This window comes from Dermacentor andersoni, chromosome 8 (assembly GCF_023375885.2).
Source record: "Dermacentor andersoni chromosome 8, qqDerAnde1_hic_scaffold, whole genome shotgun sequence".
NCBI lineage: Eukaryota > Metazoa > Arthropoda > Arachnida > Ixodida > Ixodidae > Dermacentor > Dermacentor andersoni.
In genome coordinates this window covers 9,414,671-9,486,759 of record NC_092821.1, presented here as the reverse complement: position 1 = coordinate 9,486,759, position 72,089 = coordinate 9,414,671, and positions in this window count along the sequence as shown.

Genomic DNA, 72,089 nt, shown 5'->3' with positions numbered 1-72,089 from the left:
TCTCTTCTTTAAACCGTCTTTTCGTCTCGGATAAACGATATAAAAACGTTATGTATCTCTTTTGTGCTACCTGGGTTGCAGAAGCGTTAACAACAAGCCCACATTGCAACGCTGGCGAAGTCGTATTAATACAATAAAGTTCGTCAGTGAGCCCAGTAACATACATGACTTGCTTTTTGGTGGTGATAAGAGGCTAGTACTGCAAAACATAGTCGGCTAAATTTATGAACAGAGATTGAATAGTTCCGCTCTCTTATAATACACCGGTTTCACGCTAAATGCATGCGATCATCCGGCGCCGATAATTTTAATACTTCTTCCGGAACACTCATGTTAAATATAGCGAGCTCATTTTGCGTTTTCGCAATGTGATTATGTCATCCAAAAAGAATTACGCACGATTGGAGAAAAGCCAGCTGAAATATTGTGTTTGTGTCAACCACCCAGCGCCAGCTTTCTCTGCAGTGCGAGCGCTTATGGGGCCCGTCCTTCATCGCCCACTGTAGCTCGTCGCGGCAAGGCACGAAACGCAATCTTCCCTTCCTAATGACGAAAATAATTACTTAGGCAGCTAATGTATCGAGAAAAAAGTTCTCCGTTTCTTGCAGTTTCGGTTGCGAAGCGGAAAGTGGCTGCTTTCAAAAGTGGGAAGGGGGCAAATGGCCTACTTTCCTCCTAAACTTCTTACAGTAGTGTAGGGGGCGGGTGCAAATTGACCTCCGCCTGCCACTACCCCATATGCCACTCACCTGAGCAACAAAGATGGGCGAACTTTTAGTCGGATGCCTACATGTAGCTGCTGCTGCTCAGGTCCTGGTAAATAGAAAACGTAACTGCTTTGTGTTTATAACTCAGGAATTGATGAAGTTGTTAATGCGGCTGTCTTGTGGAAGTGGACAATGTTATGGTCTCTTCTTTGAGTGGTTGTGTTAGCCATTTCAAACATGCGAACACGAAATAAAGAAGATGGCATTGCGACAGTGACTGGTGAGTGGGACGACACGGGTAGGCTTTCGAATGTAAGGCCGATATACACAACAATGAAGGCAACTTAGAAAGTTCGACGATCATTTCTAAACCACAGCTTCCCGCTGGCACAATTTAATTTGATTTTTTTCATCCCTTCGATAGTGTTTTAGAATTTAACCATTTACGAGGCTCTGGCTATGCCTCAGAGAGATGATGACTGCTTTATTTTGTAATTTATAAGAGTTAGCGATATTAATATGCATGTACAAACACTGAGTATAAGGAGCTTTAAGTAATCATCGCAATGTTTTCCGGGGAGGTGTGCAGAGTTTCGAAGGAGAAAGCAAATTGACAACTGCACAATAGTGATGGGTACGGTGGCTAAAGTTGATGGCACACTTTGCTTTGAGAAACGCTCATAATGCGATCTCGGGGGGTAGAAAGGACAAGTCAATAAAAGGTGATCAGACGAACGCTTTAATCCGTGCGTGTAGTTTTCGGTGTGCCTGGAACTCCGCAAAATAAATTTCACTTGCTGGTACAGCCCTGTGTTTTCGTATCCTCTGTCGTTCTGCCTGTCATTCTGCCTGCCCTTCTGCCCTGCACCTCCAGTTATTCAGGAAACCCACGGTACGGCGCTGATATGGCGATGAAAACAATTATTCCAGTCGTACGTTGTGAGCTGATTCCAAAGTTCGTGTTTTTATAATAATATATACCTATATATTTTTAATCACGTGAAGTCATCATCATAATCGTCAGCCTATCTATATCTTCACTGCAGAACGAAGGCCTCTCTGCGATCTCGAATTATCCCTGTCCCGCACCAACTCATTCCAACTCTTGGTCATGTGTTCCGCAGCCATGGGGGACCGAGGACCATGGGTTAATTGTAGGGGTAATGAGGGAGGTAGTGGACGAATACTGCACCTGGGTGACCAATTCCTCTTCTGGAAAGGGATGTAGTGCGTGTCCAAACTTTACGTTTTCTCATATGCGCCCTAAGGACAATTCACTTTCAGTTATTTATACGCTGAGACTGACAATTTTCTTTAAAGAGGACCCCGTGAAGTTTTTACCTGGTGACCCTTTGAGAAGCCCCATGTGTTGTGCACCAGCTGGTCAGGATCAGTAGCAAGTAGCTAATGGAAATTGGAAGGGTTGCATCTGTGCTTCCTGAAGGCTCCTATAGAGAACTATAAGCACTGTACAAAAATTTCAAACTCACTGCCACGAATTTTATGATAGTGCATTTGAAGCTTCTGTACAACTTGCCGTTCAAGGTTTTAAAGGTCGTGCACATTGCAAGACAAGTTGTATTTGCTGCACTCTCAGCTCGCCGTTCGAAGAATGTATTTTGGGCGTTTTTCTGACACTTCATGCGAACAAAAAAAAGATCTTTGAACCTGGAGCAGCAGATTAACTAAGTATTTCTGAATGGGGATGTCGAGGGAGCACAGAACCCTCCGAATGCGAGTGCTTTCCGCGATCCTGTCATCGAAATGCGTCGTTCGCATCCATGTAGCTGAATGCAAGGGGCTTTACTTAAAGAGGCGAAACAGTTGACAGGATTCAAGCGATTTAAATAATTCCGTCGTTTTATCCACCCTGCAGACACTGCGCGGCTGACCCGACCAAATACCGTTGTATGAATACATACTACCATAGTGTTTCTTGATGCTTTTGCCCCCCCCCTATGTATTACCCTGAAAGGGGTCCTTAAGGGACAATAAACGATGATGATGATGATTTCATGTGTTACATTCACGCCTTAATCTTTCACTTTTACGTACAGGAACTCATCATGCACACTGGCGCACTCATTTTCCGGAGTGTCAAGTGGTGCGAACGCATACCATTTGGTGAAGGTAGTCGCACGGGAAGTGAAGAGGGAAAAGCTGACGGAGTGCCAGTGCCCCCGCGATTCATATCCTGCCAGGCATTGCCCAATCAACATTGTTCAGCGGAAAGCATTCGGGCCTGGCTGGGTTGGTACGCAGGGTAAAGAGGAGCAAGAAGTGATAGGAAAAGACGATGCGACTCGCGGAAACAAGAAGTAAGCTCTCCTAAACAAAATTTATAACAAAAGCACTGAGCTTGTCCGCCACACGTAGTTATGTGCATGGACGGAACCCTCAATGCTATCGACAAGCCTGGCAGCTTCCCAGCGCCTTCGCAAATGCTTTCATTCAAGATTTTCAACATTTAAAACGTTCAATAGTTAACGTCCGAGTAATGTTTTTCACTTGTCATGCAATTATGTTTAGTTTCAGCTAAGTCCTAGTTTCAATAGACACAACAGGAGTCCGACCCAGTTAACGTTTTCAAAATTACATTCGCGTGCTTGCCCTATCCGTGAGTCAAGAGGAAATTTATGACCAAGCATTGCAGCCTCAGCTACCCATAAGTAGGCTCCGATCGAGACAAATATTTACGTAATAGACTGAATGCTTCTTTCCTACAGGCCTCGACTAAGCGAACAAAGAATCTATAAAAAAGACTTTGATGAAAACAATTCAGTGGCAATTGGCGTTTCCTAGTGCAGCAGAAAGACTGGAAGCTTGATGTTGACCTATGCGAAAACGATGGCAATCCCCTCCACTGTGCTGGTGGGATCAACACCACCCGCAGCTGCATGTACCTCATCCAAAACTGAACGCAACTCTCGTATGATGTCTACGCCCATCTGAGGCACATCAAAGGCTGGAGGGATGGCACCGTCGCATCTGAGAAACGAAGGAAAAGCGATTGGCCAAGAGCAGCCGAAAAAGCCAGTGCTTTTTGGGCGCACGTAACGAATCAAGCTGACAGGAACTGCAAGCTACCGCGGGGCCCATCGATCTGAACGAATTACGACGACACGGGAGCCATAAATCAGGGATACTGCGATCGCGGTGAAATATGACTTCTTCTCCTCGTTCGCCAAAACCTAGGCTCCATTTCCTGGTCGTCCCTGTTTTCCCCCTGCCCGCCCACCGCAAGAAACCGTGGAGCGCTGGAAATCCAGAGGCCACATAGGGCGAGTGAGCGCTAAGTGATGTAGAACCGACTGGGAAGCAGAAAGACGAGGCATGCGTGTACGTCGGCCTTGTAGAGAGAATATGATGAGCTCACCTGAGAGATTTCTTCAGCTACCTACCATATTTTGTTGTTTTTCATCTTTAGCGCAGCCATCGTAATATTGTAGTCCTAAAGACGAGGTATCGAAAGGTAAGTTCAGAATAGCTTTAAGGTGAACGGAGACACCATAGACTCGATCCCGCCCATTTGCCATTTTTGAAGGACAGTTTAGTTCGTGGCACTGGAATTTGTGCGGTATACAGAACCAGACGAAAGAGGCAATAATGTTGTTCATAGTGTGAATTAGCCAAAAGAAGCTGCAATAGAGACACGAAATATTTTAAGCATTTACTGAAAGTCGGTGCGTGCAATAATATGAACCAGACAATACATACATTGAAAGTGATGCTTACCAATAAAAGCGCAATAGAAAGAAAAACGGCGACTGTACAAATGAAAAATTACGACAGAGCCCGTCGTACGACGACGGTCGATGGTAATGCGATTAGCATTCCAGCGATGTAGCGACAGACGGTATTGCTGAACTCAAGTTGATTTATTAGCACTGTTTCATTTCTTATTGCCCTTCCCTCAGTGCAGGGTAGTAACCAGAATATCATCCGGTATACCTCCCGGTCGTTCCAGTCTGGTATATATATATATATATATATATATATATATATATATATATATATATATATATATATATATACACATATATATATGTATGTATATATATAGTCGCCATTATTACATTTACGTTGCTTCGAATTTAAGCGGCATACGCTCTGTTCGCTATCAGCCCACTTGCGTGACATTGTCACCCATTAGCATGATGCCACGGCGATAATGCATCACGAGGACACAGTGACGACGGTAGAGCTACGGAGGACGAAGACTGTCGATGAAACGAAAAAGCGAATGACGAATTCATCATGACAATGAGATGAGAAATGTGTGACGTCCATGGGGTCAAGACGACAGCATGATGACTACAAAACGACCACGATGGCACAACCGCGAGGCATAACCACGACGGTGTGACGACAAGCGCGTGACAGCGACTGTCTGACGATGGTTGCGCGACAATGTCGGCTTAAGCACGTATAAATCAAGACAGCTTAATTACTATAGAATGGCGTTATTGGACCGATGAAGACCGTAGATGACGACGGCGGGACGATAATGCCATCGTGTTCCTCAAGCGATGACAATTGTCAAGCAAGGGAAGCGACAGTATGGCGATGAGGCATGACGATAATGGTATGACGACAACGGTTTGACGACGGTGGCATAAGAAATGTAGGATGAGGAGGTAACAGTGATGACAAAGGCGCGAGTGCTTTGTCATCTCAATGAGGGTAGGACAGTAGTAAGAGGGGAATTCGATGACGAGTGTGTGACGACTATGGCGTGATGACGACTCTATCACAGATATTCTATGACGAATATCGCATGACGATAACGGGACGAGGATGGCGTGGGGAAGACATGACGGGGGTCAAATGGCGAAAATAGAGTGACCACGATGGAATGATCACGACGGTCTCACGACACTGGTATCACAGCAAATACATGAAAACTACGGGACGACAATGCTGTTACGATTATGGCGCGGCGAGTGCCAGATGAAAAAAAAAACTTGAGTGACGATGATGGCAACTATCACGAATGAAACACGGCCATCACATATATAGTGTCCCAAGCTAGTAGAAAACTTCGGCAGCGTACAAGGCCTGACGACGAAGGCATGACGAGAGCCAGATCACGAAGCTGGCAGGACCACGAGGTTATCACAACCTCCAGGACATACATAGTAGCCCAAGGTATTACAAAACTTGGGCCGCTGAATTGGCGTAGAGGGCGTGCCGCATAAGGCGTGATGAAAGGAAGATCACGAAGCTAGAATGACGACGATGGGACAACCACGCCATCATGATGACCACGAGTTCATATCGAGAGACCCAAGTTGTGAAATAACTTGGGCCACTGGGTCGGCGTAGATGGCGTTACGATGAGATAACGAGAGGCAGGAGAAGAAGCTGAAATGACGGCGATCGAATGACCGCGACGGCATCCCGACCCTGAGCATACCTTGTGCATAAAGCTCGCCGACTATTTGGGTCATTTGATGGCGTAACTAGATAGATAGATAGATAGATAGATAGATAGATAGATAGATAGATAGATAGATAGATAGATAGATAGATAGATAGATAGATAGATAGATAGATAGATAGATAGATAGATAGATAGATAGATAGATAGATAGATAGATAGATAGATAGATAGATAGATATTGCCATAAAGGTTGAAATGAGCCGAGAATGCTAATCACCTTCAACTTTCCTAATTCTTACAGCATATACTGAAAACGTCGTGCTGGGGTAAAAGCTGCCGGAAGGAGCTTGACTTGACCCAGGAGGCGTTGTACATCAAGGTGCTTGACGACAATAACACGATGACACAACGTGATATGACGACGAATTAACAGCCAGTACTTTGAAACGCACATAATTAACGCTAAACAAACTAAGACAGTTCAAACTGTACCAGATTAAACAAAATAAATTGTAAATTCTTTCTCATATAAGCTTCTTCTACGTGAAAGAGGCCTATAATAGGTCTTAAATACGTCGTGTATTTCACATTGTGCGACCACTGCTTGACTGAATTGTCTTTGCAAATTAAGTTCTTCTTTGTCGACTTGGTGTTTACTTAAAGTAAACACGTGATTCCTGTAGAGAAAAACAAAACGATAAAGAAAAACCAGTGAAAGGAAAGAGTTGACCGAAGAACGGGCGAACCTCACAGAAATGGTCTTTCGAATGCAATCCATGCTACATATGCACCTTGCAAACGCCTCAGAAGAAGGGGCGACCAAGCGGAGTAATCAGAAATCAGAAATGATCAGAAAGGCATTGAAAGAAAAATTGCTTTACTTCCTAAACACTTCAATGTTGCTTAACTTCCTAAACACTTCAATGTACTCCAAGAAAAATCCAGAAACATCGAATACAGAACTAAAAAAAATGTGAAACGGGCGCGTCAGAGTTGAAAGTGCAACCTGCTGCTTGAATGCGCTTGATTTACGCCACAAGAACTTTGAAGGCAGATCGCGGCACCATAAATTGTATTTATAGGTGTTCCTGCCTCCAAAAAATAATAGCAATAAATCGCCAATAAATAAGGATCAACGAAGAAATCAGTCTGAATTCGATTCCAGATGACGCAATCTATCGGGCACATCGCCTCAGCTCTTCCGCACCTTACCAATGGCGTCGTATAACTGGAAATTTCACGCACTTAAAGCCCAAAGAGAAGGTACTCGCACAGCTCAACCAATTCAAACAATATCAATTTAACAAGCGTATAGTGAGGAGCTCTCGGTGCCCACGCGGATTGTTCTAAAAAATCTAATTGATCTCGTTTCCAGAGCCCCCACTTTCCACAACAATAAACTCTACTATCTAGAGCGACAAATATATAAGCAATAAATTCTATGTTGATGATGCACGTGGCGATAACATGCGTGCATGTGGCACTTAACAGATCACAGAAATATTTGGTTTTAGCGAACACTATTGCCATTTGCTGCAGCCGCATTGTCGTGCCTCCGCTTAGGCCAGAGCTTGCGTTTGAACAAAGGGGGAGGGCTGCTGGGGAGGGTCAGGTAACAGCAGATTTGTTGAACGAAGCTGGGCAGATTGTTCTAGAAAAACTTGCCACCCTCTATACGCAATGCCTCATGACTTCGAGCGTACCGGAATCTTGGAAGAATGCCAACATAATCCTAATCCATAAGAAAGGGCATCCCAAAGACTTGAAAAATTATAGACCGATCAGCTTACTGTATGTTTCCTACAAAGTATTTACTAAGGTAATCGCAAGTAGAATCAGGAACACATTAGACTTCTGTCAACCAAAGGACCAGGCAGGATTCCGTAAAGGCTACTCAACAATAGACCATATTCACACTATCAATCAGGTGATAGAGAAATGTGCGGAATATAACCAACCCTTATATATAGCTTTCATTGATTACGAGAAAGCGTTTGATTCGGTCGAAACCTCAGCAGTAATGGAGGCATTACGGAAGCAGGGGGTAGACGAGCCGTATGTAAAAATACTGAAAGACATCTATAGCGGCTCCAGTCACCCTATTCCTGCATAAAGAAAGCAACGAAATCCCAATAAAGAAAGGCGGCAGGCAGGGATACACGGTCTCTCCAATGCTATTCACAGCGTGTTTAAAGGAGGTATTCAGAGACCTGGATTGGGAAGAATTGGGGATAAAAGTTAATTGAGAATACCTTAGTAACTTGCGATTCGCTGATGATATTGCCGTGCTTACTAACCCAGGGGACCGATTGCAATGCATACTCACTGACCTGGAGAGGCAAAGCAGAAGGATGGGTCTAAAAATTAATCTGCAGAAACAAAAGTAATGTTTAACAGTCTCGGAAGAGAACAGTAGTTTACGATAGGTAACGAGGGACTGGAAGTGGTAAGGGAATACATCTACTTAGGACAGGTAGTGACCGCGGATCCGGATCATGAGAGAGAAATAATCAGAAGAACAAGAATGGGCTGGGGTGCGTTTGGCAGGCATTCTCAGACCATGAACAGCAGGTTGCCATTATCCCTCAAGAGGAAAGTGTACAACAGCTGTGTCTTACCAGTACTCACCTACGGCGTAGAAAGCTGGAGGCTTACGGAAAGGGTTCTTCTTAAATTGTGGACGACGCAACGAGCTATGGAAAGCATAATGATGGGTGTAACGTTGAGGGATAAGAAAACAGCAGATTGGGTGAGGGAACAAACGCGAGGTAATAACATCTTAGTTGAAATCAAGAAAAAGAAATGGGCATGGGCAGGACATGTAATGAGGAGGGAAGAGAACCGATGGTCATTAAGAGTTACGGACTGGATTCCAAGGAAAGGGAAGCGTAGCTGGGGGCGGCAGAAAGTTAGGTGGGCGGATGAGATTAAGAAGTTTGCAGGGATGACATGGCCACAATTAGTAAATGACCGGAGTAATTGGAGAAGTATGGGAGTGGCCTTTGCCCTGCAGTGGATGTAACCAGGCTGATGATGATGATGATGACGATGAAACACAAAAAGCTAGTGCACTTATATTGACACCACCAGGGCACTTTTGACACCAGGGTGTCAAAACTTTTCCGGAGTCCGACACTCTGGCGTGCCTCATAACCGGATCGTGATTTTGGCGTTTTGAGTCCCATAATTCAATTAAGGTTTAACACTTCTGCCACGATGCAATCCGAGATGTAAGGAATTGATAACTCACAACCCTCTCAGAGAATATGAATAATGGCGCACAACGATACAAGCAAACACGTCTCCATGTGTGTTCTGTGCACTACGTAGATAAGAGCACTGTTGCACGCGACGTAACGTTTAACATGACACCAGCACTTTCGTGTTTGAAGATATTACACATTCACCGTCAAAATCGCCACTAATTATTGTCAATCAAAGGAAACATCATAGAAAGATTCGCTTACATCCATTCCCACAAGTCGTGGGATCTGCATGCTATGTTTCGAAAATGCGTAAGTAGTTTTTGCGTACTCGATGAGAAAAACTCGTCCGTTTATTCGCCCGTCCATCGCGTCAGGCGATCGTTTTTGAAGAGAGGCACGCCGCTCGATAGGGACCGCAGCAGCGAGCGCATTGACTTCCGTGCTCTCTCTCACCTTAACACGAACTAAGCGGCGAGAACGTAGCGCACACGAAGATACCAGCACCCGGTGCAATCTGTCCCCATCGCACATCGCTTTCGAGATAGGGCCTGCGCGACCGCGCCATACGCAGCTTCCGACAGAGTACGGTTGATCACGGTCGATAATGGTTCGCATCGAGAGGAGGCAGCATCGTCGACCACGTCTATGTGCGAGGTCTACCAAACGTGACGCTGCTCAGGTACGTCACGTAGCTCAGCACGCATCTGCCAATGCTCTCCTTCCACAAAGCAGCGGTATGATCCAGAGGCAGCATCATCCAATTTAAAGATAAATGAGCGCAAGAAGACCCAAGTACCAAACAGGTAACACTGTGCATAATAAAGCTTGTTTATATTTCTTTAATTTACGAAATATCAATCGTCATTTCGTCATACGTCCACATCCACTGAAAGTTATCATAGCGTGAATGAGCTATGCTACCACTCACCTGTGCTTTGTGGTCTCTTGCGGGTCTCAGTTTAAGGGGTCCTGAACCACCTATCGGGCTTGGTGAAAAAAAAAGAAAAACATCTTCCGCGAATAGCGCGCGCTGCTGTGAACATGTCAGCCAAGTTTTGCATTCGTGGGCTGCACTTGGAGCTCACAAACGGAGCGCGATGTCACCTTTCTCCAATAAACGATCTCTCTTCAACAGAGGCCTGTTCCTCAGTCTTTCCTGGACGCTTTAATTCGTAATATAGCCGATTCCCACATGCGGGCTATTGTCCAATAGCAAACGTAGATCAAGAAGGATGTTTGGATCAGTGTGCTTCTTCCTAATGTTATTGCTTATATTTATTGACGAAGTTTAATAAACAGGCTAAAGTGAGCGGAAATTTGCTTTTGAAATTCGATAATTGCGTGCTTGCAGAAGAAGCCGAATACGGCCTGCTCACGCTGGGCCACGCCAGCCCGCATAAGAATAAAATTTAGCCACCCTACTTATCGGTGTACGAGCCATCGGGCTTAGCTACATTCAAGTAGTCTTGAAAACAAACTAGCCCAAAAGCACGCGAAATGTAAGGTCAGACCACACGCACGCTCTCCAGCGCGCGCTCACTCCTGGCCGCTGCTGGTTAGACGCCTTAGCAGATTCGCTTCGTAATGAGCGAATTCTTTTGCTTCATGATGCGCAAGGTGGATGTCGTTACTATATATATACATCGGTCAAAATGGTGAAGGACCAAGGCAGTCCACGCCACGTAGCACGGTATGAGTGGAGCATATGGGCGCGAGCACGCACGCAAGCCCTGTCGTACACGAATAAGACGCGTGCGCATACGCTCTGCAGTTACGTGTAGCCTGCGGTCTGGACTGGTATACCAGCTGCCGCGACGAGTTCATTGGCTGAGCGCACTGCGGCTCGCTGAGGACATCCACGCTTGGCTTACACGTGGCGCCTCGTAGGGGCCGAAATGGGAAGTAGTGGCGTCTACGTTAACGGCCAAAACCAAATTTCAACTGCGCGCACGGTGATTTTCAGTAGGCGGAGCATTGTGGCCACGGGCCGCTCTGCCGTAGCCTTCCACATGCAAGGCATTGGAGCAGCAGCGGAAGCGCCGCGTCTGGGGTTTGTTCGATCGCCAACCGCGCTTCTGCTGAAAGCATTAATGTACTTGTTTGCAGCAAAGTATTTTTCAAATCGGCTAGCTTCAAATGCATTTTTTGCAGTTCGATGAGAAGTGTATCTGGGCTGCTTTAACATTTCGGTATTCCAACCACGCTTCACCGCTTCACGATTCTTTCGCGGTGTTCCTTGTAGTTAAGCCAAATACAGCATGCTACGGTGACGAAACAGCAGGTGATCAGTAGCACATGCTTACGTATCATTTAGATAACTCCCGCAGGAGATTCTGAGTGTAATATTTTTGCTTTGTTTTAAGTACGTATGCTAGGTCGCAGCACCAGGTAGTGCGCAAATGGGGTGGGCCACTACTAATTGGATACCCGCCGTGGTTGCTCAGTGGCTATGGTGTTCGGCTTCTGAGCACGAGGTCGCGGGATCGAATCCCGCCCACGACAGCGGCATTTCGATGATGACGAAATGCGAAAACACCCGTGTACTTAGATTTAGGTGCACGTTAAAGAACCCCAGGTGGTCGCAATTTCCGGTGTCCTCCACTACGGCGTGCCTCACAATCAGAAAGTGATTTTGGCACGTAAAACCCCATAATTTAATTTTTAAACTACTCAATGGATCACCGAAACGAAGCATTCGTAGATTCTACAAGCAGAAGAGTAATCACGCATCCAAAGAAAGAAAACGCATTCTGCTCCCCGCTGGCCATAGAACCAGCAGAGATGGCGAATTCACTTTGCTTTAATTGTATTTTCTTTGTGGCGTTGTTTTCTCTTTAAACTCAGTACGTGCGGATTTTAAATGTCGCGCTAGCGCTTCCAAAGTAAGTAGCACACATAGCAGACTATGTTCCTAGGCGAGATTGATTGAGTGTTTTTCTTTTTTTTTTTTTGCTTTGGAGCAGGGGCACCGGCAACTAAATTGCCAGCTTGAATACGCGCAAGTGCTACAGCCTGTGCGACGACTGCAATACGCTGTCTGTCTGCGCGTTGATATTCCGTGCTGGTGGCACCGGCCAGAGAAGGCAGCAGTATCAAAGGCAGCCTCATCAGCCATGAGTGGCTTCCCCGGCGTCGTTGACGCCGTTGACGGCATCCGCTTTCATAGGCAAGGCATCCAGTGAGCATGAAGTCGCCTATATTATCGGCACTTGTGCCACTCGATCAATGGGCAGCTTGTCGGGCACGCTGGGTGTGTGTTCCTGAACGCGGTGTTGAAGTGGCCCGGCAGCGTACGTGATTCGCGCATCCTCGACGACAGTGAAGTTCGCTGCCGTTTACCAGAGCAAGGTGTCCAGGAACTGCTGCTTGGAGACAGCGAATAGCCATGAAAACGGTGCATCCTGACGCCGTACAGGACCAGCGAAACGCAAACACAGCGGTAGTTTAACAGCGTCCAAGCAAGCATAAGAGCCATTTTTTCAAGGCATGTGGTTGCGTTGCATCCGCCGCTTTCCGTGGTAGTGACTCCAAATAACATATTAAAATTTGGCAAGAAAATATTTTATAATCAATACTAGCAGAACAAAATATTTGCTGCTAGCTCTTAACATTTATAAAGAGTGCTTGATTGAAATAGCAATGGCAAAGAAGGCGTAGAAATTAAAATATCCAATTACAATCCCTCGAGTATGCGAATTCTGAGTGAGAGAGAAATAGAAAGTATTTATTAAAATAAAGGGAAACCCCAGGGTCCTTCGACGAGGCCTGGGCGTAGGTGGTATCCTCAGTCCAACATTGACAACGTCGCTTTATTAAAAAAATAATGTTTATTGGGGAGACTTTCTCACTGTTTGCCTCGATGCCCGAAAGACCATTGCAGAGGTGAAGTGACTAAACCAACGTTACCATAATAATAACCACTGGATGTTTGGGTTGATAAAAGCACCAATTGTGAGGCACGCCGTAGTGGAGGACACCGGAAAGAAGCGCAACATTCAAACAAGGTCACCTAATGCCATAGGCCAGGAAGCTCTAGCAGCGCCACCCTGCTCCTTTAATACGAAGAACGTTCAAGGGGTAAGAGAAAGGGTAAATGGCGCGCTTGTAATATTACGCTCGTTCTAGGTCTTTTTGAACAAAAATATTTCGGTGTATATTCCTGCGACGGGCAATGCCAATTCCAAGGCGTCTTTTAAGACTGAAGAAGGGGTGGTTTACTGTCAATTTATCATGTCTCCGCTTGCGTTATGTCGCTCTCGCAGTCGGAGCTTGGACTTGGATTCGGTTGGGCATCTCTAGAGCTTAACAAATATAGCCCAATAAGAGCACAGTAATCATGCTAACACGTAACAAGAATATGTGGGCTCGGCCAGTGTTTGTATGTATATTGAGACACATGGACTTGCAGAAACGCTTATGTAAATGCCCGTTGCTCAAATAAAAGCAAAGTATTGCGCCTGCATATATAAGCGCAACAATGCGGGAGAAAGTGCCGCTACGGCTCAGCAAACTAAAGTGAAGCAAACGACAAGCCGCAGGTGGCATTCTTGTCCCTACCCTGATCCCACTCATAAGGTGCGGCTTGTAGCGATTACTCTGGCCTGCTTTCAGTCCACACGGCTGTCTCATGCTTCTTGTCTTCGGCGTTCCTTCTATCTCTTTATGAAAGAAAACGAACGGCGTACATCTCCATTTGTCACTGTGACTCCCGCTTGACAACACACATGAGCGACTTTCTAAGAAAAAAATTACGCAGGAAACTCTGCCAAATGGGACATATGTTAGATTTGTTGCCACGTACAGACACATTTTGGCAAAAGCGGGAACGGCAGCATAAAGTTGCGGAGGAAAGACAGCCGGTGTTGAGGGGATTTGAAGTCGAGAGCAGAAAAGCACTGTTGTGTAAGGCCGTGACGAACAGCTTCTATTAACTATAATAGTAGGGTCATCCCATGCCAACTGTCCCAACCGTGGCGCTCCAAAAAAAATTGTTTCTCTCAAATTATTACGAAAAATTCACAAGTATACAAGCATTACTTGAACAGTATTTCTCCAAAATATTTTGATTGGCAAGAAATATTTGGCCGCCTGAGCGCCATTTGAATTTCACGAAGTTATGGGAAACCAGGTGAAAAAAAGAAATTCTCCAAAAGTTGACCGTATTTCGCATTGTTTCAGAATTTGGGGTTTGGCGTTGTCTGAACATATATTCTTTCATTATAAAACGGTCTTACACAAAAAAAAAAGCTTCATGTTTCTTATTTCTTAACACCGAGGTGAAAATGCGCAAATTCTAGCGTTTTTTGCTAAATGTTTCACAAAAAAAATAAAAGGTCAGGAGAGGAAACCAGGAATTACTTTTATAGAACTGCCACTAAAGCTTACTATTTCTTAAATTTTTATTTTCGCCTTTTTGACGCTAACAAGCTCCAAAAGAAAAGACTGAATTTGGCAAAAACGCTATTTTGGCCTATGTTTAGACGTTTGTATTAAGGTGGTGGATAAAAAATGCGCAGAAGAGCGCATATCATTGAGAACAATAGAGACTGTCGCCACAAAAACCTTAATCAAAGTAATTTGCCTTTTCAGTGACAAAAAAATTTTTTAAATTGAGTCCCACTATTGCATTACTTTGGTTCGTGCTTCCACTTCAGCTGATAGCATGTCGGCAAGAAATACAAGCCAGGGTGGCGCACATGGTGGTCTGTGTGGTGAAGAATGAAATGCCATATCACCAGGAGTTCGTAAGAATCAGAATCTTGTAGCTACGCTAACTTAAGGCAGATCGACCTCGTGCACTTTCATGCTACTGGAAGTGCACATATGCGGGCGGCTATGCGTCAAGTGTTAGAGCGGGCCACAAATCACTTTCATTTTCTCAGACTATTTTTATACGTGTAGTCTGAGAAAATGGGAAATATGAAAAATAAGTGTAGTCTGAGAAAGTGGAGAAAAGGCAGCCTGGTGAACAAGCAACTGGCAGCTACAGCATCGATTATAAGAACGCTAGAGGTGAGATGCTCGTACAATTAGCAAAAAGAAATGAGCTACGCATAATGAACACCTTTTTCGGGAAGCTAGCAACAAAAAGTGTACCTCGAAAAGTCGTAATGGTGAAACAAGAAATGAAATTGATTTCGTAGTTTCAGCTGATCATAGCATAGTGCAGGATGTAGAATTGATAGGTAGGGTAAAATGCATTGATCTTAGGTTAGTGAGGGCTTGCATTCGTCTCAATTTGAAGAGACAAAGAGTAAAATTGGTCAATGAGAAAGAGGTCAACCTAGAGCCACTAAGGGTAAACGCAGACCAATTAAGGTTGGCACTTGCTAACGAATGTGCAGTCTTAGAACAGAGAGAACATGACGACATAGAGGTAATGATTGACACCTTAACGAGGCTGGCTTCAAAGGCAGCAATTGAAGTGGGAGGCAAGGCACCGACGCAACCAGTAGGCAAGCGCTCCCAGGTTAATAAATGGTCTAATAAAGAAACGACAAAGAATGAAAGTGTCCAACTCAAGAAGTAAGATAGAATTCGCGGAACTGTCAAAACTGATCAAAAGGCGAAAATAAGTGGTATCCGAAATTATAACGGAAGAAGGCTGAAGAAGCCGTAAAAATTGACGCAGTCTGAAATCACATACTACGGTGCGAAATAATTTCCCAAAATTATGTTCATTAAAATTTCACTGGGCTCACGCGTCGATGCGTTTGTGCACGTCAATGATTGTTTCTCTCGTATTAAGGCGCGGGCTACTACGAACGAAGCGTACAGTGTTTGAAGTCCACAAAATCCACATGTACAACACGGGGAGTCACCTGCGCGTTCCCTTAACGTACTCCTGCATGCCGTCAGATGGACAATTAATCTAAAGACTGCTGTGATCTCTCCCGAATATTGTTGCAGATGCAGAACGAAGCGTAATGTGCAAAATTCACTTCCCATGCAGCATGGAAAACGGGCGACAAATCGCTGCGAGTTCGGCCTGAAACTGGCAGGATGGGTGCCACCTTAAGGAACAATGACGTAGTTTCTGTTCCGTTATGCTAACAAAGTTTGCGGGAGTCCTTGCGAAAAGCCGTCTTTGCCGTAGTGCCACCCAGAAAAAAAAGAGTACGCAATTTTTTTTCTTTTTGGCACTGTAATCGCAAACAGCACATCGACTGGGGAGCATTCGTAAGGCAGGTTTTACAGGAGAAATAAGCCGTAGCGCGCACTTTCCTTTAATAAGCACCAATGCCTACGCCCATATACAAATGCATGGGCGGTCCTGTAAATAATTAACTTGATAATGTGGTCAACTTATTCAACATAACTGCTAATTTGATACTTTTGTTATACAAAATTTTCATATGACCCAAACTCGAATGCACGGCTCCGGCATAGCATCCTACTCATCAAAACCTAATCAGTGATCTCGATATGGCTCAAAATAACGCTGTGTGTCTTATTCTTGCTAAGTACAACCACACAGCGCGTATAACTAACGTGAAACTAATGTTTGCCTTTCATCGCTGGTAACTCGCAGTGTTTCGTATTGCCCTCTTCCACAAGTTGTACCATCATCATACTCTACACGATCACCTCATCTCCCATGCAATTTATGTATCCCGTCGCATTGATCATCAGTACAAGTCGGCATTTTGTCATGCAACACTAAATGTTTCTCAGAATCATTCCTGCCGCGAACCTCACGTGACTGGAAACATTTTCCCGCTGCAGTTGTAGGCCTTACTAATTATGAACAGTTCCGGGACGCCTTAGCTAATATTGTATATATAGGTGGCATTTAAGCATTCATGTAACCAACAGTACTTGGCTTCTTCATTATTTTGTATTTACCACTCCCTCTCTGTAATGCCCTTGGCCCTGAGGGGTAAATAAATGAATTGAAATGAAATAGTTATATGGCACACGATGATTCGCATGGTGGGTAATTCTGATAAACTTACATTGGTTAACATTACGTGTGACTAGCGAATCATTGAACCACACAGAAACAACGTCAAGGTGAGACTGATAGGTAACATTTTCTGCAGAAGTTAGAATTTCATGGTAAATTACACTATCATCGGCAATTACTTTATTACAGGAGCATATATTGCGTGGTAAATCGTTACCGTACACAAACAAAATAACGGACGTAAAACAGATGCTTGAAGGACACGAAACGCTACAAGAAAGGGATTAGAGTTATGCCCGTTAGCAGTCACAAAGTGTACGTGGTTTCAGAAAAACACTTAATCCATTTTAAAACACTGGTGCCTAGGTTCAGTGCTCTTCGTTTTAGAAGCTGAGGTTGACGGCAAACAGAATGGAAGGCCCTAAGAAATTCAGTGATGCCATCGTTGAAGGAGGGGTGGTCGATAGCAAAAGATGTATACTGAGCATGGGAGAGGACCTGGCCTTTCCATAAATAATTTTCTCCTAAAGTCACGTTGATGTGCGCTGAAAACAGAATTGGGCTCAAGAAAGTCAACAATGTGATAGTACATTACTTGCTTCGTAAGCTTACGCAATGTTATTGGTATAGAATTCGGTCTTTAAATGTTAGGAGAATATACGTTACCATTTTTATGAGAGAGAATCACCTACCCAACCTTCCTATCGCCAGAGAGTTTACTAGACTGAAGTTATTGCGAAAACGGCATGGGCGGTAGAATGAATGAACTTACTTTTGTATTTCTTAAGAACTAAAGAACATTCGCATCCTCGCGAGGAAAACAAAGGCTGTGGTTGTCAATTAAATTAGTTATATGAACAAAATCAGCAATACTTGAATCTACAAGAGGGCAGCAGTATTATGGAACATTCAAAAGCGTGGAGGGTACGTGGATAACGTAATAATAAAAACCTGAATTAGGCATGGAGTTGCACTTTTCCTGCGAAACTTATAGCCTCCAAACAATATAGCATGGCATTCTCTGTCCAGCTAAGCATAATTTGTTGCTGCTGGACCTAGTGTGCTAGAAGCAAAAGTGACTGTTGCCTCTATATTCCGGTCATGACGTCCAGAAACAAGCGCTTTTATTGCATTAAGGTGAAGCCTCCCATGGGACAAGCAGCTGTTGGTCGCCACAGTGGGGCAGTAGAGCGCCCTTGAGGAGAAAGCACTTAAGATAGGTCGAATCTTTCTTCACCCCGTCTCCCCTCTTTATGTTGCATCCTTCCTGAGGAACTGGCAGCGACAAGTGGCAGTTTGTTGCCCTGGGCTAATAGATTAAGGGGTAAGATGGCAATATAACTAATAACAAACAACGCATGGCTAATGACAGACAGCCCACAGAAAACGAAGACGAAGGAAGGCTACACACCAAACAAGTGTTGACTATGAATTTGGAAATTTATTGAAGGAACGAATCAACGCACACTTCTACCGCATATGTTTCCTCAAAGCTTCCAGACAACGTGACAGACATCGTGGTGATATCAGTTATCAGGAACAATATGTACATGAGAAAAAGGAGGCGTAAAAGCAACCAAAGCACTGTGGTGACCTACTAACGAGCGCCTCAAGGGACGTACGACAATCAGGGCGGTTTAGGAACGTGCACCTCAGGGAGCGCCAAAATGCACCAAAAGGCCGAATGTGTTCATTACAGTTGGCGATGCAATACTGTGACTTGGCTCTGCAGTGGAAGCTCAATGAGCCTTCAGTAGCCCTACAAGAACAATGAATTTCTTTTACGCATTACGCACAGCGCTCACAGTCGAGCGAAGCAATACTTTCGAAGCTCCAACTTTTGTATTTTTTCTTTTATTGTACCTTTCGTTGGTGTCAGCTCACCTAACCACGATAACGGTCCTGTTCTTCTAAGAATTGCTCACTGGTACGGGGTTTATGTGTATTTTAGCATGCTCCCTCAATATATTTTGCAGCTGATAGCGCTTTTGTTGCGCATAAGCCTTCGTATGTCCTCAATTTCAGTGCGCCCTTTGTTATTTGCTATTGTTGCATCGTTCCCCTAAAATAAGTCGTATAAAGCCAGCATTCCTATTAATGACTGAAGCGCCTGCTTGCAATTTGTTAAAATAGTATTTAAGTGAGGTAATTTCTTCAAAGCTAAGACGTGTGTCGATTAGCTCAAATGAAAAAAGAAAGTACTGTGCGGGGCAGACAAGCATGTCGCTGTTATCATATAATAGCATGTTAGTTATCATTGCAGTGACGACTTTGTCATCTCTAGTTCTTGCTCCTCCAGTTCAGCTGTTCGAAACTCGTGTTTGAAATTTGTTGCTGCTGTTGTTGCCTCAACAGATAGTTGTTACACACGAAGAGACTAGCCATACTTGACGTAATAAAAAGTGCGTAGAACCAAATAAAGAGACAAGGGAAAACTAAAACTAAAAAACCAAACATTCAGCGACTACATCATTATTTTTTGCAAACCATAAAATCAAGAAAATTACCTTAATGTAAATCTAGAAAAAAATAATAAGGTGCATCACGGTCAGTACCCTTGCAGCGGAATGTTCCGAATAATTTAATGAAATTATGCAAAGTAGTAAATATAAACGACAGGCTTCTGCCTAGTTGACAGGCACCAAAAGACAATCTCTATGGTGTTTTAAGTGCTATACACAGATTACTAGTGGGCAATATCAGCAAATTCCGCTTAGGGTGAGGAAACGACGGCAAGAAAGGAATGGTGAGAACTTTTTCGTTCATAACGAAAAGAGGAGAGCTTGGTGATGAATAAACTATTCTATAAAGGTGAAAATAAGCGTGCGGTGCCCTAAAACGCAAGCTTGATAACGTCACTTCGCATTGCCTTCCAAGACATTTTCACGTGTTTCACAAAAATTTTAGATGCCGAAATCATCACAGGGAATTAGGGATGATTGATTACAATTAAGAAATCAAAGATGTTTAAATAAAGCTCCTGTTGTAAATAAAAAAAATCGGGAAGAAGTTTTAGGACCGGACCATCCTGTGACGACGATTCGAGCGAGACAGCGGATTTATTTAGGAACCTTCCACTATATCCCGGCACCCAGACATACTGTGAGGCCCAAGTGTGTAAAATATACTTAACAAGCGCAACTGCTAATTAGAAGGTAAGAGATCAACGTAGGCAGCTTGGATGGCAGCATGAGTAATGTTTCCTGGGATTGTGACCCAGCTGCATTGAATCCTCCTTCTTTCCTCGCAAGTTTTTTTTTTTTTTTTGGATAAGTGCGCTTTATTTTCTCTGGCGCAATTGATAAAGCAACAAACTAGAATAGCAAAAGAAGCAGCTAACACTCTTGATCTTGTATTAGCAACACACCCTGAATACGTTTTTAGCGTTACTCACCTGCCCGGTATAACTAACCACTCTATTCTGTCATTCCACATTGATATTTCACGCTCAAAATGCAAAACCAGAAAGAAAAGTATTAAAGAGTAGAAAAGGCCAAACGTACAACTAATCAACGACTAACTTTGCGTTTATCTTGACGGTTTTCTCGGTGATGTTGAAGAGCATACGGTACAAACTGGGATTTTTTTTTTAACCAAGGTTAAAGAATAAGCAAATACATACATACCCACTCGTACCATAATTGCGAATGCTGAGGCACCACGGTAAAAATGCTACATAAAACGTTCGTCGAATAAGAAAAAATTCACATATCGTTCAGCAATACAGTCCCCAGATGATGGCCGCTGGGCAGCCTGCGAACAAGCTTCCGCCGTTTACAATGGAGCCACAAAGAATTCTAGAGATAATTTTCTGATTACTACTCTACCTTCAATGCTCACACCCGTTAAAAAAATTCTGGCATGCATTTTATCTTTAACGTAATAGTATAATAAGTCTTGTGGATGCTGCAAGGAACACTATACCTGATGCGCAATGTGCCTGTTTCTATAATAAAGTCTTTGTCCGCACGTTTCTACAAAAGCGAAAACAATGCTTCCTCATGTTAAATCTCTAGATTTTATTATCACGTCTCGCATTATAATGGACTGCAATAGCGTGACCAAAGCTATAAAACATTTACAATCATCCTCTTTACCTGGGTGCAATTCCATAAATAATAGGTTTCTCATAAATTAAATTATAATAACAAAATTTTTTCCATAGTCCCTTGAGAACAGTTTCTTTCCCTCTGACTGAAAAATCGGGAGGGTTGTTCCACTACATAGGTCTGGTAACAAACGCTCGCCTTTAAATTATCGTCCCATTTATCTAACTAGCATTCCATGTAAAACCATCAAGCATACTCTATTTTCAGGCATTTTTTCCTTCCTAGATTAAAATGAATTCTTCTGGCCCTGACAACACGCTTTCCGCAAGGCATTCTCGTTGCGAGACTCAGCTCGTATACTTCACTCACCGCCTTCATGCTATCCTCGATCGTCCTTCTTTAGCTGACTGCATTTTTCTAAATTTCTCAAAAACCTTCCATAAAGTATGCCATAATCTCCTTTTGTGTAAGTTGCAGATGCCAAATTTGGATTCCAAACTGCATGGATGGCTTCAATGTTTTTTACTAAATCATTCGCTGTTTGTCTCTGTGAATAACACCGACTCTCCTTCGAGTCCTGTTTCCTCGGGTATGTCCCCAAGGTGCGGTACTTGGCCCTCTCCTCTTTCTAATCTATATTAACGATTTGCCTTACTGCGGTTCTTCCCATATGAAGTTGTTTGCATACGACTGTATAATATTTCGCGAAAAGCTATTCGGAACTATACTACTGTTCTACAGTCTGATCTTGATCCTGTGTCCTCTTGGGGTAATACTTGGTGCATGGAATTATTCACTAAAAAATAGAGAGTTATGCATTAACTCCATCTACTAATACATCGGTTTCATACCATCTTGGTCGCCTTCCTTTGGAAATAGTGTCGTCATACAGATATTTCTGTCTCACAAAGCTTCAAAATTTACCTCGAATGACCAAACTGAATCCACAATCGCCATCGCGAAAACATAAACACTTGCGTATCTTCGCCGGAATTTCTCAGCCGCTTCTCAGTCTGTTAAACTTTTACTTTAAAAAGTACTGATTCATTCGTAGGTGGGCCACGCCGCCTCCGTTTTGGACCCTTTCAATGACAATCTAATCTACTAACTTGAAATGATCGAAAATGACCCTGCGAGTTTTATTATGTCTGATTATGCTCAAACTGCAAGTACGAGTAATATTCTTACGTAGGAAGACGCAGATGAAAAGCTATGTACAAGTATATTTACAAGAAAATACGCTGCGCTTGGCCAAGAAACGGCCCGCGCTAGCTTCTAATCGTCGTCGTCGTCTTCACACTGCTCGCCTTTTCGTGATCGCCCATATTATTCCGTAGCACTACCCCCGGCTGCAAAAGCGCCGTTCCGGAGCGACTAAAGATCGGACTCCGCAGCAGTGTAGTAGGCCTTGAGCCTACTGACATGCACGACATCACTAGATGCCAGAGGAGAGGACGAGGTTGAACCCACGGGAGCAATTTCGTAAGTCACAGGCGTCACCTGGCGCAGCACGCGGTAGGGCCCTGTGTATCGCGAAAGGAGCTTCTCTGAGAGTCCGACGTGACGGGAGGGCGACCACAGGAGCACGAGTGCACCAGGCGAAAACTGTACGTCACGATGGCGGGCGTTGTACTGACACTGCTGAGTGGTTTGTGAGGCCGTCAGTCGAGCACGGGCAAGCTGGCGTACATGGTTGGCGAGGGTGATGGCGTCGCGCGCATACTCGCTTGTTGAGATCGCAGCAGGAGGAAGTGCCGTGTCTAGGGGCAAAGTAGGTTCGCGACCGTACAGTAGATAAAATGGAGAAAATCCGGCGGTGTCGTGCCGGGAAGATTTGTGCGCAAATGTTACGTAAGCAAGGGCAATGTCCATGTCGTGGTGGTCTTTGGAAACATACGTGGACAGCATATCGGTAAGAGTACGGTTTAACCGCTCTGTCAGACCATTGGTTTGAGGATGGTATGAGGTAGTTAGTTTGTGTTGAATGGAGTAGGAACGCACAATATCAGCGATAACTTTCGAGAGGAAGTTTCGACCACGGTCAGTAAGCAGCTGTCGCGGGGCGCCATGAAGCAAGATAATGTCACGCAAGAGAAAGTCCGCGACGTCAGTGACGCAACTGGTATGGAGAGCCCGAGTGATAGCGTATCGGGTGGCGTAATCAGTTGCGACGGCTACCCATTTGTTGCCAGAGGATGACGTGAGAAAGGGACCGAGGAGGTCTAATCCAACAAGAAAGAACGGTTGCACAGGGACAGTGATCGGCTGGAGATGACCGGCAGGTAGCACCTGAGGGATCACAGGCAGCAACATAGCGTCGAACGGAGCGAGCGAGACCAGGCCAATAGAAGCGGCGGCGGACGCGGTCGCACGTACGGGTTACCCCAAGATGTCCTGCAGTGGGTGCGTCATGCATCTCAAAGAGAACAGTCTGTCGTAGCTGTTTTGGCACGACAAGAAGAAGATCAGAGCCGTCAGGGAGGAAGTTCCTTTGATACAGAATGCCGCCCTGGAGGACATATCGGCGAACGGATGCGTCGGTAGGTGTAGAGCGCAGACGCTCGATAAGTGCTCGCAGCGATAGGTCTCGGTACTGCTCATCGGCGATGTTAGCGAAGGCAGACACAGAGAAAATGCCGTTGGCGCTACTACTGTCGGCGTCGTCAGGCTCGTCGATCGGGTAGCGGGACAGGCAGTCAGCGTCCTTGTGTAGTCGGCCAGATTTATAAGTCACAGTATACGAATATTCTTGGAGCCGTAAGGCCCAGCGACTAAGTCTTCCTGTAGGATCTTTCAGTGAGCTTAACCAGCAAAGCGCGTGATGGTCTGTGACAACGGAAAAGGGTCGGCCATATAAGTATGGGCGGAATTTCACAACCGCCCGAACTAGGGCCAGACACTCACGCTCAGTGATGGAATAGTTGCGCTCCGCGGGTGATAGGAGCCTGCTGGCGTAAGCGATAACACGGTCGTGGCCACGCTGGCGTTGTGCCAGTACTGTGCCAATTCCGTGACCGCTGGCATCAGTACGGACTTCGGTAGGCGCAGAAGGATCGAAATGGCCCAGAACGGGAGGCGTTGTGAGAATGTCGAATAGATGTGAGAATGCAGAGGCCTCGTTATTGCCCTACTGGAAAGGGGCGTCTTTCTTTAAAAGCTCGGTTAGTGGTCGTGCTATGGCGACGAAATTTCTCCCGAAACGGCGGAAGTACGAACAAAGGCCGATGAAGCTGCGCACATCCTTGACACACTTCGGAACAGGGAAGTGTGCAACAGCATGGATCTTGCCTGGGTCCGGTTGCACTCCGTTCGCGTCAACGAGATGTCCAAGGACGGTAATCTGGCGACGGCCGAATTGACACTTCGATGAGTTGAGCTGGAGACCGGCTCGACAAAAAACGTCCAGGACTGCTGAGAGGCGCTCGAGGTGCGTAGCGAACGTTGGGGAGAATATGATAACGTAGTCTAAGTAGCGCAGGCACGTGGACCATTTGAGACCGTGAAGAAGGGAGTCCATCATGCGTTCAAAAGTGGCAGGGGCGTTACATAGACCGAACGGCATCACTTTGAATTGGTAAAGACCGTCGGGTGTTACAAAAGCAGTCTTCTCGCGGTGGAGATCGTCCACTGCAATCTGCCAGTAGCCGGAGCGAAGGTCAATAGAGGATAAATAGCGAGCACCGTGGAGGCAGTCAAGGGCGTCATCAATCCGAGGTAGGGGATACACGCCCCTTTTTGGTAACCCTGTTAAGGTGCCGATAGTCCACGCAAAAGCGCCATGAGCCATCCTTCTTTTTGACCAGTACAACAGGTGACGCCCATGGACTATATGATGGTTCAATAAAGTTTTTGGCAAGCACTTTGCGAACTTTGGCGGGAATAACTTGACGCTCAGCTGGTGACACTCGATACGGGCGGCGATGAATAGGACGGGCATCGCCGGTATTAATGCGATGTTTGACAGCTGTAGTTTGGGCCAAAGGACGGCCGTTAAAGTAAAAAATATCATGGTAGGAAAACAGAACGCGGTAGAGTTCACGAGCGTGCTCGGATGGCAAGTCGGGCGCAATCATTTTCTGTAAGTCAGGGATAGTACAATTTGCCGACTGCGATGGTACACGAATATCGGATGAAGTGTCGCCTACTGCAATGGATGCTACTGAGTGATCCTCGAATGAGCAAAGCTGGGCCAGAGACATCCCGCATGGCAGAACTTGTGTCGTCAAGCCAAAGTTGACCACTGGCAGGCAGATGCAATTCGCCGTAATAGATAAAACTGTATGAGGTACTGTGATCCCGTGTGTAAGGAGGACGTGTTGCATGGGAGCCGCGATGTAGTGACCGACGGGGACTGGTGGGGATGCCACTAGGTCAACGTAGGTCAGTGCCGAAGGTGGCAAGCGAACGAAGTCGACGGAACTGAGGCGACTGGGGTGTGGTTCAGCAGGATCCAGAACAGGCAGGCCAAGGCGGAGAGTACGGGCGGAACAATCGATGAGAGCAGACTGTGCGGAGAGGAAGTCTAAGCCGAGGATGATGTCGTGGGGACAGTGGGCGATGACTGTGAATAGCACGATTGTTGAGCGATCGGCGAAGGAGACGCGGGCGGTACACATACCAATTACGGGGGCTGTTCCGCCATCGGCGACACGGACAACAGGCGTCGTGGCGGGCGTGATAATTTTCTTGAGCCGGTTACGAAGGTCAGCGCTCATTATCGACAAATGCGCCCCAGTGTCTATGAGTGCAGACACAGAAACACCGTCGACTTGCACGTCAAGAAGGTTCAGATGAGTAGGCAACGTGAGTAGAGGATTTGGCGGCGTTGGGAGCAATGCAGCCTTTTCACCCCATATTTCACCATCGTTCACGACACGATGATTTCGTCGTTCCTCCCCAGTATGTATCATAACGCATTCACTATCGAAATAATGTTGCCGTTCCATTTTGCAGAACTTCTAACTTCCAGTATTCATATCCCCCGAAGACTTGTGAGGAATGGCGCCATCTTCCTGCCGTCACTGTAGATATTACAGACCATCAATGTTTCAAGCATGATTTAACTAACAGTAACTAAATAGTTTTTTACCTGATGTTTGTTGTTTTTTGTTTGCTTGTGCTTACCTGTATTATCTTTGTGAGTGCACAATGTTTTATAGTTTGAAGATTTGCATTGATGATTTGATTTGATGATTAGAGGATTGTATTGTATTATGTTGGTGCATATTATAACCTAATGTATTTGTAATTTTTCACAGAAACGCTCCTTCTTTTTTTTTCTTTTTGACCCTCCCCTCTGTAATGCTTCGGCCCATAGGATGCAATAAATAAATAATAGAAATTAATAAATAAATGTGTGCAGTCCTAATAGGGCATCTGTAACAATTATCACTTTAGTTTTCATAGGACCCAATTTTCTGATGGCCAGGATACTGTTAAATTATTCAAAAAGTATTGGGATGTAAGAAAAGCAATGGAGCGCAAAAGACATGTTAAGATCATTGGAAAAGATGCCAACTCCGACCTTCTCTCAGCTTTGTGTTTCCTTCGTGGAAATAACAAAGTGAGAATGATATTGAGCCAGGTAATCTTGAAGGAGACCTTAGAATATGCTCACTGGAATAACTGTTGCGCGTTTTAGAAAAATATAAAAACATCACTTTAATATACAAGGAATTTCTTTCGGAAGAAATCAGGGGCGGTAGACTAACTTGATGTTTCCGTAAAAGCGCCTGAACAAAAATAATAGCAGAGCGTGGATAACACCGCTAACATTTTCTGAAAATAAATTATGAGAAGTGAGGAAAGCGGATCGCAAACGACAAAGAAAGGCATCGTAAAGCTATAGAATGGTAAGCATAGTAACTTCTTTAATTCTGCAATCAAGGGGAAGAATTTTGCGGATTAATCCTGATGAAGAACGTTGTTAAAATGTGCATTCAGACGTTGTAACTGGTATGCTGCATATCTTGACAGAAGAACATAGTGGATTTCAAGAATAGGGCAGACGCAACATTTACATAACTTCAGTAAGATATCCCTGTGCCCACCTGTGTTTTATTACAGAAAGAGCGCAAAAACTCTAGGGCACGTCTTCCTTTACTAGCACTTACTCCGCTCAGCTGGTGACAGTTTAGCTTACTGTCATATGTTATCCCCAAGCACTTTAAAGATATAAGTTGCGTAATGTACTACTTCGGTAATGAAGATAAATTAAAACGGGATTCGAAAATGAAACACAAGTAATGAGTATTGATGACGTTAAGGAAAAAAGACCGCGCCGCTCGAACTCAAGCTTAGAGAGATATGATTGGAAAATTTGACATAACATATTGATGTGCAGCGATGAGGACAAGCTTGCAATGTCACCCCCATTAATATTGCAGTCGAATCTGCTGATGAACTAGCACAGAAGATAACTAGGTATTCAACAAAAGTGGAGAACGGATTAATCCCTGCCGTACATGCAAAGTTTGTTTATGTAGACCCAATGTACCCCATCCTTGAAGCAAGAGAGTTGTCTATCGGAAAGGAGCTGTTCAATGCAAGACACTATTTATTCTAGAACAGCACAGCGTCCTAATATAACACAAAAGGTCCACGTCCAGCAGTACAATAGGCTTTTGAAATACCTAAGGTTACTAATGCTGAGACATCTGAGGATAGTCCTGCAAGCCAAATGCGACTTTCTAAATCAACATCATCCAACTATCTTTAACATTCAGGCATAAATCCTATCGGTCTCTAACTGGAACTAATCCTAAAAGTAGATTCATTGAGCCGAACGTTTATTATTTCTATAACAATTTGATGTAAGAAAACTTATCCGAACGTTATCCAAGATATGTCCGTGGTTTGGTAAAGGTAAAACCACAATTTGATGAAAAATTAACAAACCATGGTTGTCGTACTATAGGAGCCTGACTAGAGAGCGTAATTTCAAATGTAATGGGTAAATGATCGTTGCTTGCTGCCTTGCCAAAGGTGTCCCAATATCAAATCGCCATCTGAGCAGAAGGGCAAGTCAGGTCCAATACAGATGAGAATCGCCCACGCAGAAAACTACTTCGACCTAAATTGGAACATTCAAAATTTTTGTCATGCGCACAATTCCATAACCGCTTTCCATAAACATCAGTTTTCATTAGCGAAGAATTGCGGCGAGAATTAAAACTTCCTAACAGGAGCATAACACTTTAGCTATCTTGGGAGTGCGAATTCCGATGACAAGTGCGCTTGACATCGTTCTGGAATTACGGATTAACCATAGTAAGCGGAGCACAACCAACCAGTTGCAAATCTAACAACAGATCGGGGTGCAGTGTAAATTTCAAAGACCTGTGCAATTCACACAAGGTCTTACGCAGCTAGTTGCAAAATTTGTAAGCGGAACTCTCGAGGCTGTTAAAACACTATTGATTGAGGAAGAAGAACAGGCTCTACAAAGAATGGAGACCACGTTTAAGCAATGCGCCGACAAATTAGAAAATGCAATTGATCATTGCTCCGATTTGCGTGCTCAATCATGACCAACCCGCAAGCATAAACAACCCAAACCTGCCTATGCCGCTCACTTCCCTCAGCCCACGGAGGAGGTGGCCAGTCCACAATCGGGGATTTCGACCCTTATAAAGCCTAAACATGGCGAATTCCAATAAGCGACTGAATTCGGGTAGAGCGATCTTACCTCCTGCACCCGGAAACCAAACTTCATCTGGCCTAAACATGACAGTGGAATTGTAGAGAACAAAATGAAACTTGCCCATTTGGCGGCATACATACAACGCTCCCGAAACCCGCCAGACATAGTAGCTTTGCAGAAAATGGGGTCCGTGTCAACATCCCTGAAGGGGTATCACGTGGCATCCCTAACATCGCGAACAGCTATTCTTATTAATTTAAATCCTGCCCCTTCATAAACCGAACCCCTAAGGGAGGTCCTTCAGAAGGAGGAATCAAGGAGGAACCACGGAGAAAATGCTTGTTGGTTGTCAATGCATACAGTCCCCCGGAAGTAAGGGCACACGGCCATGGGAAATTCTTGTTCAAGCACGGTACGCACGTCGAATAATAGTGGGCGACTTTAACGCTTGTCATACGGTATGGGGTTATATATATATAACACCCCGAAGGGCAACCATTTTTATACCACTATGATGCATTACGCACTTAATTTATTGACAGATACTACTATACCAACGAGAGCGAGCACCAGTACGCAAATGCACACGATGCCATACCTCACAATGGGAAGCACCCATGTGATAGTGAAAGCACACTAAGTCCTGCCGGACACATTAGGCAGCGATCACCACGTGATACAAGCAATCGCAACTCAATATTTTAAAATATTTAGGCCATAAATTCATACCCCAGTTGACTGGGATAAACTCCGCATGTACCTGCCGTGGAGCATACCACACCTCAAACCTGGGAGTCTTGGATTCAAATATACAACACGCCCTCGACAGAGCTAGCAGAAAGACTACGATCACCAGGAATGCCCTCCAAGTAGGCGCCTACTTCCTCCATCTGTGCTAGGCTCGTCGAAGCCTATCCAAGAAATGGAAGTGCCAGAGACCAAACCGCAAACTTCTCCTTCGTATTGCCGCAGTCACGGAGGAGGCTGCACAATATACCACCCAGATTGCTCAAACAAATTGGGCCAACTTTTGCAGCACACCGACGGGAACGCTGTGCAAAAAACCTACCTGGAACGTGCTGCGGGCTCTTCTCGATCCCACTTCTACCAAAACCTTCGCGAACACTCATAGTCATACGCTGACTTACATAGAGGAGCAGAAGGGCACGGATATTATGGCCCGCACCGAAAATTCATATATTCTTCAGCTCATACATATAGATCCAAATGCACCCCTTTAAACGCCACCTGATGCGGACGAAAACATGGATGTAGTTGTCCCATTCTTGGAGGTGACATGTGGGACACAGCGCCAGCGCCCAGCCGGATAACGTACAAAGTCCCCAGAAGTTTGGATGACACATCTCATCAGGAGATCACGGATCTCTTTAACGAACACTGGCGAATGGGCATCCTGCCTGGCGATTGGAAACACGCCCAGGTTTATCTTATACATAAACAGGGCAAATTCTTATTGCTTCAGAATTTACGACCTATCTCGCTCACGAGTTGTGAAGGCAAGCTTTTGAGCACGTTATTGTCCGGCTACTACAACTGCATTTTAGAAGCAAAACATTTCTTCCCCGAGACTCAGTTTGTCTTTCGCCCAAACATATACGTACAGGATATCCCCCTGCAAATGAAAAATATCTTATCCCATCCCAAACGACGGATAGCCCACACCAGTGCCATCCTTGGATTAGACATATTAAAGGCAAGGATCTGGCAGTATGTAAATGTTTTTTTGGAATATCGCACCGCCTAGGTTAGATTACATCCAATCACATAAGCTGCCTTTGCAATCCGGACCAGAGCACATCACGGGGAGCAGTCTTATCCCAACTAATATTTAACGTAGGAATGGCCCCATTTTCGAGAGAGCTCGCAGATATACCTCAGTTGCACCACGCGTTCTATGCTGAGGATATCACCTTATGGGTGTCACAAGGCTCTATTGAGGAGCCCCAAGATGTCCTACAAACAGCTGTCAACGTCATCAGATAGCATATTAAGAAAATTGGACTCTTCTCTCCAGAAAAGTCCTAATTGCTCACGATTAAACCCCACACATGCGATCCAGGTATGGACCTGTTCGTACATGGTCAATCAATATCTAAGGTACATAAAATCAGCACCCTGAGTCTTCACATTCAATCTAACCAAGGCGCGAGTTTTACCCTGAAACTCCTCGATAATAGAGTATACCAAATTTCAGGACTGATTTGTCGGACTGCGTTGCACAATTGCGGTCTCTCTGAAAAAGGCACCAAGTAAGGCAATGAAACTTTAGCGGTCAGTCGCTTATCCGACCGCCTCCCGTACCACAACCTGAATCAAAAACAACGTGATGAGGCCAATAGTCCAACCAGGCTGGCGGTTAAGACCACGCTGAGGGCACCGATGCGCACTGGCACTACCCGCCTCCTACAGTCTGGTCTCTATAATCCAGGAGAGCATAGATGCACAGAGGAGTAATCAACTCCGGCGCCTCTCCCTATCAGCTACTGGGCGAAACGTACGGTAACCTTTGGGGTGCTAGTTAAGCAGCACGATCCCGAATAAAGAGCCATGGTTTCCCATTCCTGTAAGACTCGCGGCTAACGTGAAACTAGAACCGTTGGCACGAAAGATGAATGAGCACCGCTACCCAGGCCGACGCAAGGCGCGTGCTGATCGCTACACTGAACGTTCTCAAAACCGCGAAGAAGTTCTCTACCTTGACGCCGTGGTCGGTCCGCTGGAAGGAATGGTCACGGCTGCTGCCATGACGGAAGACGGATGCATTAACATCTCTGCCTCGATGAAAACAGCGCGCAACGACATCGCTGAGGGGGTTGCGTTAGCCCTAGCAGCGGCACATGCGACCAGGCATTGTACCATAACTGAAACTTGTACCGATTCCCAAAGTGCACACCGTTACTTCCGTTAAGACATGGCGCCCAAGACGGTCACACACATTTTACAAAACATCCCTTCGCTATCCCATCCGGTGACCATTACGTGGGTGCAGGGGTTGAGCGTGTCCTCGGGAACGAGCGCGGTAATGCGAAAGTCCGAGATCTTTCTCTCTGCACCTCGAACGACCTCTCAACGAACCCCAAGGAAAAATCCAGCAGAGCGGATCCACACCTGCCACCAGATCACAAGGCATTACAAGAAAGGTAGACGAGACTTATCTCACCATTCCCTTATCCCCGTCATAGTTAAATCTGGCGCCAGATCACCCCGAGGCATTTATTTCCTCCTATCTGGCATATTTATTTTGCCCTGATCTCCATAATCCACATTGTACTATCTGGGGAGCGCCCCGGGCAGATCTTTTCCACTTTTTGTGGAGCTGCAAAAGCCCATACTGGTGGAGCCTATTCCCAGCCCTTCCTTTTCCTCGCGGTAGGCCGCTCTTCGGGCCACTTGCTCGGATGACGGGCTCTTACTGGTGGACCATAACTGTCTAGAGATGTCATCCTGGAGGCTCCCAGACATCGAGGGGCCCAGCCACATTTAAATAGATCAAATAAAGTTTATCCGTCCTTCTATCCATTCGCGAACCTTAAGACGCACCGTGGTGCCGGCGCTGCCACGTGTGCGCCGCAAAGAGAGATAATTGTTCGCGTTCGGCTGCAGACGCGCCCCTGAACTCGGCTGCGCAAGAGCGCGGGCTCATCGCTTCGGCGCCTGTTTGTCACCAATGAGAAGTCGACCACTACCAACCACAAATATGGGGCAATACAGTCAAGAAAAGCTTTTGGCTCAAGGGGAAGGGAATAGTCAAGGGGAAGAGTAACGTGATACGTGCCATGTCTTAACGACATGAGGCTTGAGCTAGTTGCCAGAGGGGGAAACTTTAGGCCAGTTGGTCCGACATGTACAAAGAGGAAAAGAACCCGCAACTTCAGACGGAACGTCAGATGAAGGAGTGGACAGAACGAGTGGGAGATCGTCCTGTCCATTCCTTTATTCACCACCACTCGTCCTGTCCACTCCATCGTCTTACGTCCCCTGAAGTCGCGGATTATTTCCTGTTTGAGCTAGTTGAGTTCGTATGACTGTTAGCTGAAATAAATGGGCCCCAGGTGGTTGCAAAAGAAAGAAATCATTATCCCACAGAATGCTAAATACCAATAAAAGTTCGAGATTGGACCCCTAAGTTTTCACTAAATGATGAATATTCTCTTAAAATATATTCGCTCAGTTCCTCCGTGACGCAATGAGCCTCGTCTTATTTTATCATCCCCTGCATAACTCTGCAGTGCAACGTTATTGGTACAGTGTGGTCTCTAGGAGGAACGTTTCCGTTGCCCACAAAGAAAGCAAATTCACGATCGCTACGCACACTAGCCCTGGCGTGCGACAGCGAGGGAAACTGTAAAAAGCAATGAAATTTTCGGTGGCAGGTACAGATTCGTAGTTGTGCAAGTTATCTAAGACACCCCAATGCTGCCTCTGATTCAAGTAGTCACGTGTAAAGAAGTTTCAAATTTCGGCCTAGTCTCTATATTTCATCATCGCTGGCATTTTATTACAACTGCACATTCCCCCATGGCACGCTGGCTACTGATGCTACCTTTTCGTCGCCGCATTTCATAACTCGAGAAACAATCCGATCGAAATAATTGCGCCAGGAATGTTGGTCGAGGTTAAAGTGATAAGCAGTGCACAAATATAGAGACTACCGTAGTGACAACGTTGCAGTGCGTCATCTGGGCTTCTACAGCAACCGGACTCATCTCTCGAGCTTCACTCTGCACAGGGTGTGTCGTCATTGCTTGCTAATTTGACTGACAACTGTATTTATTGTGATATAGCTTGTGCTAATAATTATACGTAGTGTTTAATTTTTCGCTCATCCGATTCCATCGTTAAGTAACATTGCTTATTTTAATACCAATGCGTAGTTAACTAACCACTGTTCACCAACTAGAAAGAAAATCCTGATGTGTATGTTTCTTTCTGGGGAGGGAGGCGCTGGTCAAGTGATCATTGTCTTGGATGGAAATAAAATCATTATTAGTAGTACATTATCTAGCCATGCCGCCGCAATGCTCGTGTGGAGTCCCTTGCAGTACCTACCTGATAACTTGGCCTCAGAGATTGGCAGGGACGCAATGTGGGCTTGTTGGCAACGCATCTTGAATAGGCGTAAGGTAGCGTGTTTAAAAGACAGGATAAAAGAAGGCATACACAGGGCTGTGTGTCTCCCTGTGTTTTCTTTAGTCCTGTGCTTTAATCGGGCTACCGCACACCTAATCAGAGAGTGCACCCGTCGCGCGCCGATGCATATGCGCTACGTGTACTTATAACCGTGCTCATTTAACGCGATTCACTATGGTTACAGCTTTGCTATAGAACTAAACTTCAATTTTCCTTCAGGGGCCACACTTTCAAATTAAACATTCGTGACTATTTATGCATATAATTTATTCAACGTGTGGAGAGGCACCACTGGTGACCACTGATGTATTGTGCTCGGGCAAAGGCACGTTGAAACCTCTCTCCTACAAATCTGAGCGGATCCTGAAAGCGATACAAGTAGATGCGAACTGGCGCACTCTGTTTCTATGCCCCGTGGTGCACCAGAACGAAAGAGGTAACGTTGCCAATAATTACCGCATCTGATTGTTGCAGCTGTCGTGCTGGCACTGGTTCGCATTTTAAACGAATTTGTTGCTCTGTGGCGTGACACACAAGCCAGTCATATGAAAGTATTTGTGTTTGTCCGAGAGAACCATACAGTTATCTGAGGCTTAATTAATTCGAGCTGCAGTGACCATAGGATGGTAAGAACTCGAATTAGCCTAGACCTGAGGAGGGAACGGAAGAAACTGGTACATAAGAAGCCGATCAATGAGTTAGCGGTAAGAGCTAAAATAGAGGAATTCCAGACCAAGCTACAGAACAGGTATTCGGCAAGAGGACCTTAGTGTTGAAGCAGTAAACGACAATCTTGTGGGCAAGATTAAGGAGTGTGCAACAGAAGTCGGTGGTAACTCCGTTAGACAGGATACCAGTAATCTATCGCATGAGACGAAAGATCTGATCAAGAAACGCCAATGTATGAAAGCCTCTAACCCTACAGCTAGAATAGAACTGGCAGAACTTTCGAAGTTAATCAACAAGCGTAAGACAGCTGACATAAGGAAGTATAATATGGATAGAATTGAACATGGTCTCAGGAACGGAGGAAGCCTAAAAGCAGTGTAGAAGAAACTAGGAATTGGCAAGAATCAGATGTAAGCGTTAAGATACAAAGCCGGCAATATCATTAGTAATATGCATGAGACAGTTCAAGTGGCTGAGGAGTTCTATAGAGATTTATACAGTATCAGTGGCACCCACGACGATAAAGGAAGAGAGAATAGTCTAGAGGAATTCGAAATCCCACAAGTAACGCCGGAAGAAGTAAAGAAAGCGTTGGGAGCTATGCAAAGGGGGAAGGCTGCTGTGGATGACAAGGTAACCGCAGATTTGTTGAAGGATGGTGGGCAGATTGTTCTAGAGAAACTGGCCACCCTGTATACGCAATGCCTTATGAACTCTAGCGTACCGGAATCTTGGAAGAACACTAACATGATCCTAATCCATAAGAAATGGAATGCTAATGACTTGAAAAATTTTAGGCCAATCAGCTTACTGTCCGTTGCCTACAAAGTATTTACTAAGCTAATTGCAAATAGAATCAGGAACACCTTAGACTTCCGTCAAGCAAAGGACCAGCCAGGATTTTGTAAAGGCTACTCAACAATAGATCATATTCACAGTATCAATCAGGTGATAGAGAAATGTGCGGAATATAACCAACCATTGTATATTGCTTTCATTGATTACGAGAAAGCGTCTGATTCAGTCAAAACCTCAGCAGTCATGGAGGCACTGCGGAATCAGGGTGTAGACGAGCCGTATGTAAAAATACTGAAAGATATATATAGTGGCTCCACAGCTGCCGTAGTCCTCCATAAAGAAAGCAACAAAATCCCGATAAAGAAAGGCGTCAGGCAGGGAGTTACGATCTCTCCAATGCTATTCACAGCGTGTTTACAGGATGTGTTCAGAGACCTGGATTGGGAAGAATTGGGGATAAAAGTTAGTGGAGAATACCTTAGTAACTTGCGATTCGCTGATGATATTGCCTTGCTTAGTAACTCAGGCGACCAATTGCAATGCATGCTCACTGACCTGGAGAGGCAAAGCAGAAGGGTAGGTCTAAAAATAATTCTGCAGAAAACTAAAGTAATCTTTAACAGTCTCGGAAGAAAATAGCAGTTTACGATAGCTAGCGAGGCACTGGAAGTGGTAAGGGCATACATCTACTTAGGGCAGGTAGTGACCGCGGATCCGGATCATGAGACGGAAATAATCAGAAGAATAAGAATCGGCTGGGGTGTGTTTGGCAGGCATTCTCAGATAATGAAAAGCAGGTTGCCATTATCCCACAAGAGAAAAGTGTATAAAAGCTGTGTCTTACCAGTACTCACCTACAGGGCAGAAACCTGGCTGCTTACGAAAAGGGTTGTACTTAAACTGAAGACGACGCAACGAGTTAGGGAAAGAAGAATGATGAGTGTAACGTTAAGGGATAAGAAAAGAGCAGATTGGGCTCTAGCAATGATGTTCTTTTCTCAATACTGGCAGTCTGCGTCAGCGGGACGACGGCCCCTCTTGTACGATACAACAAAGTCGTATTCCTGGAGGCGACCAGAGGCGACCAGAGGGATCACTCCAGAGGGACGTGCGAGGCGACCAGAGGGATCACGCAAACCGACCAGCCAGCATAAAGAATGATGGTCGGTGATAATCGTGAATGGTCTACCCTAACGATAACATGGAAACTTCTGTATGGCGAAAACAGCTGCCTGGTTTTCCTGTTGCGTAACCGTGCAATTGCGTTGAAATTTGCTGAGGCGACGGCTGGCATATGTGACAACAAGTTCTGCGCCAGTGTGACGTTGTACAAGCACTGCTCCTATCCCGATTCCACTAGCATCAGTGCGAACTTCAGTCGGGCAATATGGATCGAAGTGACGCAAGAGGGGTGCTGACGTTAGTATAAACTTCAGTTGAGAGAATTATGTGTCACGCTCTGGCGTCCAATTGAAGGACGCATTTTGTCGCAAAATACTCGTCAACGGGTAAATGATGTCGGCAAACCGGGGAAAAAAGCAATGAAAATACGAACATTGGCCAATAAATGAGCAAGGTTCTCGTAATGACTGCTGTGGCTTGAAAGAGCTCACCGCTTCAATCTTACGAGGATCAGGTCTGACGCCATCCTTGTCGACTAAGCGTCCCAAGACCAATGTTCGACGTTCGCCGAACCGACATTTTTTCAGTTTAGAACCAGTCCAGTTTTCTCGATGCAGTCGAGACAAGGCTGAGGCGTTCGTTATGTTCTTCAAACATGTGGTCAAAGATTTCAACATCATCGAGGTAACACTCTCATATCTCGCACTTTAGACCACGTATTACTGTGTTGATGAATTTTCGAAGGTGGCAGGAGCATTGAAAATGCAAAAAGGCATAACGATAAATTCGAATAGGCCATTTGGAGTCACGAAAGCGGTCTTTTCCGCGTCGGCAGGGTCCATAGGTATTTGCCAATACCCCGATTGTTCAAATGGGACGAGGAACAATTATTATTATTTTGGTACATAACAGAAAAGAAGCATCAGCGCCGCGAAAAGAAAATCGTTCAGTGCGAACTCTGGCACTTAAGATCTCATCGACCAAACCACGATTTCAAATAACATTTGCGAACATGAAGGCATGCGTACAGTATCCTTAATAAACTATATGCCTTGGAACCTTTGCTCATCAGCCTGAAACCCAATTTTTCAACCGTCGAGGAAATGTCGCTAACAAGGGACGTTGAAGACGCTGAGCCAACAACCCTGAATTAAACTATCATTCGCAGGGACAGACAAACACGTGGCTGAAAGCTATCCTTTTAAAAATCAAGGCCATTCCAGCCTGCGAATGGCCTTGACGGAGGTGTAAACATCGTGTAACGGAGGTGTAAACATCGTGTAACAAAACTTGTTGTCAAGACTTCATTGCATCACTCAATATCACTTTGTAAGATGTCTGCAATGGCTTTGTGACAGCTTTGATACATAGTGATCGCCATACACGAAACTGCAAAGACATTATTCGATAATGTCAAATGGATGCACGTGACAAGCCCGATGGTAGGCTGTCGCAAGTGATATCTGTGCAACACGAAATGCTTAAAGGGAAGCTGAAGAGTCTGTCGAATTCAATAAGACGCTCATCTACGGATGCGGGAACCTTATAAACCATCTAGGTAAAATTTGGGGTTTTTTTTTCAATTAGGAGCCACGTAATCGTCGGTTGAAATTGCGCTGTAGCTCCGCCCCCCGTCGAATGCCGCGCGCTGCTGCTGACGCTGACGATGCGAGCGAAGACCGGAAACCGCGGTGTTGTGACGTCAACTCTGGTGTTTCGTTCCTTCGCAGCGTCCGCGACCGTGCCTGACCGCACTTGTTTCTACGTGCGTTCCATCGTAATCTTCTTCGATCGACCCTGCATTCCTTTGTTGGTGCGTCTGCGTATATGTAGAGTGGAAGTCAGCGTGCGTGGTAGTCAACGTGAGTGGTAATCAACGTGAGTGGTTGTCAACGTGGTAGTCAACAGATGAAGGTCACTACACGTACTGCACGAACCGGGAAGCTTTTCACGCGTTTAAACCGTCTTTGTAGATTGCCGACAGCTTTGGACAGCGCACAAATGCCGACAATCGCATTCCCGCTTACGTTCCGCAAGAAGGCATGCAGGAACACAACACTACAGTTGTTTGACCGGAAACGAGCGCACTATATCGGCGAAATATCGGCGAGATCACTAGATTGCTTTGCAAAAAACATACTCACCAAAGAGCATTTCCAGCACGAGGAGATCCCAAGACTTTGCTTTCGTTCGCGTCGAAATCACTGCTCGCACCAGCATCGTTTGCTTCTTCGAGAGGCCGGCTCTTCGCAATCGGCTCGTACATGTAGGGAGTAACGCCGAACTCCTCAGGAAAACGCAGTCTCTCTAGATTTTCCATTACCGTCTCAGAAAAACAGCACCAAACTACCTGGCACAGCGCTTCATGTGTAGCAGCAGCGGTCGGTTACTAGAGTTGACGTCACGAGGCGCCCGACCAATCACAGGCGGAAACGAGACGCGCGAGCTGGGCGTGTCCGCAGCTGCACTTTTCGCCGAAATAAAAAATATTTGGGCTTTCTTTCGCTCAATTTTGATACGATATTCGAATTCGGAGGGCTGAAAACCATTATGTACAGATGTTCATTCATTTTTTCTAGAAAACCTTTCAGCTTCCCTTTAAGCCTCTCCGTTTCGCTCCCGACACATTCACATTGAAATCACCGACTACACGGATAGTGTCAGCGCGAATAACCCACGCCATGAGCCTTACGGGGCTACGATTCATTGCATTTTTTTCTTGCTTACGGGGTATGTAGAGCTAGACAATTGACCTCGCGTGCATGGGGACTGTGGTTCGAATCCTGGTGCCGTACAATTTTCCACCGGTTGAAAAAAAATCTGCGTGTGGATAAAATTGCATAACCATGACTAGAGTGCAGCCTGATCCCGGGGACCAGAACTGGTTACGCACTTCCTCACCAGAGCAGGATTGGTCACCCTGGTGCAGTACTTAGCCACAACTTCCTTATCAATACAACAATCAAACCCCGGCCGTCAGTCCTCAGCAGCTGTGAAGCAACTGACCATGGCGGCGGTCAGTGCAGTGACTCAGCAGAGGGTGCTAACAATCTCTTGGTCCGGAAAAGCCGCCGCTGGAATCTGAACCTGGCAACGTTTAACGCTATACCGTTGCCTAGTGAAGCGAGTCTAGCAGTGCTATTGTAGAAATTATCGGGCAGTAAATGGGTTATAATAGGGCTCAGTGATGTTAGGAGGACAAACTAAGCATATACTGTGCTAGAAATCGGGCACGTGCTATGCTACCGGGGCTCGGCCAAGTGCGCAGCAAGCACCATAGGATGGTAAGATCTCGAGTTATCCTAGATTTGAGGAAGGAACAGAAGAAACTGCCACATAAGAAGCCGATCAATGAGTTAGCGATAAAAGAGAAAATAGAGGAATTCAGGATCAAGCTATAGAACAGGTATTCGGCTTTAACTTAGGAAAAGGACCATAGAGTTGAAGCAATGAGTGACAATCGTGTGGGCATCATTAAGGAGTGTGGAACAGAAGTCGGTGGCAACTTCGTTAAACAGGATACCAGTAAGCTATCGTAGGAGACAAAAGACCTGATTAAGAAACGCCAATGTATGAAAGCCTCTAACTCTACAGGTAGAATAGAACTGGCAGAACTTTCCAAGTTAATCAACAAGCGTAAGGTATCTTACATAAGTAAGTACAATATGGGTAGAATTGAGCATGCTCTCATGAACAGAGGAAGACCAAAAGCAGTGAAGAAGAAACTAGTAATAGGCAAGAAGCAGATGTAAGCGTTAAGAGAGAAAACCGCTAATATCATTACTAATATGGATAAGACAGTTCAAGTGGCTGAGGAGTTGTATAGAGATTTACACAGTACCATGGCACCCAAGAAGATAATGGAAAAGCGAAAAGCCTAGAGGAATTTTAGATCCAACAAGTGAAGCCGGGACTAAAGAAAGCCTTGGGAGCTATGCAAAGGGGGAAGGCAGCTGGGGAGGATTAGGTTGTAGCAGATTTTTTGAAGGATGGTGGGCAGATTGTTCTAGAAAAACTGGCCAACCTGTATGCGCAATGCCTCATGACTTCGAGCGTACCGGAATCTTGGAAGAGCGCCAACATAATATGTATCCATAAGAAAGGGGACACCAAAGACTGGAAAAATTACTGACCGATCCGCTTACTGTCCGTTGTCTACTAAGTACTTACTAAGGTAATCGCAAATAAAACCAGGAACGCCTTAGACTTCAGTCAACCAAACGACAACGCAGGATATTGTAAAGGCTGGTCAGCAATAGACCATATTCACACTATAAATTATGTGATAGGGAAATGTGCGAAATATAATCAAACCTTATCTATAGCTTTCGTTGACTACGAGAAGGCGCTTGATACCGTCGAAATCTCGGCAGTCATTAAGGCATTACGGTGTCAAGGTGTAGACAAGCCATATGTCAAAATACTGTAATATATCTATAGAGGCCCCACAGCCACCCTAGTCCTCCATAAAGAAAGCAAGAAAATCCATATAAAGAACGGCGTCAGGCAGGGAAATAGGATCTCTCCAATGCTATTCACAGCTTGCTTACTGCAGGAATTCAGAGACCTGGATTGGGAAGAACTGGGGATAAGAGGTAATGGGGAGTACCTTAGTAACTTGCGATTCGCTGATTATATTTCCTTGCTTAGTAACTCAGGGGACCAATTACAATGCATGTTCACTTACCTGGACAGGCAAAGTAGAAGGGTCGGTCTCAAAAGTAATCTGCAGAAAGCTAAAGTAATTTTTAACAATCTCGGAAGACTACAGCAGTTTACGATAGGTAGCGAGGCACTGGATGGGGTAAGGGAATACATATACTTAGGGCAGGTAGTGACCCCGGATCCGGATCATGAGACTAAAATAATCAGAAGAATAAGGATGGACTTGGGTGCGTTTGGCCGGCATTCTGAGATCGTGAACAGCAGGATGACATTATCGCCCAAGGGAGAAGTGTATAACAGCTGTGTCTTACCAGTACTGAGATACGGGGCAGAAATCTGGAGGCTTACAAAAAGAGTTCTACTTAAATTGAGGACGACGCAGCGAGCTGTGGAAAGACGAATGATGGGTGTAGCATTAAGGGGGTGGGGACCAGAAGAGAGCAGATTGGGTGAGGGAACAAACGCGAGTTAAGGACATCATAGTTGAAATCAAGAAAAAGAAATGGGCATGGGCAGGGCATGCCATGAGGAGGGAAGATAACCGCTGGTCAATGAGGGTTCATGTTAAGGTTTGTTACAGCGCTACACAAGACAGGGACAAAAGAAGGTATAAAACGACAACACCCGCAAGTTAGGTGGATGGATGAGATTAAGGAGTTTGAAGGGACAACATGGCCACAATTAGCACATGACCGGGGTAGTTGGAGAAGTATGGGAGAGGTCTTTGCCCTGCAGTGGGCGTAGCCAGGCTGGTGATGATGACCATGCGTGATTAGAAAAAATGAAAGTACTGTTCCCTTCACTGTTCTGAGTTCTTGCAGCCTCTGCATCACGGGAGTATGAGTTATTGCATTTTTTTGCTTACTTACGGTGGTATGAGGGCTTGCGGGGGTATGACTCATTAATGATGATAGTTTTCGTGTGCGGACACGAAAATTCGACGGTATCCTAGCCATCTAGAGCTCCGCTTTAACTACAAATTTCAAGCTAATGCCTAACGCAGACGAAGTTGAAGCGATAGTTTGTAAACTTCTGTCCACAACCGAGGCTATCGATGTCGCGTGTGTATATCGTAGCCCCTCATCGGCCACATATTGCAGCATGCACTGTACAAGTACATGCATTGTCATGTCGCGCGTTTCGGGCAAGAAGTATCAGGCTGGGGGATTTTAATCTCCTTGATTTCAACAGGGAAATGTTGCAGTATCATATCGGCTGCTGAGAAATCATTTTTGTGCAAATGCTTTCCGTCAAATTGAGGCAAATGATTGACGCAGCCTACACGTGTACAGGACTGCAGCTCAAGTGTGCTTGTTTTAATATTCCTCAGCGATCAGCTCCGGTCAAATTGTGCAATGGGAGAAAAATGTAAATGTTAGATGGCATATCCGATTATGAAATAGTTTACAGCCCGTTTGTTATAAAAGACCGCAGAGCACCTGTTTGCACAGAACAAGCGTTTTCCGATTAAGATAAAGCTGAAGATTTTGCCATTCTTGACCTGTTGCTCTACGAATTCACGTTTTTTCAAGAAATGGCTTTCGACTACACCAACAAATCGAAATGTTGGGGCGAATATTCAATAAAAATTTACTTACTATCGTGAAGGCCAACTTCCTTCCGAAACGAAAGAAAATCAGGAAGATAAAACCATGGATAACGTATGGCGATATACATTCAAAGCGTAAGATAAACTCTTTAAAGAAAACTCTCCAGTACAAACCAAATCCTTGTGGCTAAAAGAGCCTTAGCGTAGCAATAACTCACATGAAATTTAGAATAAAAGCAGCCAAGTTTATTTATTTCGCGAAGTTTTTTCTAACTTCATAAAAAGCTCCACCATTAATGTTTGGCAACACATGAATTGTAAGAACCATAAAACTGCCTAAGCAAAGCGTTAGGAAAGTGCGAATTCCGCGGATACATTAAGTAACTACTTTCAATTTGTTTTTGCTTTACATGACCGAAATCAGCCAAATGTTCAAAACAGGATTGAAACGTGTATAGAACCCCTAGGTATTTCAGAGGCTGGAGTGCTAAATTTACTTTTGAATTTATTTCTAAAATTTCCCGGAATCGGCAACATAACTAATGCATGCCATTAGATGCAGGCAAATTGAATGTCAACGTAGCTGTGCTCGGTATTCAGCTGGCTATTATTATTGTGCACTATGTCAGAAGTTCGTGAGGTAGCTGAAATAACATCTGTACACAAATCACAAAAAAGACTGAGCCTTTCAATTGCAGACCGGTCTCATTAACTAGTACAACCAGCAAGATCCTCGAGCACATTTCCCTAAAAGGTTCTACAAACTACCTTGAAGAAAAGTATATTTTAACACCATTTCAACATGGTTTCCGTGAGAACATATCTGCGGTACGCCTGCCATCAAGCATCAATCATCAAACGCAAATTGATCTCATTGGGCTAGACTTTTCCAAAGGGTTCGATCGGATGTCGCATAACAAACTTTTTAGAAGACGTGAATTTACCTGCGGCAAGGGGCAATTCTAGCTTGGATGAACACCTTCCGTACACATGGAACAAAATCTGTAGAAATAAATTATGTCTTTAGTCGTACGGTTGACTTCAGGAGTACCATAACGAAGCGTTTTGGTGCTGGCATTATTTTTATTTCTTGTCAACGATCTGCCCTCATGCGTGAATGCCAGTTGTAGATTACTCTCAGAAGGCTGCAATTAGTCCAAAGAAATGAATTTACCCGATGACCACGTCAGAATAAGCGCCGTTTTAGAAGCAGTTTCCAGGTGGTGTGGAGAATATCAAATGAACATAAATGTTATAGAAGCCGCTCTCTTAACCATACGCAGAAAATATAAATTCATATACGTTCGAATACGCTGTTGAAATACTTGCCATAGCTGAACTTAGAAGAAGTACCTTCACGTAATAGTAACGCGCAACTTGAGATGGAAACCAGCCATTCACCATATTACACCATCCGCGTTAGCGAGATTACTCTTTTTGAAAAGATGTTTGCAGCTAGCACCACTGGACACACAATAGGTATGACAAAGAAGTCTGACATGGAGGTGCATGGCACGAATGACACCGACTGGAAGACACAACGTGGGCTTAGCCAGTCAGACCGGGAATAATGCCTAGCCCGAACCTCAATTCCGTAGCGCTGTCCATCTGGCGGCGGATCTGTGCACGGCGTACTTCTCTATTACATCTTCCCTTCCGCTGAAGATGGAGCCACACCCTTGGCCTAAGGCGTCGTGAGGACGAAGGGCTCGCGATACAGCTTGAGGTAATTTACGTGCGCAGTTTCGTGGCTTCGGCGATGCAGGTCCGCAGGAGGTGTAAGATATTAAAAGACGTAGTTTACCGGAGTTTGTTGTAGGGCCCGGTAGGTTCCATGGTATCTGCAGACGAACTTGGTGGAGACAACGTGTGCCGAACTATAAGGCAACCACAACAAGAGGATAGCGTGAGGCGAAAACTAGTGGTGGGGGCGCCCGTCATGATGACGAAATTTCTGCAGCTCTTGTTTTTGCTTTGTAAGTGAGCTAGGTAATTGTCGACATTCTTCTACATACCGGTCGGCTTCGGAAACTAGTGTACCCTCTGACAAGTCAGGACAGTAAGAAAGAATAGTATCAATCGGAGATGACGTTTCGGGACCATATAGTAGAAAGAAGGGAGAGAAGGCCATTGCACATGCACATGACATAGGGAAGGACGAGGTCCCAGTTGATATGGTTGCAGGCGACATGCATCCGAAACATGTCGCCAAGAGTTCGGTTAAAGCGCTCTGACAAGCCGTTTGTTTGCGAGTGATATGTGGTCGTAGAGCGATGAATAATGCGGCATTCAGTGAGAATTTCTTGAATGACATCGGCGAGAAAGACGCGGCCTCGGTCGCTCAGGAGTTTGTGGGGAGCGCCGTGAGGTAGAACGAACCGTTGAAGCAGGAAGGAGGCAACGTCACGAGCGGTCGTGGCTGGCAGAGCGGCCGTTTCAGCACAGTTCGCGGGTCTTCTATAGCCACAATGATGCAGTGGTTGCCAGCAGCTGTGTATGGCAGAGGCCCGTATATGTATAACCCAACATGGTCAATGGGTCGTGAAGGGCACGACAAAGGTTGCATTGGTTCAGAAGAGCGTCGAAAATCAGGCTTGTGGCGTTGAAATTCTGGGCATTAGCGAACGCATTTTTCCAGAAAAGTGTAATAATAATAATATATGGGGTTTTACGTGCCAAAACCACTTTCTGATTATGAGGCACGCCGTAGTGGGGGACTCCGGAAATTTTGACCACCTGGGGTTCTTTAACGTGCACCTAAATCTAAGTACACGGGTGTTTTCGCATTTCGCCCCCATCGAAATGCGGCCGCCGTGGCCGGGATTCGATCCCGCGACCTCGTGCTCAGCAGCCTAACACCATAGCCACTGAGCAACCACGGCGGGTTCCAGAAAAGTGTACATCCCGCGCCAATAACATCTATGACGCTGTCTGGTTTAGGCCTTGACGCACAAGCTGATGCTTGTGCGTACGGAGGATCGGCATGGAAAACGACGCACACATCAGCGCGGAGATGCCGGGGCATTACCAGTAGCCATTGGCGGCCGTCGGAAGCATAGTTACGGCGATAGACGATTCCGTCGCGGATGGCGAAATGCGTAGCTTGTCGGCGTAGTCCTCGCGATGGTGGGGTGCAGGTGTATGACAGAGGTAATCTAAAAAAGGTGAAATCCAAAGGCCTGTCGACAGAAGCTACTGGAAGAAGTGGGTCGTCTAGGACGGAGACACAATGTCGGCGTGGACAGGCGAGCGCGAAAGTACATCGGCTTTGGCGTGCTTCTTGCCTGAGCGGTGGTCAACCTGGATGTCGTACTCTTGGAGCCTCAGTGCCCACTTTGCTAGGCGGCCGCAGGGATCTCTGAGAGACGGCAACAAGCAAAGCAACAACAACGAAGGACCGGCCATACAAGTATGGACGAATCTTATAGGCCAGATGAGTGCTAGCCATTCTTTTTCCGAGACTGGATAATTCGCTCCAGTTTTCGTGAGAGTACGGCTCACGTAAGGAACAACATATTCTTGGTATCCGGGCATTCGCGGGGCGAGCACACTGCCAAGACCAAGACCGCTAGCATGCGTAAGGATGTCCGTGGGAGCAATTTGATCGAAATGGCGCAGTATTGGGGATGTGGTGAGCAGGCGATGTAGCGTCGCATAGGCATCATCGCAAACTGGAGACCACGCGGAAAGATTGGAAGTCTCCCCGAAGAAGCTCTGCCAGCGGTGCCGTAATCGAAGCAAAATTTCGAATGAAGCGGCGGCAGTACAAACAGAGGCCAATGAAACTGCGCAAGTCTTTTAGAGACACGGGCATCGGGAATACTTTAACAGCATGTAGCTTAGCGGCATCAGGGAGAACGTCGTCCTTGGACACTTGTCCGAGAATGGCCAGCTTGCGTGCCCCAAAGTGATATTTCTTGAAGTTTATTTGGAGACTAGCGTCACTGAGACAGCGTAAAACCTGCTCCACGTGATGAAGGTGAGTAGGATAGTCAGGTGCAAATGCTGCTACATTAGCCAAATAACGCGAGCACGTGTTCCATTTGAGGCATCGGAGGAAGGTATCCATCATGCGCTGAAATACCTTGGGCGCGTTGCAAACGCCGAATGGCATCATACAAAATTCGTATAAGCTATCTCGTGTAAAAAAGCACTTTTTGTCTTATCGTCTGCAGCCATAGGCACTTGCAAATAACCAGAGCGTAGATCGAGGGAGAAAATAATACATTTATTTATAACACATTTATCACACCCATTTTGGACTATGCGAACGTGTTTTGGTTTCTTTCACAAAAAAAAAGAGCGATCCAGCAAGCTCGAAGGAGTAAAAGAAAGCGCTTAGAGTTGCGCTCAGCAACTAGAACCAAGAAGATTTCCCTACAGAAATACTAAAGAATTCTGGATTACTTACCAATAATATTCAGGCGAAGTTGTCGCGCCTAATGGTCATTCGCCAGTTAAGAACATATCCAACGAAAGGTCGACACATTTCGTTGCATTGCAACATCCGAATCAAGGCTTACGCCCCTGACAAGCTCCCAGACTCTCATTTCTTACATATGTCGCAAGAATGCCTTCAAATATTTGTGTTTTTCCTTTGCCCATCAGAGAATGGGATGTCCCGACTCACTACATAATTGATAGCGCGTCTTTAGGTATTTTCTATTCATTTAATGAAAGTAATTTGCTAGACACGCAATTTTAAAATCTGTATTGTCATTTGTTGTTTTGTTGTCATTTATATTGACACGTGTTTACCTTTCTCGGCTGACCACATTTCACCTCTTAAGAAATGCTATCGCTAAGTGTAGGACGCGCCCACATGTATCAGAAGTTTCTCGAATATTATTAATGGTTCTATCTGCTGTTACTTTTCACCGAACCTTGTGTAATATTGTTGTATCGCGACGCAAATTATGTAGTACTTTATGCAAGACACGCGGGCACTGGTAATTATTCTGGAACCTTCGATGTTTAATAACTTGAACACTTTTTCCAAGCATGGAATGAATAGCATTCGAGAGATTGTGTCTCCTTGCCTGACCCCTTTCTTTCCCCTGCTTTCACTTTACACTCGTTTTGCTCAGCCACATTCTTTATAGGTATGTTTCTACATTCTATGCGTACAATTAGGATAGGTGCGGAATCTCTGTAGATACTTTCCAAGATATTGACGTGAGTGGCTTGTACTCCTTGAATACGTGATTCCTCTATGACAGCTGGTATCTCTACTGAATGAAGTGCCTTTTCGTAATCTATGAAAGCCATATCAAGAGGCTGATTGTACTCTGCGGATTTCTCGATTACTTGATTGATGACATCGATGTAATCCATTGTAGCTTATCCCTACCTGAAACCTGCCTGCTCCCTTGGTTGACTAAAGTTTAGTGGTGCCCTTATTCTTTTGGAGATTATCGTAGTGATTAGTTTATGTAATACTCGGAGTAAGCTAACGGCCTATAATTTTTCAATTCTTTAGCGTCTCCTTTTTTGTCGCTTAGTATAATGTTGGCAATCTTCCAGTTTTCTGGGGCCCTTGAAGTTGATAGACACTTCTTATAGAGAGCCACCTGTTTTTCTAGCAATATGTATCCACCATCTTTGATTAAATCGACTGTTATTCTATCTTCTCCCGCCGCTTTTCCCCGTTTCATGTCTTGCAAGGCCCTTCTGACCTTATCGCTAGTTATAGGAGGGCTTTCCGTATTCTGTTCATTCCTGTTTCTAATGGAAGTATCCTGACTCCTCTGGGTACTGTACAGGTGAGTATAAAATTCTTCCGCCACTTTTACTATATCTTCGAGGTTGCTGTTGATATTACCCTGCTTATCTTGCAGTACATACATCTTGGTCTGTCCTATGCCAAGTTTCTTTCTCACTGATTTCAGGCTGCAACCATTTTTTTACATGATCTTCAGTCTCTCTCACGTTATGGTTTCGAATATCACTCATTTTAACCTAGTTGATTAGTTTTGACAACTCCGTGACTTCGGTCTTATCTCTTGAGTTGGATACTTTCATTCTTTGTCGTTTCTTTATTAGGTCCCTTTTTACTTGGGAGAGCTTATCTACTGGTTGCTCGGATTCTTACCTGCCACTTCAATTGCTGCTTCTGTAGCCAGCCTTGTTACGGTTGCACTCATTGCCTCTAGGCCAATTTCATCTCTGTGTTCTAAGGCTGCATATCTGTTTGCTAGTGCGAACCTCAATTGCTGGGCGTTTACCTTTACTGCGTCTATATTGCTTGACCAATTTTACTCTTTCTCTCTTAAAATTGAGGTGAATCCTAGCCCTCACTAACCTATGATCACTCCATTTTACCCTACCTAACATTTCTTCATCCTGCACTATGGTGCAATTGACAGAAACTATGAAATCAGTTTCATTTCTTGTTTCAACATTACGGATTTTCCATGTTGATTTTTTGTTCCAATGCTTCCATAAAAGGTTTTTTTTTATTATTCTCAGCTTATTCCTTTCCGCAAATTCTATGAACATCTCTCCTCACGTGTTCCAAGAATCCACGCCGTAATTGTTAAACGCTTCTTCACTAGCCTACTTTTTTCCCGCTTTTGCACTGAAATCACCCATGACTACCGTATACCGAGTTTGCACTTTTACCAACGCTAATTCAACATGTTCATAAAACTGATGTACTTCATCATCATCGGGACTGGAGGCTCTAGCGTAGCTTTTTAGTACATTTATTTTCTACCTCCTGTTCAGTTTTATTACGATTAATAAAAGGAAAATGAAACGTCCACCCAATCGTAGCAAATGCTACAAAGGAAACCCATACGGGTTCCTCGATAGAAAAGCGTCGCAGTTGAAGAAAAGTTTGTCCGTATCCGGGACTCGAACCCATGACCGCCGCCTTTCTCGGGCATCCGCTCTGCAATCTGAGCCAACCAGGCGTCTGGCAAATGGTAGGGTGAAGGCGGACTTGTCAACAACTTGAAGCAATGGGAAGAATTCCTCATAATGGTTGTGTGGCAACCCGCATAGTGGATAGAAGTAATTATTAAAGGGAAAACGAGATCTTAACCGAATTTCGAAACTCCTACAAAGGAAACCCACACGGTTGAGCTTAATTACGATTGCTGCAACCCTCTCATTATTGCTGTAAAATTTCTAATTATTACCCGCTATGTCCTTACGGATTAGGAATCCTACCCGTGTTACTTCTGATATGGCAAACCACTGTAACAGACGATGTTGCCATTAGTCAGCACTGTAGAAGCCTCACCAGTTCGTATAACCTCACTAAGGCCAATGATATCCCAAACAATGCCTGATTGTTTCTCAAAGAGCCCTGCTAGGCTAGCTTCACTTGAGAGGGTCCAGTGTTAAACATTGCAAGGGTCAGTTTCCATGGGCGTTATTCTGCGACATTGCAGGCGTAAACATTGTAGGCCTAAAGTTCACGTATAAAAAAGCAGTCATTCAAAGACCAATGTCAAAACTTACGACCAAACAGCTGTTCAATACATTCTCTGACATATATTTTCGGTTTTAGTGAAGAGGCGTCGCCAGGTTTAAGGAACCTCTGTACATGATGCCAGCTTGAACGCAATCACCCACATCACCAATACAGCAGCATGCTTGCATTTACCCAGGCCAACCTTGCATGTTAATTTCCTGGAGGTTATGGTGCGCTAAGGTGAAAGCTAAAATGCACAGTTATTGAACAACGGCATGTGCAGGCGTAGAATGAGAAAGCAAGTTTTCTACAACACAACTTGCCATTAAGTCCTTACGTAGGCAATTGTGCCACACAAGGCAGCAAAGCAGAGAAAAGTGTGCTGGGGCAAACACCCAAAGGTTAGAAATGCACTATACAGCTAGCAGCAAAAAGTGAGACATGCGTAGCATAATTTACACATCATGTCAAGGGAATGCGCAACACAGCAAGCAGTGAAGAGATAGATGCATAGCATAATTCACAAACAGGGTCTAGGGAAATCACAACACAGGAAATAGAAAATAACGAGAGATGCGTAGTATATAATTCACAGGTCATGCCAATATCTCACTTGAGTTAATCACTATTAAATGACAAACTGAGTCAGTTTGTCAGTTTAACTGACATAGCAGCAGCCATAACAGGTGATCCACGATTTTAGGCCCGGCCACAGCGACAACTATCAATTCCATCGGTGCGTAGTGGTGAAGTGGCCAAGAGTGCGCAAATGACCACAAGTGGCCGGGCTGATTCGGTGCGAATTCAATTCACTACCCCACTGCGAGCCGCACAGATTTGAGAGTCAAACATGATCATGCGCGAGCTCAAGTCGGCCTGTTAAAGGGAAGCTGAAAGGTTTTCCAGAAAAAATGAGTGAACATCTGTACATAACGGTTTTCAACCCTCCGAATTCGAATATCGTATCGAAATTGAGCGAAAGAAAGCGCAAATATATTTTATTTCGACGAAAAGTGCAGCAGCGGACACGCCCAGCTCGCGCGTATCGTTTCCGCCTGTGATTGGTCGGGCACCTCGTGACGTCAACACTAGTAACCGACCGCTGCCGCTACACATGAAGCGCGGTGCCAGGTAGTTAGGTGCTGTTTTTCTGAGACGGTAATGGAAAATCTAGAGAGACTGCGTTTTCCTGAGGAGTTCGGCGTTACTCCCTACATGTACGAGCCGATTGCGAAGAGCCGGCCTCTCGAAGAAGCAAACGATGCTGGTGCGAGCAGTGATTTCGACGCGAACGAAAGCAAAGTCTTGGGATCTCCTCGTGTTGGAAATGCTCTTTGGTGAGTATATTTTTTGCAAAGCGGTTTCCGGTCAAACAACTGTAGTGTTGTGTTCCTGCATGCCTCCTCGTGGAACGTAAGCGGGAATGCGATCGTCGGCATTTGTGCGCTGTCCAAAGCTGTCGACAATCTACAAAGACGGTTTATACGCGTGAAAAGCTTCCCGGTTCATGCAGTACGTGTAGTGACCTTCATCTGTTGACTACCACGTTGACTACCACTCACGTTGATTACCACTCACGTTGACTACCACGCACGTTGACTACCACTCTACATACACGCAGACGCACCAACAAAGGAATGCAGGGTCGATCGAAGCAGATTACGATGCACGCACGCAGAAACAAGCGCGGTCAGGCACGCTCGCGGACGCTGCGAAGGAACGAAACACTAGAGTTGACGTCACAACACCGTGGTTTCCGTTCTCCGCTCGCCTCGTCAGCGTCAGCAGCAGCGCGCGGCATTCGACGGGGGGCGGAGCTACAGCGCAATTTCAACCGACGATTACGTCGCTCCTAATTGAAAAAAACCCCCCAAATTTTACCTACATGGTTTATAAGGTTCCCGCATCCGTATATGAGCGTCTTATTGAATTCGACAGACTCTTCAGCTTCCCTTTAAGGCAGCGCAGCAAGCCAGTATTGAGAAAAGCACATCATTGCTAGAGCGCTGTCATCTAAACTATATCAAGCGAGCAGCACGCTTCGCACGTTGCTGCGATCTCATACGCATTGCACCCGTTACTTATCAGTTGCTAAGGGGACAGATGATCGCTACTACAGCGCAGGCATGACTACTTGTTTAGCGCTCTGCCGTCAACAAAGATTGCAGGAGGCCCGCTGTTTCGCGGCATGCTGAAAGAGTGCTTTCGGCGCCGCGCGTTCCGTCTTGCGATCGATCACTTCCGTACGCATGATGTCTGCTTCTCGCTGCTGTGCATTCAGTTATCGGAATCATTTCCTCGTGTTTCCGTGCGTGAATCTAGCAGCACGTGAACCTGAAATTCAACTTCGTACGCAGCTCGCTTCACTTGCGAATGACACAGTGCTGAAACTATACCGCTTATTCTTTTTTTATTGGCGTACACGCACTTGCACCTGTATAACTTCTTCGCTTTACAGAGCGTGCCACCCCTCAAAACTTCAGTGCCCGTTAATCGTTGCAGCACGTGGCACAGTATAATTGATAAATCCTTTCCTCCGTAAGTTAATCATGGAATTGTTTGCCTAATCTCATTCTCAATGAAAGTAATTAAAGAAAATTCGGGACTCTACGGTTAACGCTGTAAACATTTCCCTTTTCTTACTTTTTTCACACAAGCTTTAAGTGCCGTACAATATCGCCAAAAATATATTGCGTTCCTAGGCCCACTTAAGGCGGCGTGTGCGCCTGAGATTCGCGAACCACGATGTTAGGACCACAGACAATTGACAATATATCGTGCAATTTATGGCGGCCAGCAAAACCGCAGAGGGTGGGTAAGTGAACGAATCCTTTATGCACGAAAGCTTTAGGAAAGGCGCTTTGCAGTATACTACTGACATGGCCTGCACACATGTTCTAGTGACAACATTATAAAATATAGCACGGACAAATTCCTAATGTCTGAACATGCCAGGATTCCCTCTTTGCAAGCCTACATACGTAGAAGCTAGCTTGTAGAGATCTTGTAAACGTATTAAGGGAACCTAACACCTGAGTTGGCACTGCACACTCCATACCACTACACCGTTAAAGAATTTATCCGCACCAACTTACGAGGCGCGCGCTGACAAAACAGGCTTTCTTTCATGATGCAAGATTTGCGCACAAAAGGAACAGACAAAAGTGACGAGAATGCATTTACAGTATCCATGCAAAGAATAAGAAAAAAGCACCTAGCGACACTACCACTTCCAAAGCTAACAAACAGATTTTAGACACGTCAGAACGATCCTGTTCGCGTCCATTCCTTTCGTCTACATTTGCAGTTATTCCTTCCGGCATATTTTCTTTGTATTCCCGGGAATTGTATTGCGAGCACGGGGATATACCAGGGCCGTCTATTGCTTCCAGGCGCGAAATGTACACACCATGTATGACTGACCGTGGACGCCAGTATGGTAGGTTGAGTAAGGCATAGCATTCCTGAATTCCTAGCGTGTGGGCCCGAAGCATTCCCGGAAGGCTACGGGCCCAGTATCCTTCCATTTATCCCTTCTCATTAGCTCTGGTATAAGCGCTGTTAAAAGCTGTGGAAAGCCCCAAGTCGCCTAGGAAGTGTCAAGGTCGTCTGTTGTGCGGTAGGCACATAGCCGTATTGTTCTGCGCGGTTCGTCTAGCCGCTCGTAACTTTTATCCGGGAGCGCAAGTTTCGGACGGCAAGAGGAAGGCAGGCACGGCATCAAACGGGCGACACGCGGCTGGGGGCTTTTCGGTAAGCGCTGGATACTTTCATCTTTCTTACTTTTTGCACAGAAGCTTTAAGTGCCGTACAAAATCGTGGAAATATATCGCGTACCTAGGCGCACTCAAGGCCACATGCCCGCGTGAGTTTCGCGAACCACGATGTTAGGACTAACGAGAACTGCCACTATATCGCGCAACCCGTGGGAATCGGCAAAACTCGCAGGGGGCAGATAGACCAATGGATCTCTCAGGCATGTAGGGCCCTCTGGGCTGTACTTCGCGGCAATAAGGTAGCCTCACCGCCTGCCAGATTATGTCACTGAGCTATGTCGAATGATCGGTTGTGATAGTCGAAAGTTCAAATGCCTCTCTTCTTTTTTAACATCTAACGATGGTGCGCCTGACTTCGACCAACTCCAGTACACTACATCTGCAGGCTTCAGCACCGGCAAGAGATGCCGAGAGCGAGTGGCACTATAGTAATCCAGCTACAACCACATTAGGAAGGGCCACTAAGCTTGAACAAAGATATTCCCTCACCAGAACAGAAGTTTGCCTCCTTGGTGCAGTATTCGGCCACTCCCCCCCCCTTATAATTCCCACAATTAACCCATGGCCCTCACTCCCCAGCAGCTGCGAAGCACCTGACGAAGGCGGCGGTCAGACCTGTAACGCAGCAGTAGGTGCTAGGAGTCTCTGGACCCGGATAGGCCGCCATTGGAAAGTGACCCTGGAAACCTTTAACAGCCGAACTCTGTCGAGTGAGGCCATCTCAGCAGGACTCTTTGAGGAACTATCAGGTATTGTTTGAGACATCATTGGCCTTAGCGAATTCAGAAGAACTGGTGAGGCTTATACAGTGCTGACTAACGACAACGTTCTCTGCTATAGAGGTTTCGAGAGGGTAACAGTAGTCATAATCAAACGTAATAAGAGGTATAGATTAATGGTAGTACAAGCCTACGCTCTAACATCCGGTCACGGTGATGATGAAGTAGATAAGTTTGATGAAGATGTTGGCTTAGCACTGCAAAAAGTGCCAACTCAGTATACTGTAGTCATGGCTGACTTCAAAGCAAAAGCGGAGAAAAGGCAGGCTAGTGAAGAATCAATTGGCAACTGCGGCACGGATTCTAGGAACTCTTGAGGAGGGATGGCGTGGATTCTAGGACCACTTGAGGAGAGATGTTCGTAGAATTTGTGGAATGGAAGAAACTGCGAATAATAAACACCTTCTTCAGGAAGCGTTGGAAGAAGAAATCGACCTGGAAAAGCTCTAATGGTGAAACAAGAAATGATATTGATTTGATACTTTATGCCGATCCCAGCATAGTGCAGGATGTAGAAGTCAAAGTGCAGTGATAATAGGTTAGTGGGGGCTAACATTCACTTCAATTTGAAGAGAGAAAGTGTAAAATCGGTCAAGAAGAAACATATTGACCTAGAGGCACTAAGGGTAAAAGCAGATACATTCAGGCTGGTGCTTGCAAAGAATATGCAACCTTAGAACGGAGAGATGAAGGTGACATAGAGGTAATGAACGAAATCTTAACGAGGCTTGCTTCCGGGGCAGTAATTGAAGTGGGAGGCAAGGTACCATGGAATCAGTAGGCAAGCTCTCCCAAGCAAAAAGGGATCTAATAAAGAAACGACAAAGAATGAAAGTGTCCAATTCAAGAGATTAGACAGCAGTCGCGCAGCCGTAAAAACTGATCAACAAAGCGAAAATAAGTGAATCCAAACCATAACGTGAGAAAGACTCAAGCTGAAAAAAATGGACGCAGCCTGAAATCGGTGAGAAAGAAACTTGGCATAGGGCGAACCAACATGTACGCACTGAAAGATTAGCAGTGTAATATTATCAGCAATCTCGAAGATATAGTAAAAGTAGTGGAAGAATTCTATACTCGCCTGTACAATACCCAGAGGAGTCAGAATACCTCCATTAGAAACAGTTATGTACAGGACACAGAAACTCCTCCGGTAAGTGGCGATGAAATCAGAAGGGCCTTACAAGACTTGAAAGGGGGAAGATGAAAAGAGAAGATGAAATAATAGTCGATTTAATAAATGATGGAGGATACATAACGCTTGGAACACTGGCGGCTCTCAATAAGAAATGTCTATCTACTGCGAGAGTCCCAGAAAACTGGAAGAATGCAAACATTATACTAATCCACTAAAAAGGGACGTTAAAGAATTGAAAAATTATCGGCTCTTTATTTTAGTCGCCGCTTTAAATAAAATATTCACCAATATAATTTTGATAGAATAAGGGAAACACTGGACATTACTCAACTAAGAGGACAGGCAGGTTTCAGGAAGGGATACTCAGCAATGGTTCACATCTAACTCGTCAATCATGTAATCGAAAAATCCATAGTGTACAATCAGCCTCGATATATGGCTTTTCTAGATTACGAAAAGGCATTACATTCAGTGGAGATACCAGCAGTCATACAGGCATCACGTAATCAAGGAGTACAGACCGTTTACTTAAATATCGAGGAAAATATCCACAGATATTTCAGAGCTACCTTAATTATCCAGAAGAAAAGTAGGAAGATACCTATTAAGAAAGGGGTCTGGCAAGGAGACACAATCTCTCCAATGCTATTCACGACATGCTTGGAAGAAACATTCAAGCTATTAAACTTTGAAGGCTTGGGAGTGAGCATCGACGGCGAATACCTCAGCCACCTTCCGCATGCCGATAACATTGTTCTATTCAGCAACACTGCACACTGGTTACAAGAATTGATTGAGCACCTTAACAGAGAGAGTGTAAGAGTGCGTTTGAATATTAATATGCAGAAGGCAAAGATAATGATGAATAACCGGCAAGGTAACAAGACTTTAGGATCGCATGTGATCCTGTAGAGTCTGTGAAGGAGTACGTTTACCTAGGTCAATTATTCGCAGGGAACCCTGACCATGTGAAAGAAATTCATAGAAGAATAAATTTGGGTTGGATGGCATACGGGAGACATTGTCAGCTCCTGACTGGAAGCCTACCATTATCACCGAAAGGGAAGGTGTATAATCAGTGCATTTTACCGGTGCTGTCTTATGGGGCAGATACTTGGAGACTGACAAAGAAGCTTGAGAACAAGTTAAGGCCGCACAAAGAGGGCTGGAACGAAGAATGCTAAGCATAACTTGAGAGACAGAATGGGAGTGGTCTGGATCGGAGAGCAAACAGGTTAAGAGAGAAAAAGAGAGAAAAGTGGCGCTAGGCAGATCATGTAATGCGCAGTGTAGATAACCGTTGGGGTTACAGAATTGGGTACAAAGAGAAGCGAAGCGCCGTAGAGGACGGCAGAAAACTGGGTGGAGCGTTGAAATTAGGAAATTTGCGGGCGGTATTTGGAATCGGTTTGCTCAGGACAAGGGTAATTGGAGATAGCAGCTGTCATTACGCCACAGCTGTCATTACGAGAACTTGGCTCATTTATTGGCCTATGTTCGTATTTTCATTGCTTTGTTCCCCGGTTTGCCGACATCATTTACCCGTTGACGAGTATTTTGCGACAAAATGCGCCCTTCAATTGGACACCAGAGTTTGACACATAATTCTCTCAACTGAAGTTTATACTAACGTCGGCACCCCTCTTGCGTCACTTCGATTCATCTTGCCCGACTGAAGTTCGCACTGATGCTAGTGGAATCGGGATAGGAGCAATGCTTGTACAACGTCACACTGGCGCAGAACTTGTTGTCACATATGCCAGCCGTCGCCTTAGCAAATTTGAACGCAATTGCACGGTTACGCAACAGGAAAACCAGCCAGCTGTTTTCGCCATACAGAAGTTTCCATGTTATCATTAGGGTAGACCATTCACGATTATCACCGACCATCATTCTTTATGCTGGCTGGTCGGTTTGCGTGATCCCTCTGGTCGCCTCGCACGTCTCTCTGGAGTGATCCCTCTGGTCGCCTCTGGTCACCTCCAGGAATACGACTTTGTTGTATCGTACAAGAGTGGCCGTCGTCCCGCTGACGCAGACTGCCTCTCTCGGATTCCTCTTGCTACTACCGACTGCGAGGCTGAGAATTTTGATGACTGTCTCGCTGCTGTTACTTCTACGTTCTCTGACATGGCAGACTTTCAGCGCGAACAACAGAATGACCTTACCCTCGATCTACATTTTGTGGCTCGCCGATACTTCTCAAGGCAGCGGTCGCTTTACTGTCCGTGATAAGTTGCTCCACAAAACTAATTACTCCGGGCACGGAGCGCGTTTTCTGCTTCTTGTCCCCGAGAGTCTCCGCTCCGACGTTCTACGCGCCATGCATGACGATGTGACATCCGGCCATTTCGGCATCGTACGAACGCTAAACCGCACGCAAGAGCGCTTTTACTGGCCCAAGATGTGCGAAACATGCAAGCGCTATGTCGCTAGTTGAGAAACGTGCCAACATCACAAGCGACCGACCACCGCAGCCCTGGGTCCCCTTTGGCCATTGACACCGCCCAGTACGCCATTCGAGCCACTAGACATTGATCTTTTGAGTCCATTTTCGTTTTCTAACAACAACAACCATTGGATAATTGTCTGCGTAGACCATCATACACGGTATACAGAAACTGCAGCTATACCGTCTTCCACCACTGCTTGCGTGGCGGTTTTCCTGCTGCGTTCCGTGGTTCTTCGTCATGGCCCCCCACGTGTCATCATCAGTGACCGTGGTCGCCAGTCTGCTGCTGATGCCATTGAAGAGTTACTTCGTTTCTGCACTTCGCAGTTCTGTCATTCCACGCCGTATCATCCACAGACCAATGGCCTCGTTGAAAGGACAAACAGAATGCTGACCAACATGCTTGCCATGTACGTCTACTCCAATCATAAGAACTGGCACCACGTGCTGCCCCTCATAACTTACGCATACAACACGGCGAAACACGAAACCACGCGCTATATTCCCATTTCATCTCCTGTATGCAAGGTTACCGCGAAGCCCTCTGGACACTTTTTTTACCCTTCGTTCTGCACAGTGACGATTCTGTATCGAAGAGTTTGTGTCTCGCCGAAGTAGCCCGTCGAATATCTCGTATTCGTACTCTGATCTCGCAAAGTCGTTCGAAAGAGCGATACGACGACTGTCACGTGCAAGTATCGTTCGAAGAAGGTGATTTGGTCCCTCTTTGGACGCCGCAACGCAAGCGTGGATTGTGCCAAAAGTTCTTGTCACAATAATCAGGCCCATTTATAGTTGTGGACCGCCTGAGCGAACTCACTTACGTCATAGCTTGCCTAATGTACAATGGTCGGCGATCAAGCAGAACTCAGCTGACTCATATTGCTCACCTGAAGACTTTCTACCCTGCTTGTCCATCCTGACTCGCCCTACGGGCTTCGTCTGCGAGAGGTAGGTGCAAGAAGAAAGAAGAGAAGACGAAGAGAACGAGGAATTGTAGGGGCAGGGCTGCGCTACGATAATAATAACAATAATAATAATAATAATAATAATAGTAATAATAATAATAATAATAATATTGTTTATTTCCCATCAAGCAAGATGGAGGAGGCTGCAGGTAAAAGCTGCACGAACGAACGGCAGCTTGACAGGAGCCCGCAGCCCCCTCTACAAGGCGGCAGTAAAAGGGTTACAGAAAAGAACATCGAAAAACATACATAGGCACCGAAATGGACACTGGAAATGAACACAAAAATTATTCAATGAGAAAGATTAACTACCTTATACATAGTGTTGTCGTATTGCAGCATTAGTTACTTTTAAAATATCAGTGGTAGTTTTGTTGTAATTATTCAGGAGAGTGGGCAGGGTGAAGGACAGTTTTTCTGTAGAGTAGTTAGCCCGAGGGGTCATAACATTCCATTTTTCTTTGTGCCGCGTAATGTGTATGGAAATGTTCTCTTTTAGTGATGATAAGTCGCGTAGAAACGTTCTATTATCAAATACTTCGCGTTTGAAGGCTAGTGTTAGCTTATAGTCATAAAGATTTTTGACTGGTATAATGTTTGTTTTTTGAAAAAAAACTGTGTGTATGGCTGTTATATGGTAAGTCATAAAGCAGTCTGACCATTTTTTTCTGGAAGACAAAAAGTTTCTGTAAGTTAGTTTGAGTAGTTGTGCCCCAAACCAATAAACAGTAATTTAGATTAGAGTAAAAAAGCGAATTATAGAGAAGTAGTTTGACCTTGAATGGCAGGCATGTCCTTAGGCGAGATAAGGCGCCAACTACACGAGTTAACTTGGTCAAAACAGAGTCAATGTGGTTATCCCAAAGCATATTATCGGAAAATGTTACGCCAAGGATTTTAATCTGATCAGTTATTTGTAGTGGTTCGCCCCATACGTTAAGTTTGCTGGAGCGTTGGAGCGATGACGCGACGATCGTCATCTATCTCTTGTATATAAAACCATTTCTTCGCAGCTCTTCGTAACAACATTTTGAATATGCCAAAAATATGCTCTCCAGATGCGCACTAAAAGTACAAATATCTTAGCGATTTTTCAACTCTTTGCAGGCAGGTAATGTGTCAAGTATCAGATACTTTTTATCAGCTGATTTAAACTCGATGGAAAATTCGTCATCGTGAAAGTTACGTTCCCCTACAAAGAAAAAAAAGGGGGTGGGCATTTGTTGCAAAGTAGTGTGTCATTACACACTTATCACAAATCATCCTTGCATGTGAAAGAGTACACAGCCTTGTATTCTTGTTTCATTGTTTCACTTATCTTCTGTGCATATTTTTCAGGCTGCATTTATGTTCTGCTATCCATTTGTCAGATTTGTTTTGAAGCTCAACCTAAATTGAAAGCCACCGCAATTTCGGCGTCTTCCTTTTTATGCGGCTTTTTCCCGCTTGAAAATGCTCCTCTTTAAGCTAAAAGTTACAATTCATGCCACCTCTGCCTTTCGTCTGCAATATCCTAGCGTGCACGAAAACACCACAGCACACATAAAATAGAGTCGGTCGGGTGCAAAAACATTTCCTTAAATGGAATTGCTTGCTTGCAGTATTTACGGCAACGCGAAAACCTGTCAGATTATCATCCGCTTGCCATTATAGTCTTGACACTATAACTTATGAAGGTACTTTTTATATATCCGTTGCCCACATAAAGCTTAGTTGAGCATGCCTACACAATTGGATTACTAGAGAAAACGTAAAAATGAGGAGCATGAAATCGCTTATATACGGCTAAAAAACAGACCATTTTATTCCACTACCGTATCAACGTATGGCTTAGTGCCGTAGATGAGGTGTGATAGAAAGAACAAAAAAAAAAAAAGAAAATGAAGCTAGGGAAACAGCTTCGATGAGTGCACAAGACAAGTAGACAGCGTTTCACTGTTACATTGTGAGCCAGGTCGAGGGGAACGCAGACACCACGGAAAACCGCTATTAGTGTGGGCTACGATTTGCGCACCCCAGTCGTCGAAGTTAGAACACGTTTCTGTGAGGCCGTGCACTTTGGCACATGTGTGTGGGAAGCAAACATCGCCTCTCAAAGACGAGTTCAATAAACTAATGTAGAGCTTTGCCAGTGGCTTACTTCCAGTTTCCACTGGCCTTTATTACTCTCAATTTTAAACGGCTTCGGTATTCGTTATGTTCAGCATTATCTTTTTGATGCTCATTAAGGTTTGATTGGTATAGGCAGACGGCATTACTTCGAATAACCATTGTGCAACACTTTGAGAAAGCCATAGAACTTAGGAAAAAGTTGTAGTTCGTAAAGTAAGACAAAATAATTTTCGAGAACAGAAATTTTCAGTGGGACAGACAATCGATGAAATAGTCCTAAATCACGAGAGGTAGATGTTTGTAGCCTTTTATAGTCCTGAGAGACAAGCAGCTTGGCTTTTTCAGCTAGCAAAACATCTTGTAAGGTAATCTGTTTGCCCAATTGCGTTTTGTTGGCAAGCCTCGATATAAGCTTTCTCAATGTTTTTGAAAAGATTCCAAGGAATGCTTGCGCAGGAGATGAGGAAAGCGATAAACTGCAGATGCCTGGAATCGTCTAGGAGATTTTTCCGATTGTAAAGAGAACGTCCGTTAAACAAGATTATTGCTCTAAAGGAAATTTATTTAAATAGAAACGAAAAATACTAACATCAGTGTAAACAGCCCAAAGAACACCAATATGTTGGACCGAGTAAACGTATTGTTTTTTGGGGAAGGGGAGGGGGAGGGGGTGTATTTTCGCCTTCTATAGAAAGTTACACGAAGTTTCGCCTTTTTTGTGCAAAGAACGACCAGTTTGTACGACGAAGTGTGCCAGTGCTGAATAGTTTTTTTAAATGATGGAATGGCCTCATGTTCTCCCGGCAAGACATTATAAGGTTGATTCGTTAAAAGCACAGGGTCAAGGTTAGTTAAAGCGGGGATTTCACTTGAGCGCACTTAAGGTGAACAAATGAACCACGCCGGAAATTCATCCAAGAGCTTCAAGTGTTGTCCTTTGGTCTTCCATAAGCTTGCATCAACGCATATTTAGTACGGCGGTATCATGTCAATAGTGACAGGTTCGTCTCACCAGGCTTTGCGTCGTGCTACAAAGGCGCCACCCAATGCGCAAAGAACAAAAGCAGCCATAGTATTTACAAAAAGTCGTTTACCAGCAACTAGAGAGTGTGTTGTGATCACTTGCGCTATAGGGTAGCGACAAGGGTGGGACACCATGTGAGTTGGGCCTGCGGTTGTGTTCGCTATCTCGCCCACTGCTTTACGACCCGATGGTGAACAGCTGGAGTGCGTGTCGTGTAAGACTGGAAGCTTATTTTGAAGGAAACGAAATTGTATATCATGTGAGCCGTTGAGCGTTGTTTTGTCGTCAATGAGTGATAGTGTCGTACGCATGTTGCAGGGGTGCCGTGCAACGGTGACAGTCAGCAGCCTAACCTACAATGATGTTGTTGAGTATGTGCACGAACACTACGATTCTCCCACTAAAAATAGCAGCAAGTTTATCATTCTTGATGAGCAAGCAAAAGGATGGACAGCGTGTTCAAACCTCCATCGGTGACTGCCGGTGAGTAGTCGAAAGTTGCAACTTCGGTAATTCATTGGACTGTCTGATGGCGAGACCCCATAATCTTCTGAATCCTGGACCATAATGTCCGTTGCTGCATGCTATCGCGCAAGCAGCTAACTTGCAATGAGGCATAGATAACTATAGCTTCGAAGAAAGTGGCCGATGACGCTCGAGGTACACGCAGGACGGATCATGTGGTCAACGCCATCAAGGTTGTAAAGCCGCAGCAAGGGCGATGGCCTTGGACGCTGGGTCGCTCCGTGGCAAACCACATGCTCTCATGCGATAGATGCTGTGGTTGTCACGCTAGCAGCACATGCTATCATAGAAACACAATGCCACTACTGTGGCAGAAAAGTCGATCTTGCAAAGGTTTGCAGCAGCTACCGTTAGCAGCCCGTCTGGGCTCTTTAGCGCAGAAGAAGCAAAGGGGAAATACTGTTCAGTCTTGTCGCTCATAGCTCCGCCGACAAAATTATGATGAAACCACCTGAAAAAGATTCCCCATGGAAAGCCCGGAGGAGAAGTAGGCTTTAATGAATAAAAAGAAGGAGAGGTCTGCCAGGAGAGCGTGTTTGCAGCCTGCTACTCTTCATTCCGATAAGAAGTGGGAGATACAAAGAAAGAAAGGGGGCAGGTAAATCTGATATGCTACAATGAGCTACTACATTGTCGCGCAGTGTTACTTGTTGTTGGGGTCCCGTATAAGAAAGTTGTTTTTCGTTTTTTCTCCATGCTTGGCCAGTGCGTTGCTCATCTTTATCAGCTTGCTGTTCGTATCGTGACATTATTGCGCTCATGTCGAATTCTTTTTAGTGGACATGTACATCTATAAATACTCGCCTCGGTATCGGCACGGGTGTCATTCCCGCGCCGATCGTCGGCGGTGGCTTTCCGCTACACCGCCACACAAGTTTCCTGACCGGGCACAAGTTCGCTGTACAAGCACTATCACCTTACACGTGACAATATATATGGTGCCCAATAGCGGATGCGCGCTTCGGACACACTACACACGGCTGTGATCTTGTCCACACAATAAGGTATCGCGCAAACACATTTCTCACTTTCTTCACATCTTACAGGTCCTAGAGACAACCGCCGGAGCCTGTCCCACATAGAAAGTTCAAGAGTGATGTCATGGCACGTTCGGGACAGTCAACTCTTCTCCACGTGCCTAAAATTTTTCTTCCTAAAAGGTGCGGTAGTAGAAGTTGTCAACAATAAATTGTCCTCTCTTGGCAGCATATTTATTTATTTATTATTTGGAATACTGCTAGTCTCAATGGGACCAAAGCAGGGGGGCACAGTTTTACAAGAAGAAACAAACAAGTCATTATACATGGTACAGCAAATTAGAGGAAGGAAAGAGAAAAAGCTTCCTTAACTACTGTAGAAATCACCAATGACGATGTGAAGCACAATACTTTTGGTTGGTATAACAATATAGTATTACTAGAATTTATATAAAAATTAGCGATAAATTACCCATGTAAGATTGCAGAAGCTATAAAGCTAACATAACCGCGCAGAAGCGGCCAGTTTGGGGGTTGAAATGCTGACGTTTCACGCGCAGAAGTAAGTATTACAGTTTAGTATATGTGGATGCGTTAAGTGGCGTCGTCTCTGTTGAAGGTGTCTAGTAGGTTGATAAATGATGAAAGTGACGGAGAGGAAACTATGCCTGAGTGGAGGAGATTCCATTCCTTGATCGCACGTGGGAAAAGTGAAAACTTGAACGTGTCATTGCGAACACTGTACTGGTTTAGTGTAAATGGATGATTTTTTCGCGATAGACGTGGTGTCGACAAAGTAATGTACTTAGCTCGGTCTATCTTATAAGTGTCATGCATTAGTTGGTAGATGAATTTTAAGCGGGCTTCTCTGGCCCTAACAGACAGTGTATTAAGATCTGCGTTAGCTAAGAGGTTTGTTGGGGAGTCATAGGGCCTGTATTTGTTAAAAATGAACCTCACAGCTTTTCTTTGCATCGTTTCTAGTGTTGATATGTTAGTTGATTTGTGCGGAAACCAGACGACGTTAGCGTATTCTAAGATAGGGCGAACAAAAAGTCTTTAGGCTAGTAGTCTGGTGTGCTTCGGCGCAAGGCGTAAACATATTCTAAGAAAAAAAAAAAGCTTGGGTAATGCGACTGACGTAATGTTATCAATACGTAAGTTCCATGAAAGGTCAGAAACAAATGTCAAACCTAGGTATTTGTGGTTATTTAATTTATTCAGGCAAGTGCCACCGAGGGCGTAAGTAAATTCCGAAGGCTTCTTTTTTGTTGTAAAGGACATGCATACAGATTTACTGGGATTAATTGACATTTGCCATTCTTTACGCCAATTGGACACCAAATCGAGTGCTCTGTTTAATAATCAGTGGTCTGCGTAACTGACAATTTCTTTATAAATAATACAATCATCCGCGAATAGCTTAATGTCACATTCAATGTTAGCAGCAATGTCGTTAATAAAGATAAAAAGTAGCAATGGGCCCAGTACTGACTCTTGGGGAACACCGGAGGTGACAGCTACAGACCAGGAAGGGGTGCTATCTACAATAACGTGCTGTGCTCGATGCGACAAGAAGTTCTTTATCCATGCAGTAATCTGACCGTCCCCGATTGTAGCATCTAGTTTTGCAACTAATTTTACGTGGCTTACACAATCAAATGCTTTACTGAAGTCGAGGAGGATCATGTCTGTCTGGCTTCGTTTGTTTATGTTGAGCGCAAGGTCATGCACTACTTCGTTTAGCCGTGTGACCGTTGAGAGGCCACTTCTAAAGCCGTGTTGTTGAGGTATCAATATAAGTTCTTGCTCGAGAAATATAGTGATGTGTTTGAAGATAATATGTTCCAATATTTTACAAGATGTGCTGGTAAGTAGTGAGATTATCCTGTAGTTAGAAGGTTCGTTGCTGTAGCCAGATTTATGTACAGGAATCACGTTCGCTTTTTCCAGTCATCTGGTAGTTGTGCGGACGCCAGTGATTTGCGGTATATAATGGCAAGGTATTGGCTACACCATTCTGCATACGTTTTTAAAAACTCATTCGGGATATTATTTGGCTCGTTAGCTTTCTTGATGTCGAGATTAAGCAATGGATTAAGAACTACGGCATTGGTAATGCTTAATGAATCGATGGTTTTAGGTGGACGTGGTAGGGAGGGAATTAAGCCATTATCTGAAGTGAAAACCGAAAATAAAAAGTTGTTGAATGTGTTTGCTCGAGCCGTTTTCTCTTCTACAGATTGTTCAGGCCGCATCATTTAGGTATGTCGTGGTCCGATATACCACCGACTATTGCCATCTCAATTGCGTTAAGTGGGAAATGGTTACTTATGAGTATGAGATCAAGTATGCTATTCGTAGAGCCGTGTGAGCCAGTTGGCTGGTCAACTACTTCGTAAAGGTTGAAATTCAGCATTAGATCCGTAAGTGCTGAGGATGTGGCTGTAGTGTAGTGCATGGTACTCCAGTCCATGTCTGGTAAATTGAAGTCCCCCATGAGGATTACTCTGCTGCTACGAACGTGGAACTGCATATACTCCTGCAAGGCAAGCACGCCTCCGGATCCACTAGTAGGGCTTCGATAGACGCAACCAGCAAATATACCGGCGTCATTGTACGGTATTTTACAAAATACAGCCTCCGCGTTGGAGACCTCAGGGAGTGGAACGAATGGAATATCATTATTAAGGAGTAGGGCCACGCCGCCACCACGAGACATCCTATCTTTGCGAATAACAGAGTAACCTGGTGGAGATATCTCGTGACTGAAGATATCTGGGGATAGCCAGGTTTCAGTGATGTCCACTATATCGGGATTGTGTTCTCGTAACAGTCCTTCTAGGAGTTCCACTTTGTTTACTATACTTCTCGCATTTATATTAAGCACGGTTAGGAACTCAAGTTTCTTTGTTAGGGTCTCACGCTTGTTTGACTTCGGGTTGATGGACGATTTCTTTCTATGTTTGTTTGTATTGACACCCTTTCATTTTTTTCGTGATCCCAAATAAATACGCGATCATTAATGTAGAGCTTGTCATATGATAAAGAGACTTTTTCGTGTCTTTCCCGATTCGGTTTTGCACTTTCCCAGAATTTTTTTCTAGTCTCCTGCATTTTGCGGCTGAAATCCTCTCCCATAGACAAGTTGGAGCCTTTGGGCTTGTAGCCTTTTCGTATTATTTGAGTCTTCTGTCTAGTGTCAAGAAGCCTGAATATGACTGGTGTGATTTTATTTCTCGAGTATCTACCTAAACGGTGGATGCGCTCAATACCAACGGGTTCAAGACAAAGATTGTTCTTAATTATGTTGTCGTTTACAACCGCTTCTAGGCTTTCACTGCTTTCTCCCTCTGTTTCAGGGAGGCCATATACTAATAGATTGGGTCGTCTGCTCCGATTTTCGAGGTCTTCGACTCTCTCTTCAAGCCTTTGCAACCGCACCTTCATATCTGTTATTTCACTTTCAAAGAATGACACCTTTGCCTCGATTGCTGTTAACGCGTCTAACTTTTGGTCCATGTGAACGAGGCGTCCTTCTTTATTATCTTTAATATCAGCGGCTATGTCCTTAAGTTGTTTGGCGATCTAGTTTATGTCAGGTCCCGGGTTAGATTCTACATCACCGCACAACAATAGCAGTTCTCTCAAACACAATGTGATGTCGACGCAAATCAATATACAACCGATTGAATCAATGGAAAGGCGAGACCGTGGGCACGGCAGCAATAGCAGAAATGGGTCGTTTGACTGAAAGCATAAACCATATCGTCTCACCTGCACGACGAAGACGAAGGGGTTAGATACCACCATCGCAACTGCGCTGCCGTGCCCAATGAAGCCATAGTGTCGAGGGAGGCCTTTTATATGGGTGCTGTGGTGAGGCGCTGCTTGTTGGTCGTGCAGCTGCGCAGGCGCTCTCGAGTGACGTATCCTGCAGTCCAACGGTGAATCGCGAAGACCATCTTGCACGTGCAAATCTTTGACCATGATGGCTTGCGCGCTGGTCTGGTCGGTCTGCGCTAAGCTGGCGTGTTTAACAATTAAATTGTGGGGTTTTATGTGCCAAAACCACTTTCTGATTATGAGGCACGCCGTAGTGGGGGACTCCGGAAATTTAGACCACCAGGGGTTCTTTAACGTGCACCTAAATCTAAGTACACGGGTGTTTTCGCATTTAGCCCCCATCTAAATGCGGCCGCCGTGGCCGGGATTCGATCCCGCGACCTCGTGCTCAGCAGCCTAACACCATACTGGCGTGTTTAGGATGTTCCGTGTGCACCCCAGCCACGGAACACAGCAGGACGAAGCAAAGCTGCACGACGAAGACGAAAGTGTTAGATGCCACCATCGCAACTGCGCTGCCGTGCCCATACATACATACAAAATATGTGAGCTATTTTCTAGGGAAGTATGGCAAACGCTACAGTCAACACCCCGCTATCGCCTAATCTTGTGAAGGTATCGGCGAGTTCAGGCCACACCGAGCCATAATCGATGGATAAGTGTTTCCTGGCCACTCCGCAACCAAAGTGGAAACCGGAATTGCGAACCAGTGTCAAGTCTATCAAGGCGCTCTTGCCGATGTTCTGAGTTCTCCCTTTGTCGCACCATGGAGGTTTGGATGGAGCTATGGAGCAAGGCGTCGATCTATTACCGGGAAAATTAAGTTTTATAATCTTCCGGTCAGCGTACTTTTATTTTTGCCTCCGCATCAGACTCTTTATTTGCGACTATTTCAGAATGGCTAGACATCCACTATACCGTGATGACATGTCCGGATTCAGACGGATTCATCAAGCAGAGTCATGATGGGATAAACAAGAGCACTATGTGCAGTTCTGTGATTCATGTAATTGGTTATGAGCTGCAGCGCCTGTGCTGAGTCACAGAATACAGTCCATTTCTCAAGGCTTTGTTGCAGTATGCAGTGGACTGGTTCTCGAATGCGGGTCAACTCTACTACTGTTGACGATGTACTCCGATATCTTGAACTGTTGCGCGATCCTCATTCCAGGTACTGCGTAAGCTGTCGCGGAAGAGCGAAGGCCGGAATATGCTAATGGTCATAGACCCATGTTCTCTAGTCAGCGTGATACCAAAGAGCATATTCAAGAAACCTTGGAAGTGGGGCACGTACAAAAAGGCAAGGCTTAGTGTTGCCTGTTTCCGTGTGCCATAACCCGCTGTCGGGCAGGGACTTGTGATTGGGCAGAGAGGCTTCACTGTTGCAAGCAGCACACCAATAATAGAGCAATTTAACGAACCATTTTTCTGCGTCCGAAATATGACTGAAGCATTCCGCAAACCGAGTGTAGTCTTCTTAGAGGTAGGAACTACCTCAAGTATAAACTTTCTTGTGGAGGACCACAAGGTGAATATTTTCATAATATTCTGGGAACACGTGGGGTGCTGCAAGGTGCCACCTGTTAAAGTGCGTCTCGGAGATGGAGCTTGTCCACATTTCTGTAAGACACGAACAGTGACTTATGTTTTGCGTCCTAAAGTTTCAGCCGAGATTACCCGTCTTGCGCAACTTTCACCGATAACCATTTCGGAGGAGACACCACCGGTGCCCCTGGTGGCAAGTGATAACGCCGATATCAAGTTGAGTGGATATGCCGGGAATACTGCTCCAACTGTGGCGCCGTCAACTCGGCGTCACACTTCGAGGGGTATTGCAAGCCTAAATTTGACAATTTCGGGGCATTCTGTGGCCGCGAAGTTTTTAGAACACTAAACTTGTGCAACACGTAAAATACCCTGTTGCTGGACACAGTAGCCAGGAATACAGCTATAGTTAGGACGCACAGATAGTTTTACTACCATAACGGCCAAGCATTTCTGATTGCTTCCGCGCGCACCTTGTTCCAGTGACGCATAAAATCGGTTTCGCAAAGTTTGCCGGGGGTGAAAGTGCACCTCGATCAAATCATTGTCACAGAAAAAAAAAAAAAACCTCTATACTCCGGCAAGTGTGCCAGCGGCTGCGAGAAAATGGCCTGAAGTCAAAAAAAGTCACGTGCCATTCAGGGAAGCGCAAATGTCATTTTTGGAGCACCGCATCGATGTCAAAGAGCTTTAACCTCTGCGGGTCAACTTTGAGACTGTACTAGCCGAGTAAAAGCTAGCATCGGAATTCAGCTAATATCTTTCCAGGACTTACTTACGTAATATGCTTACTTCCTGCCCAACTTGTTCACCACACTACCTCCTTTATATTACTGGCTGACACATGGGGTGCCCTGGGAATGGGGGCTGTCCCTGGAGAGCACACTTCAAGAAGCGAACCATCTCTCTGGTGAAGCGAAATTCCTTATCCTAATGATCCGGGAAAGGCTCTTCGACTGCAGTGCGATTCAGGCGGCTTTGGCAAAGCGCTGTCGGCTCGAATTATTGGGGGAGACTACCTGACAACGTTTTCCTCACGAACCCTGAATTAAGCGGAATTGTTTGAAAGTAGAAAAGGAAGCGCGCGCCTTGGTTTTTAGTGTGACATATTTTCGAGACTATCATTTCGGTAACTGATTAAGTTTACTAACTGGCCATGAGCTTTAACATTGCTTGAACATAAGGCGCTGGCAGTTCTGCTCGATGAAAGAAAACCAATTCTGAATATGGCAGCGCCAGGAATTGAGCGCTGAGCGCTGCTTGTATCAGCGTACCGGTATGATGTAAATTACCGCAAAGGAGAATTAAATGAGAATACCGATACCCTGAGCCGTTTACTTAAGCCTCAGCGAGGGCGTCCCCGTCAGGATGATCTATATACCATGTGCTGCATGGAAATAGTTTTCTCTCCGTACGCAGTTTCTGGCACGCAACACAGGCGAGGTCGTATAACTTCGTCAAGAAATGACCTGGATTGTGCGCGTTTGGCCAAAGCAACTGAGTTTTTAACAATGGTGCTTCCTGCTGTACTTCACCCGCTGACAGGTCTACTCCGGTCATCCTGGAATCTTGCCCGAAGCGGCGTGGTAATTTAATTTGCGAGAACTTCACGATACCCAACCAGGCATCGCGGAAATGAAGAGCCTTGCTGACATGATGTTTTCGTATCCAGGGTTCGACCCTCGATACGATACATCAATAATGCCACAAGGCGTTCTTGTGAGCTTTGAAAAACACGACGAAAACTGTGCAGACCTGTCAGTTTTCCTAGCCTGACGCGGGATTTCTAGCCTGACGCAGGTTTTCGCTCCACCGCTATTACTGACATCAAACTTTCCCATTTACCGGGCACGTGACAAACTTGTGGAGCTTGGGGGTAAACATATGCGCCAAACCTATTCGAGCAGCAGAAACTCCAGCCCTTTTCCGGTTGCGCCCGTTTATAGCACCTACAGAATATCAGCAGACTGCAACTCGCACTTGCAACGCTTCCTGAGAAAGCAAGTCATGGCTACTCGAATGGATATGAAAGGCACAATGCCAATTCACTATACGCTGTACAACACGCGAATCTCGAACGCTTTCCACGGTGACGCATTGGAGGATGCGGGAGCTGGGTTCGATGAATTCAAACTCGTTGCGGAATTCAATGAGTGGCAAGATAAAGCAAACCTCCGGCATCCGTACTAAAGGCTTGAAGACTGCGCACGTACAGAGTACCAAAACCGCAAACAGATCATGACTGCTTGGGAATCGGAACACCGATTTCGGAAAGGCACACAATTTCTGATAGCTGAGAACAAGCCAAAAGTGCCCTGCAGTCTCGTGTACAGATTCCGAGCGAGAGTTTCGCGATGTATATCAAAGCAACGACGCGTCTTCTCGCGCGAGCCAGCACAAACATGTTGGAAAAGAGAGAGCTTCGGCACCTCATTCGAACAGTTAAACAAGAGTTGTTCGGCGGCCTTGCACACATTCCCCTAATATTTGTGGCCGACTGAGGCCGTCCCGTAAGGACAAAAAAAACTCTTTAGGAATGGTGCAGCATGTACGAAGGCCTAGTTAATGCTGCCTCGCCTTTGGACCTCCTTGGAGCTTTTGGGAACCACGCCGGTCTGTTTGGGGAACTAATTCATTTATTTGTCCGCGAAGAATTGCAAAAGATCTCAGTCCTACACCG